The sequence below is a fragment of the Oculina patagonica genome, chromosome 11 (assembly GCF_052425735.1).
Source record: "Oculina patagonica isolate OP01 chromosome 11, crgOcupat, whole genome shotgun sequence".
NCBI lineage: Eukaryota > Metazoa > Cnidaria > Anthozoa > Scleractinia > Oculinidae > Oculina > Oculina patagonica.
The window spans coordinates 420,610-492,698 of record NC_135768.1 but is presented as its reverse complement, the minus strand read 5'-3'; the positions used below and the strand labels follow the sequence as shown (position 1 = coordinate 492,698).

General features: G+C 37.4%; 4 protein-coding genes and 2 long non-coding RNA genes across 8 annotated transcripts in view; 2 read left to right on the top strand and 4 right to left on the bottom strand.

Annotated features, from left to right (window-relative positions):
• The window catches only part of LOC144629788 (protein Wnt-6-like), a 16,419-nt gene extending 9,713 nt beyond the window's left edge, over nucleotides 1-6,706 (bottom strand). Inside the window, exon 1 of the mRNA XM_078487998.1 lies at nucleotides 6,298-6,706. The gene's annotated coding sequence lies outside the window, so the exon portion shown is untranslated. The remainder of the gene's footprint in view (nucleotides 1-6,297) is intronic.
• Nucleotides 6,707-13,402: 6,696 nt separating this feature from the next.
• Nucleotides 13,403-23,612, bottom strand: LOC144629852 (protein Wnt-10a-like). The gene is made up of 4 exons (XM_078488076.1): nucleotides 22,210-23,612; nucleotides 21,855-22,123; nucleotides 20,210-20,472; nucleotides 13,403-14,070 (listed from the first exon to the last, which is right to left on the bottom strand). Exons 1-4 carry the CDS (start codon nucleotides 22,284-22,286, stop codon nucleotides 13,594-13,596), a joined length of 1,086 nt encoding a protein of 361 aa, XP_078344202.1. The 5' UTR covers nucleotides 22,287-23,612; the 3' UTR covers nucleotides 13,403-13,593.
• A 7,438-nt stretch (nucleotides 23,613-31,050) lies between these two features.
• On the bottom strand, nucleotides 31,051-33,035 carry LOC144630534 (uncharacterized). Its single transcript, XR_013566569.1, has 2 exons — nucleotides 32,935-33,035; nucleotides 31,051-31,412 (listed from the first exon to the last, which is right to left on the bottom strand). It is a non-coding gene; the product is annotated as an uncharacterized LOC144630534 (long non-coding RNA).
• Nucleotides 33,036-40,298: 7,263 nt separating this feature from the next.
• LOC144630140 (uncharacterized) lies at nucleotides 40,299-50,149 on the top strand. Of its 3 annotated transcripts, none has more exons than XR_013566462.1 (2): nucleotides 40,299-40,442; nucleotides 43,684-44,135. It is a non-coding gene; the product is annotated as an uncharacterized LOC144630140 (long non-coding RNA). The 3 variants fall into 3 exon arrangements; XR_013566461.1 differs by lacking the exon at nucleotides 43,684-44,135 and adding an exon at nucleotides 49,752-50,149 and having other exon boundaries at nucleotides 40,325-40,442; XR_013566460.1 differs by lacking the exons at nucleotides 40,299-40,442; nucleotides 43,684-44,135 and adding exons at nucleotides 48,033-48,110; nucleotides 49,752-50,148.
• Nucleotides 50,150-51,459: 1,310 nt separating this feature from the next.
• On the bottom strand, nucleotides 51,460-52,689 carry LOC144630555 (uncharacterized). Its single transcript, XM_078488916.1, has one exon. It carries the CDS (start codon nucleotides 52,584-52,586, stop codon nucleotides 51,513-51,515), a length of 1,074 nt encoding a protein of 357 aa, XP_078345042.1. The 5' UTR covers nucleotides 52,587-52,689; the 3' UTR covers nucleotides 51,460-51,512.
• Nucleotides 52,690-55,191: 2,502 nt separating this feature from the next.
• On the top strand, nucleotides 55,192-66,244 carry LOC144629848 (uncharacterized). The gene is made up of 9 exons (XM_078488068.1): nucleotides 55,192-55,454; nucleotides 58,727-58,999; nucleotides 59,665-59,888; nucleotides 61,256-61,350; nucleotides 61,707-61,863; nucleotides 62,961-63,024; nucleotides 63,546-63,838; nucleotides 64,655-64,829; nucleotides 65,894-66,244. Exons 1-9 carry the CDS (start codon nucleotides 55,355-55,357, stop codon nucleotides 66,115-66,117), a joined length of 1,605 nt encoding a protein of 534 aa, XP_078344194.1. The 5' UTR covers nucleotides 55,192-55,354; the 3' UTR covers nucleotides 66,118-66,244.
• Nucleotides 66,245-72,089: the final 5,845 nt, after the last annotated feature.

Genomic DNA, 72,089 nt, shown 5'->3' with positions numbered 1-72,089 from the left:
TCTCAAAATTTTTTAAATTTGTTGTAGTAACCTAAGCTTACAAATTGTTAGAGATAAAAGGATATTGATCAAATGCTGCACATATCTTTTACTGAGTATCACACTTGACTAACACTTTTTGTGACCAAGTCAAGTCCAATCCTAAATAATCCGCACGGCGCGTCATTGCTAGAGAATAAATTTGGTCACTATTGCATAAAGGGACTAAAAGTTTAGCCCTTTCCCCAAGCAGGATGGATGGCAGTCCAACGTAGGGTATTTTTCGGCATTTTTCCCCTAACAATTCAACGGTATCCATTTATACTCCTGGGAGAAGAGAGGATTGAGAGTGAAGCATCTTGCCCAAGAATACAAACACAAGGAAAATGGTAGAGATCAAACTCACGTGAAACCATTACACCACAGCGCTCCTACAAAGGAAAACTAACTACTACTGAGTTATGAATTAAAATCTTTAATTTTTGCAAGTGTGGAATTTACGCATTATATCATTCCTAAAGAATGTCACTTGTTTTGAACAGACTTGCATGACTAGCTTAATCTTGTGTGTTTGTTGCTGTGTCATCATCATCATTTAGTGATACAAATTGTGATTTGTGCGCTATGTTAGTTCTTATATCGTCATCTTCTTTCATCGTCATTTGAAATTGTGGCTGTAACAATGCCAACTCACTTATTGTGCGTTGAAGGATTTGTTGCTAGATCATTTTGATTTTGAGCATTCTTCTTTAATGCTGCATCGTTACTTCACTGGTAGTGCTGCAACGTTGGTGTTTATTTTCTCTCATCTTCTGCTGTTCATGTGTGATCTTGCCTCACATTATCTCGGTCTTTTTCTTTAACCATTGCAGTGCCTCCCCCTGTGACAGTGTCTTTCCAATCTCTTGACACGTAGTGAAACAGAGTACTAGCCATGAATTACATAGGCCACTTTGCCACCCATTTTTATATCATTCTTTTAACCAGTCTGGCCAAGAACCAGAACGAGAGGTTTTAGTAATGAACAATATGTTTAATAAGTAAAGGTCGGATCCAACATTTTACTAAGAATGTCGATCACTAAGCTTTTGAGCTTCCTGATTTCCTTTTCGAGCCCCATTGTTCTACTCCTAATACTCCTTGAGTCACGCAAGTCAATTTTCGCGAAAATAAATAATCCAAGAGTAAACGTCGCAACAAAAATAGTTATTCAAGGAAACGATAATGATCAGAAAAATACAAGCTATTCAGATTTCAAGTTGAACTAAGAAACTGAATCTTGATGAATGGCTGCTTTGCGAGAGACGTTCATTTATTGACATGCAGTGAGACCTAAGTGTTTGTTTTAAAATCCCGAAGGAGAAAATATATTCTCATTTGGTTGATCAATGCAGAAAACAACTACCTCTCCAAGAGGAAAAAAATGATCGGTCGCTTTTTTTACAAAATTTGTACAACATAAGGAAGCTGACTGTATTTTTTCATCTAATAATAACTTACAAGTAATGACCTTGATCGGCGGCTCTTTTATCTTATTTACATTGTTAACATTTAAATGTGTAGTAAAGGAACATCCTTGCAGCGAGGCCCAGCATAGCTGATCCTTTTGTCTTTTATATGATCTAACTAAACGATTTGACGACAGTCCATCATAACCTGTCAACAGCTGGACATCATAGAAATTCAGTTTATAATCCAAAATATTATCCAAGAATTGTTTAATGCAATTTAAGAGTAATAAGGTGATAATTATGTACTAAATACGAAAACCGGAAAAAAAAACTAAGGGATTGACAGGTATAAATGATCGACCAGCTCAATTAACTTTGAAATCTTATGATTTAAAAAGTTTCATCCAATTTGTAATTTATTTTCATTTTTTTTTTGTAAAAATCCAGTACCCTGCTGTCGACCTAAAGGCTTTCATAGTCTTTTACTGTAAGTATGCGTAAAAGGAAATGAAATAGAAACAAATGCGGCAACCTTTAAAGTTTATGTTTTCATTCTTTCCACCTGGCTGATTTTATCTAGACCATTCTAATGATTTGACTTCAGAACTAAAAATAATTGCAACATTCTTTAATCTTATAATAACCTTCTTGTATAATATCATGTGTTATTGTCTACGCTACTTCAAATTAAAAGCTCCTTGGTATAAATATCCGATGATAGCGGTTCCTTGCTAGAACAAAGGAAGGTTAGAATTCTTCAAATTTTATTTTGCGAAATTTGTCGTTGTATGTGAAAGCATTTCAATACATGACTTAAGTGCTTCTTTTACGTTTTATCTATGGATGGGAAGGCATAACAATTTCAGAGTTAAATCAAAGCTATTTTTTCATCACATATAATTAGAGATAAATGGCTGCTAAATATAGAACAAATTGAATCCCGTTACATCTAATTACCTACTCTCAATTTAGCAACACTCTTTGCACAAAACGTGAAGAAACCAACGACGATCAGTTAAGTTGACGGTTTTCCACTGAATTACTTCAGTTCGATATTTCTCATTCCAACCCATTTTGTCAGAGTCCTTCAGGTTCCTGTTCGTGATTTTCTCAAGTTTTTGCCAGCTCCAGTGTGCTCTGATTTCAAGGTTGCTTGTTTTGAACTTGGATTAGTGGTTGTAAAACGAGAACGATGAAATGAGATGAGATAACTAGAAGGTAGGCACAGACCTTTTAACATCAAATCGTTTGCATTCAAACCGATTCAACTACTAAAACATTCAATCACGTGAAAATGTTGCTTCACAGTCTTGTAGAGGAATAAACTTTTATAATGTAAAAAGTCCATATCAAATTAAAGGTTGCTTCTTTTTCTTAGAACTTCGTGCAGCCCAGAACCTTGACTTCTTTTGACTGCACGTAGAAGATCGTGGAAATATCTTAATATTGGGAATCACGAATCACGCAAAAACAAACGCTTAAAGCCCGGGCCAAACGAGGATGAGAGTTGATGAAAGTTGACTCTCATGAGAGTTTTCGTCAACCCTCATCGACTATCATCAACTCGGGCCAAACGAGAGAAATTTCTCATCGACTCTCATGAAAAATTTTGAGCTTGTTCAAAGTCGATGAGAGTGCATGAGAGTTTCAGGCTAAACGAGAGCAAGAGTTTGAACTTTAAATCCCCAAGAAAGAAAATAAATAGCCCCAATCACGATTCACATAAAAGGTATAAGGGACCCTTTATTTATTTATTCACAGTTATTTACAATAAGAACAGGTGTTAGAAACAGAGACGTTAGTGAAGAATACTTTTAGAAAAGAGAAGTAAGTATTTTTAAAAAAAGAAAATTCGACATGGTGTTTAGAAAATGAATAATTTTAACGACCTGTCAGAGTTAGAGATATAAGTATAAATATAAGTGTACAACAAATAAACGTGTATTGAATTCGGTATAAACGCCGGATCAATTATCCAACATAATTATTATCTGCGAGGGCCAAGGGCGAAGTTGTTTCCGTATTTTGTGATTTAGATGCCTCAACAGCACGCGATGCTTAATTTACAATGCTTTTTGGTCCTTGTCTTCTTCACAATCAAAAACCTGAAACAAGGCCGCAAATAAACAAGATGCTGCTCCTCTGTAGAATTAATTTCAGAAAAAAAGTTTTTCGTGATGCTTTATTCAAAATGCTGATGGCCACTTTGAGATACTTCCAAGCTCTTGAAAACCGCCAACGTAAACAAGCCTATATTTAATGATCACTCGGATATTTTTAACTTTTTCTTGGCCAAATTAAAAGTGTCTCTTTTAAACCAAACAATGGTAAAACGTATTCTAAATCCTGATATGTGACAAGATTTTAATAACTCTTAATGGAGTTTCAAGGGAGCAAAAAGCAAAAAGGCGAAAAAAAAAACACAATGACTTAATTCTATGTTTTGAAAACAACCTCTTACTTTTAGACGCCAAGGCGGCAGACAGTGAAAGAACCAAACTTAACTGAAGACAAATACAAACAATGCCGTGCTCGTGAAAGTACTAAAAAGACCATAACGTGCAGTGTTTTAGACATCTCTATGATTTACGAGTAATTAAAATGGAACAGACAACTGTACCAGACAAAAAAAAGTCGAGAGACCGTTATATAAATTAGTCTGAAAAATTTACTTCATAAAAGGTTCACTTGGAGAATTAATAATCTCAAAAATATATGTCACATGCGCACGACCTTAAGGTTGAAATGCTTTTTAAAAATCGTAATATTTGTTACGAATACGAACGAATAATAATTTTTAGTGAAAACAGTGGGCACAAACTCTTTTTTTATTATTATTTAACAAAGGGAGGCTAAGTTACGAATGTTTAGATTCATTTTTTTTACGAAATTACTTAAAGAAAATGCACTTTCGTGTTGACGTCGTGGGCTGCTTTCAACTTCTTGAAAACGCCTCGGTAAAAAGCCTTGTGTTTAATGGTTACTCAGACAATCTATCTTGCTTGTGCCAATTTTTTTTAAGCTAAACAAAGGTAGATTAGTTAATTAGTTCGGGCACATACTTTCAATTCAAATGCAAAAACCCTAATTATTCGTTTTCCTGTTCCATGTCAAAATTTTAATCTCTCTTAATGGAGATTCCAGACGCAAAATGTAAACAAACGAGAAAGCCACAAAAAAAACTTAGATCGCTTCGTTTTGAAAACAATGTCATACCTTTTGGGAATAAAGCCAGTAATGCGATCGGTTAAATGTACCCATTCCAAACGTGACCGCAGTTAGTTTCTGTCGCCTAAAACTGAGAAACTTTTGTCGAATCAAAACTATCAAGTCAAACTTTTGTCAAATCAAATCTGTCGTTCCAATTCCCCTAAATATTTTCCAATCTTAACCATCACTGCTTATATTTAGTTTATTATGTTATTAGCTTGTGTCGATCTTTGATGTTTTTTCTTCGTCGATTTGAAGATTAATTTTGTCACAGCTTGTTTTAAACAGAATGCAATAACATCGACTGACCGGTCTTCAGACAGGAGATCGAGAACGCTAGAAAACTGGGCATGACAACTTTTGGAGCGCGAGCACTCGAGTACTCGTGCTATTGTCTGATTGGATAACAATAATCGGAAACTTTGCGAATGCTAGTGCTTTCACGAAGATTTACCCACAATACTGCTTGCTCCCCGAACTGTGTAAACAACAATTACAGCGATGCTTTTCAGTGAGATCCGCATATCAGTCAGACGTGCAAATTATTTTTACAAATATGTTCAAAAACAGGTGCACTATGACCTTGTAAAAGAGTTGGCAGTATTCTGTAATGCATCCCCCTGTGGTATAGGGGGTGAGGGGATACGCCCACACTTGATGGATCGAAGATGGCTTTGGGAACAGTAACATTCACAAAGAACGTTCTCGAAAAGAGAAGAAGGCTATACTCATCCACATAAGGAGGCATTGGTAGAAGTGTTTGCTATGAAAACGCTTGCTTGTTCCGATAAAATCGTTCACGGTGGAAGACATTTCTTTTCACACAACGGACTGAAAGAACCTGTACTATCTATTGTGGTGTTTCGGGTAACTGAAGATGAAGTAATAAAAACCCACTCTAGGATTGCCAGGAGGAAGAGCTTTCTGTTAGTGCCAAATGTTGTTGGACCACTTTCGGTAAGATTTAAAAAATCTCTCCGGAGGTATTCAAAGCCACCTAAAATATTAAAAACTAATAGTGGCCATAACATTGTTCAGGAAGTAAAGTAGATCTTTTCATCGACATCATTTGTTTTGTAGTAACTTTCTCACCAGTCTATACCAAAGATGTTTCTGTTTTAGAAAACTATTTATCCCAAAACGTTTATCAATTGGGGAAGACGCAGCTTGCAGTACAGTCAAGAACCTAAAATTATATATTGATTACCTCATCCCTACAGCAACAAGAGGTTTTACAAAAGTTTTAATTATTACGAGCAGACTTGAACGTTACCGTACAAGCCTTCAATAAAAACGGTTCGAACCAATAGCACAATAAACTCACTTTAGAGATGGGACGATTAGAGTTACGGCTTATACTCATTCTATCAACCAAGATAAATGCCAATGTAGTTTAATAAATTAATTGTGAACAAAAACGTTTGGACGACATATAGCATAGCTGTTGTGACAAGTAAACTACTAACGCTTTTTTGTTCATTTGAGTTCTTTTGGAAGCGTGAATTTGAGGCCATCAAGGTACTCTGCTTATACTTGCATGATTGTTCAAATTTCGTTTAAGCGCTTTTGCTTTTTGTTTGCCACAAACAGCAGATGAAGACAGCAGTGGTAGCGCTGAGTCTTACCTGTTTTTACCTTCATTTTACTCTAACCTTACCTTGACAATTTCGAGTTTTGTTTAAACAATGCCTGTCCTGGCTATTCATTAGTTCCTGAAGGTTCTTCGTCTCCATGATGTCAACTCTAGTGTTTTCCACTCCCTACAGCGTAGTGGTTGTCTTCCTAAACTTCCAGATTCGTTGCTCCTCGAAGGTATTGTTGTCCAGTCCGCAACAAGGAAGAACACAAAAGTATCACTAAACCAAGCAACATTTACAATGCAATACGAAATTGTTGTGTTTGACATCGGCCATCTGGAATATATCTCGGTTATTTTCAGGCAACGACGGGATATGGCATTTATACATCGGTAAATAATTCACATATCCCTTCATTGCTAAAAACTAGCTATATGCTAGCATTTGTGGTACACAGTTCAGTCCTTCTTTGTGAAACTCTTTAGATTGCCTATAATTTTGTGTTTTAAGATTAAAAGAAGAAAATATGCGAAGGATGATAATAAAATCCGTTAACCTACTTTACACTATAAAAACATGCTCTGATATGCGCGTCATGATCTGAGACGAAAAGTAAACAAAAACTGGGATAACGGCAGGGGTTAAGTATAAGAACATTAAGCACTGAAAATAAGTTATTATTTACCCACTGTTAGGCGACAACTTTCCCTGTCCTTTACTAATTCTTTATTCAAAATATTTATTATTTATTTTATTGCTACTGATCTCCGTCAAAGAACTTGATTGCTACAGCATAAAATAAGGAAACAGTTGGCAGTTGAAAGCACCCCCCCCCCCTTCCCCTTGTAAATTTTTTAATTAACTTTAATAGGTCGTATTCACGATAACCGCCATGTTTGTTTTCATACTAATATGCAAATTAGCCGTGTGGTGGACCACGAGGCAAACAGCAAAAAAGACCTGGCCATCTACATATGTAACTAACTTAAGGTGGCGCTTTACCTGAAGGCCGTTTTTTTAGTGAATAATAATAATAAGAATAAGAATAAACTTTTTCTTTTTTTTAAATCAGACTATCGAGAACATACTGGCCCCCTTATTTGCTAAACTGGGCATCTTAGATATTTTCCAAGTCAATGCATTGCAAATAGCCAAATTCATGTTTTATTACCACAACCTATCATTTTCTCCTATGTTTCTAAGTTTGTTTATTACAAGTAGTCGAATACACAGTTATGACACAAAAATAGCCAAGTGTTATCGACCACATCACTGCCGTACTAATCTTAAGCAGTTTACAATACTTTACGAGGGTCCTAAAATTTGGAATTCTCTCCCAATATCGATCGCTAGTTCGACTAGCTTTTCACTTTTATCAAAGATTAAAGCCTTGTGGTTTCTTGGAGGGCTCTTCGTCTTATTATGCTGTATTATTTCAATCTTAAAGTGGCTAATTGATGATGATGATGATGATGATGATGATGATGATGATGATGATGATGATGATGATGATGATGATGAATAAGACGATTCTCGGAAAATCAACTTACTTTTCTAAAATTATTATTCCAGTTAAGTCTCAATTCGAGCCTAGTTGCTCATCAGACCGGAGCTTATCCCGGTTTTCCTAGCATGAAGGGACTAGGAGTATTTCTACTCTCCACTGGATGTGACACTAGTCTATCACAGGGTAACCCCCATTAGTAAATTCGCCGGTACCCATTTATACACCTGCGTGGAGACAGGCACTATGAGAGTAAAGCGTCTTGCCCATGCAAGAACACAACGTGTGCTCCGGCCAGGGCTCGAACCTGGACCGCTGGATCTGGAGTCCAGCGCACTAACCATAGGTCACTGTTCACAGCGGTCAAACGCAGCGCGCGTGCGCAGTTACTGTGCAATTGCCGCCAAAATTTTCCACACAAAGTCTTAAATTTTCCGAAAACTTTCGCTTTAAAGCCAAAAGTTAACGCCGTCCCTGGAAAGTTAAGGTTTATACGCCGCTTATGGATTGGAAATTTGATAATTCATCTCCACTGAGTGTCCCAGCTTGAACTGTTCTTTCACCGTACTATTTCTTTAACAATTTCTTGCAAAAGTTTGCCCACTTTCGAGTCAAAAATTCGAGGCGGCAAAGACCGGATGTGACGTCAATTTTTGCGTTTGACCGCTGTGTGAGGTCACTGTGCCTACCGAAATATCCCAGTACCTGTGCCAAAGTCGTGTTTAAGTGTCAGATAATAGACAACTACATATGATGGAATTTGTATTAGTTTGGGATGCTCACTCTATTCTGACTTCTTAGCAACACAAGCCATTTATTTTTTTTAAAAGTGCCCAACCAACCCACATTCAAGTGTGTTATTTACTGGAATGCCGTAAGCATACAATGCATGTGCCAAAATTATCATTATATACAAAGAATCTGGTTGAAATCTCCCGATTCTAAGTTGTTTCCCACCTCGCATTTACTTGGTTGATTCACATCATTATGGAAAAACCATTATGCATGGTAGCTATAGTGAAAATGGTGATTAATAATTATTAGTATATACACACTCAGTGATCTTGGTGTTTCAAGCAATCTGATTGGTTCGCTATCTCGGGCTAATGAGCATTATTCACTCCCTACGGAGTGAATAATGCTTGATCCAAACTGAAACAAAATGGCCGGCATAAACTCGCGTTTCGCCGGCGTTTCTGAATCGCAAATACTAAGAATACAAGAAGATGCTGAACCAGAAAAGACAAAAAAAGGCTAAGAAATTTGTCCTGATGGTTTTCAAAGAGAAGACTACATATTTTGCAATTTGCAGCACAATGTCCACTCAACTCGAGTACTAAAACGATAAACATTTGCTTACCGTCAAGCCGCTCTTCGCCCGGCATCGGCAAAAATGAATACCGCAGATTTATCGGCAGCAACCCATGGCAAGTGTTATTCAACCAAGACCCTCCACAAATATTCAGGAAAACGTCTTTGTGCAAGAAAACATCCAGTTTTCACCACAGTTCTGCACACATTCAGTATAATCCAAACTTTCAGGTGGATCCGTCGCCAACTGCTCTTTCAATTTTCAATTCAAGTGAACTTCAAAAGCTTTGATTCAACGGTCAAAATGTTTTGCAAGCAGGTTTTTGATTCAGATTGCAGGTTTGAATGGTGTTAAAGGACCATTTTGCTAGATTGTGACGAGGATTTTATCGAAGATTAACTAGATTTGCCATGTTTGAAGATTCTGTAAACTGTTTCGCGCATGTCGGTTAGTGCCGCTTGTATGTACGTTTTCCACGCATGAATTGAGAGGTCAATTAAATCGACTTTAAATGGTTTCCTTCTGAAAACTTTGAGATCGCTTGTTGTTGAGATCACTTCGTGTGTATATACTAAAACAATTATTCTTTGAAATCTCGGTGAATAGCGGCAGAATATTCACCTCCATTTCAAAGAATAATTGTTAAATATAAAGATATTTTAAAGTTGTTTTGAAATGAGGGAAGGATTGTTCCTGAAAAAAAGCGCTCGAAATTTCGCGCGGAATAACAAGAATCAGGATTGCTTATACATGAGCACCGTGATCAAATAGCGTTCGTAAAAGTCATTTTTCTGACTTTCAAGTCGTCCGTTCTTATACTTTAGGCTGTGGGTTTTTTGAGTCTAATGCTTGCGTGCGCTTTGCGCATGCGCATTAGACTCTTTGTTATATGAAAAAAGCTGTTAGCAATCCCAAGGGAATGGTTCGGGATCGATAATCGTTCGCTGTAATGTAGAAAACAATGATCAGCTGCAAGAACGGACTCCGTACGGACACGCACGATTAGTTTCAATTAAAAACAGCCAATCAGCGACACGTGTTCCCACGCATAATTAAAAGTTCTTTCTCAAGTCACGATTATTCAACACTTGAACAGGACGTAATAATTTTCCAGTTAAGACATTTGTAAGCTTTTTGTGAAAATAAATCTTCGTTTTCAGTTCAGTTAAGCACTTGTGTTTTCGTCTTGCTTAAAAAGCAAGACGTCTTTGAGAAAAAATATTTCGACGGCGACTCGCGTTTATTTACACAATGCGACCAAATATTTATTTTGTTTTAAAAAATAGAAAACTTTACCTCGTATTTTGTATTTAAGTCATTCGAATTTTGACCAATTTTTTCTTTACAGTGCAAACAAAAACCTTCAAAAATAAAAGATGTACATGGATAAATGTAAATCAAGTTACGCGACTAAATCAAAATGCGTTTGTTTGCAGTATTACACTGTCCCGGCCTTTGCCATACACTGAAATCGAATTTCATGCTTTTACGACTCTCAGAGATCTTAAGTTCTTCTTACAGCTAGAAAAATCATAAAATGGTTACATTGATATGGAAGTGATGATTCGCGAAATTTGTACATCATGATAAACAGTCTTCGCTCCTGTGTATGGTAGCTCGATAATAATTGCCTAGTTTCCAGCGTTCAAAAGGTCATCATTATATTGACGTGAGCATTTACACCCGTTTTTAGGAAAATCTGTCACTAAGTGGTTACAGTACAATGGAGTAACAGTCACTATTTCAAGTGCTTTTATTGCAAAATCTGTTTCAAGAGTCATCATCAAAATGGTGAAAAATCTGAAAGAAAACGATGTGAAGTTCTTCAACCCTTGTTGTAATGAACATGCTTTTTGTAAATCGTCACGCAATCTTGTCCAAATGTTTAATCGTTTCTGCTTTTACGGACAATACGGAAGAAGTAACATCAACTCCTGTTCATACTTTAAATTTTGTGAAGCATATAACATTTATGACTGTTTCGTTTTCATCCATAATCATCCACGATGCCCCTAGCTTGCTATAAGCATTTTAAATTAAACTCCCGAACACAAACCTCTAACCAATTTTAACCGGCTTACGAAAACCGCGCAATCTGTATCACTATGCCATACGGCATTAGACTCATGTCACCCTTGGTGACCTATTTTTCTAGTAATGGTTGTATCTGCAATTCTGTTTAGCCCAATAGAATAAAGCTTCGCAAAGTATTAAGACATGTAAGTCGTTTAATTCTTAACATTTATTTTCTCAGAGGACCCTCCTGAAAACCACCCCTAGGTGATTGGAGGCCTCCTCTTAAAATATTATGTATTATATTATTATTATTACTGGTTAAGTCGGTATAAGTTGCTAGTTAATTCTAGGCATTTCAAAGATCTTGCATCTCTTTTGAATTATATACATACTAGTTATGCAACGCTTTCGAGTGGTATACCGTGGAATATCCCACGAGTCACTTGTATTTTCTCGGTATACACACGAGCCTTCAGGCGAGTGTGTATACGAAGAAATACAAGTGACAAGTGGGATATTCCATAGTATACCACGAGAAAGTGTTGCGTAACTATTTTATGCCATGCCATAGAAAATACGCTTACTAAATTTCATCGAGAATAAGATCGCAGCGCACGATGGGAAGGTTGGGTTGAATACCGTCGAATATACAATGGCTTTCCTGTATTCTGATTGGCTGTATTTTCTATGGCATGGTATAAAATATATAGTATCGCGTGCCCCTACAAAAGCCGGAGTGATTCTTTGAGGGAGGGTGGAGGGAGGTACGTGATTGCCGAGTGCTGCTAATAAAACCGTGAAATAAGAAAACAACGCACGCAGTTACAACTGTAAAGAAATTTTGTCAGGTAACATTGCACTATGCATTTACTGAAGATCTCTTATTTATATAATAATAAGACCTCAGAGTAAGAAATACTCAAGTTTTACATTGTAACCATGGTTACTATCCAGCGAGGTCGTTATAAAGTTTGGAGTTTCGCTACTTACCACTACTTTTGTAAGGGGTCGTTACTTATGGATATGTACGGTTCACCTTGATTTTCAGTATTAAAATACAAGCAAAAATGTTAGTAGAGTTCTACTGCTTTGCAGCTACGCTTTGTGTTAAATTTGAGAGACAGAATGCAAATTTCTATTGCCAGTCGGCAACGTCGAGAACAGTTCAACTTTCCAAGTTATCGTGAAAGTACAATCCTTCGTTTACAAAAACTACGGTTTGGTCATCTAGGTAGGGTCTCTATTGTATAACCTTTATAATGGTTTCATAGAACATCACATAGTTAAGTCTGGCTCGTGCCCAGTCTTCTCTTAACAATTTTCTTAACAGACTTGACTGGAAACGAGTTAGCAGTTTTGTATCACAGACTTAGGTCATAGATTTGAATCCACCCGGTCTTTGAAGACACAGATTTACTTTCTTACTGCTAAGATTATTTTTCATAAGCAAAAATGGTGTGGAAAATTAGAAATAACGATTTATACAAGAGGAACATACAGAATATAAAACCTTACAATAAAAACATTATATGAAAATAATTCAATTTGGTGAACGTGTTTGGAAAAAGTACATGTTTAATTTTTTTTTCAAAAGCGCATCGGATTAACCTTTTCACTGATCTATTCAGGGCGTCCCCAGCCTTTATGAAAGGGGAAGGGAGCTCCATGATGTCCGAAATCAGCTGCTCAAGAACGGTCGTTATAAAGCCGTTCAAAACGCAGTTGTATGTCACGTTTAAGAAGGAATATTTTCTTAAAACACCTCGCGGTTTTCATTTTAACTCTCTGCACTTTTCTTGATTCTCTTAACGATTCTGTTCTCAGTCTTCATTATTTGGATCCATTTGCAATATTTTAAACTCGAAAGAGGGTTCCGGAAACCCTGAAACCCTCCCCTGGGGACGCCCCTGCTATTCCCCTGCAATTCTCCTAACAATATCGAGCAGGCAGGAGATGAAATAAAGAACAATGGGATATTTTTATGGTGTTCACCAAATTGTCTGAAAATAAAAAGATTTGTCAGTCAGACTTTCCTGACTATCGTGTTTACTAGGTTTAAGATGACTTAACCTTAAGGTTAAGGTTCCTTAAGGTTTCCTCAGTTTTCCCATTTCAGAACTCATAAGAGTCTGTTCCTTTTAATCCTTAACGCGAACTGGACTTTTAGTTGTAAAATCTAACGTGGTCTAGGTACCTCATGCATTAGGTAATAATCCATTGTAAATGACCTTAACAAATGTCACTGAGTGTACTAACTCCTTATCGTGCTCCAAAATCTCTTAAATTGAATTCAAGAGGCTTCTTAGGACACTTGCGCCTCATTTAGTCTGAGTGCATACACAGATGACAGGCTCTTGCAGAAGTTTAAGGGTGTTCTGCCAAGCATCCATTCCTTCAGGTATATGCACACCACGCGAAGAAAGTTACTCTTCACCAAAAGAATACTGTCTTGATATATCAAGATATAATTCCAAATGGTATTGCGATAAATATACAGAAACCAGTTCTGAGGACGAGAAATGTTGTGACGGGGGTGTTGCGTTACTATTTGCAGATCGTTACCCACGCGTGCTCCACGCACTCGTCACACAACACGTAACAACACCAGTTAAAGTGGCACCGGCATCTTCTCTTGATTGTCTTGTGCACTGTGTTGTAGCCTCTTTCGCAGCAGAGAGTGTCACAGTTATCAGTTCCCAGTGAGTCGACTTTGCACACTCTGTCTTTTGTCCCTGTTATGCTCAGGGTGGTGTCTTTGTCGCAGTAAGTCGGGGAGGCTTCGAAATAAACCAGATCTCTTTGAAACTCTTCCCGTTTGATTGCTCTTGTTTTTCGCTGAAGGGGCCGTATTTTGCCGCGGTTGCGGTTGCTCACACGGATCTGTGTGGCGTAGTCATACTTCTCCTTAAGAATGGTTCCCACTTCCATGAATTCTGGAACTGTCTTCCAGCACGTTTTCAAGCTGCAAGAACCGGAAACTCCAATGCATTTGCACTTGGTCTTCATACGGTCAAGTACTGCCTAAAAAATAATTGATTTTGAGACATTCTAATTAACGTTCAGGTCACTTTATGATAAATGTTGATAACAAGGTGACGAGTAAGCGAGTAAGCTTAAAAAGCCCCCCCCCCCGGCAGCTAATATCAGTTCCTTTATATCCCCCACCACTATCCCCCCCCCCAAACCCATGGAATGAAAGAACGAAACACACAAGGTGATCATAATCAGGGTTGTTACGTCAGCTGAAACGAATCTTAGCTTTACATTAGTAACGTATCTTTAGTCTCTGATTCGACCTAACAAGGTACCTCTTGGAGGGGAAGGAATGAATTCAAACCACTCCCATGCCCACAAAAAGAGATTCCTTAATTCCTTGAATTTTATTGTGTAATAGTTGTAGTTAAGTAGGTAGGTAGTGAGTTGATTGTAATTTTAAAATGGCTGATGGAAATTTCGTGTCTAAATAAAGTTATCGTATCGTATCGTATTTTCGCTGATCGCCTTCGTCGCTTCTTCCCCGCCCCCCCCCCCTCCTCCCCTCCCACTTTCCCAACCCGCCCAGTTGAACATCAAAGCAGGCCTTTCCTCCAAACCTCCAGTGGCTTGGCTCTATTTGCTACTGTTTTGACAGAGTTTCATGCTCTGCAAGCAACATTACTTCAAGGAGGATGAGAAAGAAAATTTTTGAAATGCCCTCACGACCATCGTTCTCACAGTACTTAAATTTGGAATGCATGGTAATCAAATTAATCCCGAATACTCTTCATGAGATAAAACACAATTTTTATTTTACTGACTTACAAGTGGAGATAGAGAGGCTGACGATGGTTTTAAGGGTCGATAACGGTTTTATTTGAAAATATTCTTAATCTGTTCTAAGAGTTCTAGAAATCTGAAGAATTCCCTTATCCCGCGTTATCTTATGCATATACGTCGTGTGAAAAAAATGGATTACGAGATTTATCTGTTTAGGGTAACAAAAGTCAGAATGGGATCGTGAAAATTCTTTAACGTAAAATTTGGATGGCCGACGAACTCTTCCAGAGGGCTGTAGAAATCTACATCTTGCTACCCTCCCTAATACATCCATGTAACACCACTAGGTTATGCTGCTCATACCGTAGTTGTTTGTCTCGAAATGAATTCAAATACTAATAAAATGCATTGCAAATACCAGGGGATTAAAAAAATAATGTGTTCTTATTAACAGGACGCAATAGGTAAAGTTCGGAGGAACAATACATGAATGCCGTAATTTTCAAATCATAAGGCTGTGAACTGCAACCTTCATCTGTCAGGCCGTTCATCAGATTTAATTGAAATAATACCTTAATAACCTTTTTTAAGGTGTCTGACCACCCTCCCCTCGCAAACGGTTGAGTTACTTGTAGGGGAGGGGTTGAGACGAAGGACGGAAATATTGAAATGTGCAAAATTAAAAGAACATATCCGGAAAAGGGCATGCGAAGATGGTATACGTTCATTAGAACATTGTTTTTTCCTGATTATCAACAGTATTATTCAGAAAGGATGTTTTCTTTTTTACTTAACACATTCCTGTCCGGATATTTAGTATTTTAGGCATCACTGTACATGAATGGAAGTTTCTGCTGCTTGTTTTTTTCGCTTTGAAAAACCGCAAAATCCGGTTTTCCCGCATAGTTTTGATACTGATCTCAACCACAAAGTTAAACCCATTTGACTGAAAAAAATGCTGAAAAGTAACTTATTCTAATTCGCGATAAACGACTGCTAGTCTTAAAAGGTGCTAAGTAATGCTACTTTAGGCGATTATTGTGCATTTTTTGTCTTTACACCTTTTCACCCCACGAGTGTCCATTTTAAGATTTATTTTGTCGTGCACAAACGGAGCCACATGAAAGCAGTTCTCGATGAATGGTCACACACTAGGGTTTCATCCACAGACTTAAAAAGTTAGAACCACCTTGTGCAGCATGCTTTTTCTGTCTTTAAACCTTTTCACCTCACGAGTGTCCATTTTAAGATTTATTTTTGTGTCGCGCACAAACAATGTCACATGAAAGCAGTTCTCAATAGCTATAGCTTTCATTTGAATGGTCACACTACGGTTTCATCCAAAGACTGTTAGAACCACCTTGTACAGCATAATAAACAGTACCACATGAAAGTACCGCTCAATAGCTTTCGTTTGAATGGTCACACTGTGACACTAGGGTTTCATTCACAGAATTCAAAGTTAGAACCACCTTGTAACCCTGTACCTTATTGCTGGTTTTCACTGTCACGCAATCAAAAAATAAATTCGAAACCATTCAACTACAGAAGCTATGAATTTCAAATATTATAGATGATAAATAGATAAACACTTTCTCCAAGTTTCGGGTCTGTGCTGTGTACCGTTCGCGAGTTATTTTCCGAACCTTTCCACGCAAATTTATAAAGCTTAGTATGGAGCCGCCATAACTGTGTCCTGCCGAGGGACACAGTAATGGCCGCCGTGATGTCAGAGAAACCATCTGGAACTCAATTCTGTTTACAACAGCGGCCATCCTTGGCTTAAGAGCTAGTACACTTTCACAAAAACACCACTTATTATATCTGAAATGTTCATTCTGCACAAAATGGAAAGGAAAGGCCTTTTTTCAAACAAAACAGCTTTGTCACGGCACTCAGCTTGATGTCACATACGACGGAGAACTCAAATATTCAAAATGCTCTGTTTTAAAAACGAATGACACTATCGATCTGGAAATTTGCAAAAATATATATTTTTAGTTTATCTTTCGCCTAATGACAACGAAAATTTAGCAGGCCTAGTAAATTTTGATTTCAGAATTTTATGACGTAACATGAAAACCAAGAATTGTTACTTATTTTCGCGGGACTTAATTTTCGCGATTTTCGCGATTTTTTGAAAATCGCGAAATTAAAGACCCGCGAAAATTAATTCTAAACGATCTCTATTGTATTTTTTATGCTAATTACGTATTTTTGGCCAAATCGCGAAAATTAAGTCTCGCGAAATATTCCTGTTCCATTTTCGCGAAATTAAGTGCCCGCGAAAATAAGTAACAATAAGGTACATCATCGGCGCTAAGAGCAGGCAGCATAATAAACAATGTCACATGAATGTACCGCTCAACAGCTTTGATTTAAATGGTCACATACTAGGGCTTCATCCACAAACTTCACAGTTAGCACCACTTTGTACAGCATAATAAACAGTGCCACATGAAAGTACTGCTCAATAGCTTTCACTTGAATGATCGAAAATTAGGGTTTCATCTACAGACTAACTGTTGAGGGCCACTGGTTTGTTAGTGTTTTTATGCTATTTTAGTGCTACCCTCGTTAAATAAAGACTTTACTTACTTACTTACAAACGCTGGAGCCTTCTCGTATAACGAAATTAAAAGTACCCATGAAAGCACTCATCAATAGCTGTCATTTACTGCACAGACGTGAAGTTCAGTACCCCGAACACTACGTTAATTGAATCAATTGAAGTTTAACTCTTGAAGCGAAAGGGTTAACTTTCAGATCAAAACGAGAATTATCCATTTAAAGACGCAATTGTAGCTAACTGACAAACAAATGGGATTTCTTAGCATTATTAACACGTTAATTTCTCATTGTCCAGGGACAAGAATCAAGTGATGAGTTTTGCTATCCGTTTTAGACAACTTTGACCATCGGTTATCGAGGAGCGGACGCACCGTATCAACATTTTTCCCATTTATTCTGTTCATCAGAGTTAACATCGTATCACAGTATCACTTGGACAACTCCGCAGTAAAAAAATGTCTTATTAGGAATGTTATAAAACAAGCATTCTAAAATATATACCAATTACGTTTGAAGCATTGTTGTTAGTATGTAAAAGTTGTAAAAAATGAGTCAACCGGTTATTTCATACCAGGTCTTATATCGATTAGAATCTCCCTTATTTTGTACAGGAGTGGCGCGATAACAGGCAGTATCTTTTGTGGCACATCTGGGAAAATAGACATCACCCATTCCATTTCATGTGTCAAATGTAATTTTTCATTCTAGTGTTATCTTAAGTCGTCATTCGTCTCAAAATCGTTTGTTACATTACTTAGTCCCGACTTGGTCTCAACATGTGTGTTTGTTTCTGAATGGATAAGCCCAATGGAGAGCTAAAGTGTTCCTCATGCAAGGCAAACAATTTGTGCTAATTAGATTTGCAAATGTGCCGTTTTGTCCACATGTTACTTGATAAGACTTGCTAATCCTGCCCCAACACTGCAGACCTGATAGTAAATCATCGTAAAATGGTGAGCCATTCTAGGCCTAGGGTATCTCGTAATACAGAGCTCCCTTAACTAGTCGTCCTAAGTATACAATGTGCAACGGTTCTTGTTCACACGGCCCGTAAATGTTTCCTTGATAAACTGACAAATTTATTATACTTCCCTCTGCCAAGGATAGCTCAGTGATTTCTGGTTTCTGATTTCTAGATTTCTGGTTCTAATTAGCAAGGAATTTGCCTGCTGTTTTGAAAGATGCCCTTTTGAACTCCATAAATTGACATAACATGTGCAGAATTCAAAACGAATACAACAATTAAAAGGCACGAATACCCAGACGTCTTTAAAGACCTATTAAACCAATTGCGACAAACGCAGCGGGTATATCTTGGCTCTCCCATGCCTTGACTAAATTAGCTAATTAACCAGGCTGGTTTTTACTGACTGTCTTATCGAAACAGTTAATTTCCTGTTCGGATCATAAAAAAGCTAAGTTTTCAAACGTCATTCGATGGAGATTTCCTTCGAATGACGTTATGAAAACAAGTTAGATCCGAACAGGAAATTAGCTATTTATGAAATGTCAAGGGGTTCAAAGACCTTCTACTTAAATGACAGACGGCGACATACGAAAATCACGAGAATATAAAGTGGTTTGCGAATTGCCACAACTAAATTAAAATGCCGTTTGCTAGTTGTGTTGTTCTTCTCAGGTGTACCTAGTCACAAAAACAAGTTTTGTCACTTTAACGTAAACAAATCCCCTGTCAGGAATTTATTAAACGACTTCCTTTCGTAAGGAAGATTAGCTACTCAAGCATGGATTGGTTTCATTAATTGCGATTGAAATTGAAATGACTGACTGATTGAATGATTTTATTTGACTTTCAAAGGCTTTACCGACTTTTAGAACTAATTTTTAAGACACGATAAGTTTTAGCTCGAGATTTGTGAAACCGCGAAAAGTTCTCGCGCCAAGACTTAGAAGTGAGAAAATCCAATTAACAGCTCACGTACATGTACATAAGTATTTTCACAATCGGATAAGCTAGAAAGTGAAAAAGGCTAAAATTATTGCACTATGCAAGCAAAATGATTATGCAACTGTTTGTCGGTTTAAAATTGAATTTTACAACTGGTTTAAATTGTTTCGTGCTTTTTGAAATGTTCGTGTCATTGTAGTTTAACATATGATATAACTGTGTCACATCTATGACCCTGGCGTGCAGTTCTGAATCGCAAGGCATTCATTTCTGACCAATCTATAATCTTTGCACGATACGATGAAGGATCTAATCAAAACCACCTCACAGACGACACTGATGAACACGTACGAATTGCTGGGGCAAGTAACCTGACAAATAATAGGAGGGACTGTGGCTGGAGTCCTCTGTTGTGTTGGACTTGTATGCCAATGTTTAACTCCTTCCCCTCCTAAGTTTAACCTTGTATTGAGTAAAGTAATTAATGTGATTCAAACTTTGGCTTATGTGGATAAAGCCATAGTGTGAGGCTTTTCAATTAAAAGCTTTTGAGCAGTACTTTCGTGTGGTATTGTTTATCATTCTGTAAAAGGTGGTTCTAACTTTTAAGTCTGTGGATGAAACAGAACCCTAGTGTGTGACTATTCAATTAAAAGCTATAGAACAGTGCTCTCATATGGGACTGTTTATTATGCTGTACAAGGTGGTTCTAACTTTGGCTTAGGTGGACGAAACCCTACTGAGTTGCGGTTATTCAATTGAAAGCTATTGAGCAGTATTTCCATGTGGTGTTTTTTGTTTTTCAAGTTTTTTCAAGTGGTAATTCTAATAAAACATTTGTCAGACTTTTACTTTGCTGACACTCTATGTCCAGTCTGATGATGTCACTAGGTGTTGATGAAGACTATTTTACTTACTACTCACCATACGACCCGCTCGGTTGTTGTGCAGATTCATCAGAGATTTTATATCAGTGCCTTTTTCTCGAGAGTCCATGAACTTAGCTGCAAACTCTGCGCCGTAAAGAGTGTTGTCGCTGCAACCACCCCAGCTATATCCTCGGCCCTCTCCAGTGACGGTGGCGTCGCACCCACATGTTCCCAGTTTCCCCATACTGCACGATGTTCCAATTGCTTGTGTCATTCCCGCAGAAATAATGGCGTGTACAAAGGCGGTCTCTCTAAATCCTGCAAGTTAATTAATTAAAGGGACACTGTCACCAGTTTCACTTCAAACTCAGAGCCTAAGACATGGCTACGAACAGTGGTCAAAGTCATTGCAAGTGTACTGGCGAAACAAGTGATAGTGATGCCATGGCTGTCGCTACTGAATCAGGCTGATTCAGTGTCCGTGACTGGACACCCATACAATTACTTTTCTCCATCGTCGGTGCATTTCTTGCAGGAGACTTTCGCCAATTTTAGTACTCCGAAAGCAAAAATTGTCCCTTAAGGCACAGGGCATTAAAAGTAAGATTTCGGTTTGCCGCGAGCAGGATTGTAACGAAAAACCGGAAAGGGTCAGTAGTGGGGCAGGTGAAGATCTTGTCAAAGATTACAGAGGAGTGTGTACAAAAAAGTGAAACAATGTGTCCCAAATTATCTAGAAGACATTGCATTCGATCGAAAGTAAAACGGCTGCTTATAACGCTCAAACCCACATATGTGATTGATTATTACCTATCGTGTATTTTTTTGTAATGCAAATTAATGCAACGATTCAAGTCCTAGATACCGTTCGGGTGAGCGGTTTGTTGCCGCATAAGTAAGATGTATCGAATGAAGAGATTGCTTTCGCGTTTCAGATACTTTCTGTTCATTCTGTTCGGCTTCCTCAGTCGATTAAAACATAACAGATACATTTCTAATGAGCGGATTAGTGCTCTTCTGATAAGTATCAAGGTCTGCTCTTTGCTTTCCATTTTAAGAGGAATTTAAACTCTTTGAGAGGACGTTTCATTGCACTCAAACAATGAACCTCACAACCTAAAGTTAAGTCAATCGGATGAGATTGGCAAGGGCTAACATGTGTCGCTGTAGAATAAGCTGCTTACGTCTGGCCTAACCTTGTACTGTATGTTTACTTTTACAAGAGCATTTAAGCTACAGACCTTGTACATTATAATAATAAAAGTTAATGGGTTTTTCTGACGTGACTTATTTTCGCTTCCTTTAGCATAGCAGGCAAATCTGTTTGTTTATAGTGTTGCTAGCGTTCAGTTAAGATCCGCGCAACTGCTAGGAAAGTCTCACGGCAAGCGCAGAGAGAGGCAGAACAAACGATTAAAGTGTAGTTACAAGGGGAAGGTCACATGCAAAGAAATTATGGTGCTCCGTCACTTAACAGTCTCTTGTATTTGTTTTTGTTTCGACGATTGCTACATTCTGCACAGATCCTTCATGAACAATCTAGAAGTTTTGTTTCAAGCTCTAAATACGTTGCCCTTCTTTCCTGTTAACCTAAGCCTGACAAAGAGCCCCTATTGGAATGTAGAGCGCCTAGGAAAAAAAAAACGAGAGAGAGAATTGAATTTATGACCAAGAAGTCGTGCGTGATTATACCTACTCACCTCTTGCTAACAGGGCACTTGTCAAAGGGTTGCGGTTTTTGGATTCCAGCGAAGAACAGTTCCATCGACTGTATGCAAACTGCTGCTTGCATTCATGTACAGCCATTTGAGCGCCTTGCAATGCGCTGGCCACCACATCAGCATGTGATTTACAAAGTTCCAGTTGCTCTTTGTTCAACGAAGGGGTATTCTTGCACACAGTGTTTAGGTTCAGTATTGGATCCACTTCCAGCGGAAGACCAGAGGTAAAGATATCGTACCCTGAAAGTCTAACGAACCGGCGATGCCGGGTGAATTTATCATCAATATTTGGAGGGTTACGATCTATTATATGAGCGTAAACAAGGGAACTTACCTTGTATCACTTGATAGCACTTGCATGCACAGTAAAACGCAGGCCAACGCTATTCTTGTCTGCAGGGAGATATTCATCGTTTCACTGGCAAACGAGACGGTCAAAGGCAATGTCCTAATTGATTGCTCACTACGGTATCTCAGGGACCACTGTCGAGCTACTTAGGTACGTCGTGTTTTCAAAAGAGGACTCCTGCAGCTGAAATAATGAGCCAAGGTGCAGTAAATATTGAAAGCCAATTTCACACTCATTACTAACAGACCGCCAACCTCGTGAGTGACATATCAAAGACTTATGGTGCTATATCAGTGGTCGCTGCGCGTGGCACTGACGAATCGTTACGTCGGAAATACATCAACGTTCATCAGTTGGGTAATATGGCCTCTTTTGGCACGCATGCATTTGAATGACTGAGGTCGCTTTCCCTTGACGATAGACAGGGAATAAGACACCAAGTTAATTACCCTTGTTCTATGTAGTTGGGGGATGACGATCGCCTTTTAGAAACTTCTCCAACCCTTTTGTCATTCACGATATTTTTGTCTTCTACCCTACATATCATAATCTTAAGAATGTTGTTTTGTCCGAAAAGCTGCCACGACGAATACCGCGATGACGAAAATGTAGTGTCACTTATACACAGACATAAACATTACGAGGCATAAGTTAAGTCTCTGGGGGGAGGGCCTGTGGAATAAATACGTTATGAGATACCCCAGGTCATACATTGTCAACATAAGAAAACATAGTGGTCTAAAGAGAGTCCGGTCAGATAATTCAATTAGTAGAGTTCTCAGTCTACAATTGAAATGTAGACAGCTGTTTTAATGAAATAAATCCCGTTAATCTATTAATATACTTCCTTCTAAGTACGAAGTTGGTTTTTACCCGTCTTGATCAGCCTAGCTTTATTATTTTTTTTATTATTATTTTAAGGTTTTTGCATTAGTTATAAATGGAAAGGTATGCAATGTATTCCATAAAATAAGTCTGGCTTGTCACATTCATCAGAAGTCCATAACCTTTGTGCCGAACTAAATAAGTTAAATTCGTTATAACCACTTGCAGGTCGTGATAATCGTGTTATTTTTTATTACTCAAGCCCGTGTTGTTCTTTATAAGCTTATACTTGGCTTTCAAATACCGTAACATATAAACTGGTTGTCTACGAGACATTTTTTGTTGTGTAAACTCTGGTATCTTGTCTTACAGTTTTACACCCCAATCTATTACCTATGCTATTGTACTGACGCGCCCTAACACGGTTTGGTAATGTCATCGAGAAATCTGTGCAATCAAATCTTCACCAATCTTTAGTGCCGAGTAATTAATTTTTCTTCCTAAAAACTTGATGAAAAGCACAGAGTTGTAGGTCACGGGAATTTACACGATTCATAAGTAAAAACACCCGAGTGGATGTACAACTGGGAATTGGCATGTTAACTCTCTAGAAAAAATAAAAAACAAATATACACTTTCCTGTATGCGCGTTATGAAACTGTTTGCTCCTTTTCATTCAAAGACAGGAACGGCAGTTTGGTTTTCCGTCGACCAACGCGGTTAGCACTTATAAAGCACTTAAATGGAATTCCATCGATTGTTCAGTGAGTTGCTGTTTATTTATTCCAGGCTCAAAAGCTCTTCAGTAATATCAGATAACTTTGGTTTCGATCTTTCGAGAATCTTCCTTGAGTGCAAATAAAGCTTTTTAGTTACGTATTGAGGTCAAGTCAATTATTCAATTTGTATAATTCCCCGGGGGGTTACTCCCTATAATGGCCTATACGGGGAGGCTCCGCCCGAAAGGGGTACCTTTTTCAGGCTCCAGGTATATAAAAGGGTAGGGATTTCACAAGTTTAGGTATATGAAAGGGTAGAGAGATCTGCCATAATGATATTTAAAAAGGCCTTTACATTAAATATTTCGAGCAGACGCAACTTTTGGCTGTATCGTCTTAATTTATTAAGCGCTACATAAAAATGACAAGAAAACTTCCCGTTTTAGGTAAATGTGGTGTCGTGTAGGTATATGAAAGGGGTGCCTTTTTTCAGTAAAAGGTATACGAAAGGGGTACCTTTTCTATCAAAATGGTATATAAAAGGGTAAGGGGTTGGATCTCCGGGCGGAGCCTCCCCGTACAAAAGTTTTTCGAATACCCCACCGGCTATAATTCATCATGCACAATGTCTATAAATTGTATGTATAGACAGTTGCAGTAAATAGGGCGGTCTTTTGCTTAAATTATTTCCTGAATTGCATTAGCAATCATAATTAAATAAAACCTGACAAACTTAAAGATACGATAATAAAATGAAAGACTGAAATTTACTAATAAATCGTTAATAATAATAAATATTTTTCGTTTGTCTCCGACTGTGTCCTGTCCCTCCTCCCGTCTTCTCCCCTGTCCTCCTGCCTGGTTGGTTTTCAGCTGTGTTGGTGCTCCTCCTGTTCCGTCTGTTCCCTCGGTCCCTCTTCTTCTTTGTTGTGTTTTTCGGGCTCCCTTCGGTCCTTCCTGTTGTGTCCCTCTCCGCTTCGATCTCTCCCCTATCCTGTTGTGGGTGTGCTCCCTCTGGCGCGTCGTCCCTCTGTTCTCCTCCTCTTCCCCCCCCTCTCTGTTTCTTCCCTGTGGTCCTTCTCCCTCCTCCTCACACACGACACCCCCCCCCTCCCCTCCACACCACACCACACCCCCTTATAGTTTTCCCTTTCCCCGTCTCACTCCCCTCCGGGATGTGGATGTCCCGGCATGGATCCCACGTCCACAGGAACTCGACAGCGGACCCGCACAGTACACGGAACCGAGGGCTCCGCGCGCGGCTGGCCACGTCGACTTCGCCTGATGGCTGCAGTGTGCGTCGCGTCGGTCCACGTGACACTCGTCGTGAGACACGATCTTTTTTTTGTCTCTCACGATCATCGACACATATTTATGATATAAAAATCGTTGTTTGCAATAAGTTTACATCCTTTTCGATTCTATTAAAAAGAGGCTACGTCACGGGGATTTTGCAGATTTTTTGGTCTAAACTGTTCTGAAATTGTTGGTAGGTAATTTAACCCATTAAAGAAGATAATCTTTGAACATCTAAAGGAAGATATACCCCTTATTTGCGGATAGAAATCAAGCTACGGCTATAAATGTTGATTTTTTTGAAGACGCTCGGAAACAACTTGAAAAGTTAAGCCTTAATTTTGCAAGTTGCAATCCATTTCCATCCGAGCCATCCGCAGCCAAAGATGCTCGTTAACAGTTTCAGTGCTCCAATATACTAATTTCCCGGGGGGGGGGGTCCCAAAAACGTTTTTACGGGGGGCTCCGCCCCGGCTCTCCCCTTCCCTTTTTTCCATTTTGCGTTGCCCCTTTCGTTCCTTTCTGGGTCCTCTTTCTTCCGCCGGCTGCTGCGCATTTTCTTTCTTTCTGCGCTTTTCCATCAGCCATTTGCACTGTTCTTTGGCCCTTTTGTCTTGAGTTTCTCCCTTGTCCTCTTGTGTCCCTCCCTTCTTCCTGAGCCTGAGGTCCCCTTCGGGCGGCCTCCCCGTTGGCCATTATGGGAGTGCCCCCGGGACTAATTTTTAATAAAATATGGACTATTATTTTTAGTTTCCTGCGCGCGACACAAATATTTTGGCTGTTCAAAAATCTGGTCAAATCCTTGACAAGGCTCCATTAAGGTATTTGTATGTTTGTGGGTTCATAGCAATTAGACAAAATAGAGATAATGACGTTCGCTAAGGTCGCCGGTTTTTGGCAGGAGCGAGCAGTAACCAGTTTAAATATAAAAGCGTTTCATAACCTTGGATCCAGCCAGGAATCCTGGTGTGATATCATTAAATTTAATAATGAATGCTACTAAGCTGTACTTTGACGTGGCGCTAGTATTTATTTTGCTGTTCAAGATGCATCCGGCAAATACCGCCCAATAGCTTTAATTTAAATGGCCACACACTAGGGTCTCGCTCGCAGACGTATTTTGTGTACAACATAAAAAAAATAAATAGTACCACATTGAATTACTTCTCATCTGCTTTCATGCTTTCGACACTAAGTGAGTTAAAAGTTAGAACAGTTTATTATCCTGTTCAAGGCCCAATGAAAGGTATTGAGCAGTTCTTTCTGGTGGTACTGCTTATTAAGTTAAAGAAGGATGTTAATATATATCCAAAACTACTCTCCGATAGCTGTAGTCAATTAAAGTTTGAGTAAAGTTCAGTGTAGTTTGGTTTTTTGAGAATAGTTGACCCTACTTTGCTCTGCAAGCTAATATAAAGAGACGATTTACAATTAGGAGGGATCAGTTTTGTTGTCCGCCATATTGGATTGCACCAGTCGATTCCTTTAGATTGGGAGGTCTACAAGAGAGTGCCACGGGAGGCGGGGGAGGAAATATAATTAATTTATTTATTTATTTATTTAATTAAGAAATCTAAATCCAGAGGGAACTGTGTGGGAGACGAGAGACGAGAGTACGGAAAGTTGAAACTGCGGAACTTCCTCCCCCTCCCCCCTCAGAAATGTCAATGGTTATAGTAAAAAAAGGCTACAAAAGCCTTAAAAAGCTTTAAAAAATGAAACATTACCATTGTGGCAAGTATCAAGTGCTTTTTTTGTGTCTCAAACTATTCTTTAGACAATAGCACTTGATTTGAAGAGCGTCTGTAATAAGAAAGTATGTTAAAGAAAGGCACGAGGCATATGATATGGGATATCCAAAATCATGTGCCATCAAGCGCTCGGCGGGTTTGTCTGAGCGGCCAGTTTAAAAGGGAACCGGTCAAATAATTCAATTAACAGCCTTTTCAGTGCATAACCTCTCACTAGTTAAGGTCACTTGCAGTCCAGATAATCTTGTTATCTGTTTAACTCATGTATTAACTCGTGTATCATTATATAAGCTGATACTTTCTGTAACATAGTTGCCGGTTGAATTGACTGACCCAGATCATATACCTTTTCATTAGCTAAAATTGCAGCCTGAAAGTTTTAAAGTATTTTGTCTTTAGTTTCTAAGCCTGAGCTGTTGCTGTAGGGTTTTATTGCAAATATCAGCAAACCACAACCAAAACAAAGTCTTGTTATGTCAATTTGATATCAAACCATGGGATGTCTGAAAATTTGATAAAAAAACACGCGTTCTTTGGTCACCAATTTATTTTAAGGGCGCTTTCCATTTGTCAGACAGAACTGGCCGGCCAGTCCGGTGGGTTTGAACGTGAAAAATGCCTTTTTCACGAGATTTTCCCACAAATCCACCACAACAGCGCATAATAAATTTGCATTGACTGATTTGACAAGACAAATCTGACTAACAACGGAATTTTTTTCTCGAATAAAGCGGTCTGACCGGCCAGTTCTGACTAATGGAAAGGCTCTTAGTCTTTATTGTATAGCATTTTTGTCCGTAACTGGAAAAATATACAATCATCGTCATGTAAATTCGTCTTGTGTCCGTTGCAACATGCTGCTTCCTCTAGAGGCGACATAAAACAGGATGGTAACGACAGTTTTGCTACAGACCAACGCGGGTAGCACTAGAAGGTACTTACTTAAATGGGATTGCAGTTCCAAAACCTCATAACGAGATTTTCAGTCTTTTAATACCTCAAATGAGACTTTCTGCGGGAATTTGGTGAGTATTTCTGAATGCCGGGCTGAGCCAAAAATTTTTAAGTGTCGAGAACACAGCGATTTTACGGTATGCCCAAGTTCAGGTATTTCGTCAAATAGAAAACCAACATGGTTTTTGGAATCGCTCAACATTTCTAAAAACACATCTAATACTCTCAAGAAGTTTAAAAGAATCTTTCAGTGGAAATTCTGTAAAAAATTTTGGCTGCCGGGCGTTTAGTCTATTTAAGACCGTGCCCGCTGCCGGCGCCACGCGCTCGGCCCTTTCCACCAATTTCCGCTTGGTCTGACTGTGGCCAAGACTGAAGAGTGTATTATCTCAGTCGATTAGAAAAAGGTAAAATTTTTATAGCCACGTATGCCCTTTTTCAGACAAGTAGGAGAATTATTGAAAAACTGCGACCGTTAGACACCTATCAAACGAGGACGTACGTTTTATGAAACACAAACTATATTTTTTCCTACTATTTTTCACTAAGCATCTCGTGTCTTTTCTTGATCCATTTACTTTATCAGTTCTTGGTGACAGGAGAGTGTGTCTATAAACAAACACGGAAAAGTACCTTTACAATGTCAAATGCCTCCAGCAGACTATAATTATCTAACGAAGACATTTTGTTTTAAAACTAGCAAAAACTGTTATTTATGTAAACATCCTCAATACAAGTTTTATGATACCTATGTGCCTTCGTACCTTTAAAACTTATCACTTGTGCATGCTCCGCTAATATTGCACTCCATTAATTTTGCAGTTCCGTTGAATGCATGTAAGAGTATAGCTAATTCGAGAAAGGTCGGAGCACATGCACGCGCGCCGATGTAGTTGGGTGGTGGCCCACGGCTATGTTGATGGTGACAGACGGTTTGCACGTCTTCCCCTCGCGTGGACAGCCTTTTTCCGCTGATGAACATCAGACATCGAGGTAGTATTGCTACAGAGGCCTCCTGAGAGGAACATCTTCACTGCTCAACTTTTCATTTCCTCTGCCATGCAATTGCATCCAGTGATCCCAGACCAACTTTTGGTCTCGCGCACCGTGCTTTTTCCGCCCTCCGAACTAGCTGTATTAAGACCTGCCCGAGTCTTGTAACCATCTGTCCTCGTAGGTCAGTCGGCAGAACAAAGAAAACCCCTTTCCGGAGATCTTTGTGATTGCTGCTTCAAATTCTACCGAGGTCAAATATTTTGCTTTTGCCTCCCGTAGGTCCATTTCCTTATTAAGGTTAACGCCCAGTGGGAACTTACAAGACTAACGCTCATTTATAAGCTCTTTAATCTACTCATGTAACACACTGCCTTGACAATGGTCCTCAGTGTGCCTCCCTCAGTGAAACTCTTGTATATGTTGTTATTTACTGAGGATAGCTGCCCTGTTTGGTTATTTCTAAGGAGAGCCAGCATTCTATCTTAAATTAATATACTGTGAAAAAAGAATGTGTGTTGTATATGGGTGGTAATAATCTTGCTGTTGGTGGTGGTGGTGGTTTTCTACCGGCATCCTGTGTTAAGACTCATCTTAGCGAGAATTAATTTTGTGAAAATGTATGGGTGATAGAAAACGCATACAATTAACTGAAAGTTAAGTTTGGCGGAAATTGTTTGCCGCTACAGAAAAATTGAACCAAAAGGGTAATTGAATTAGTTTCCGGCTCGTTTCGGGGGCAAAGAAGATTCCAGTTAACGTTCCCTTAATAGATTGTGTGCTTATTGCCGTTCCAGGTTTTCGAAACGGATCTTTGGGATTCTTTTCCAAATTTTAACTTGCATCACGTGACCTGTTGTCAGAGTCATGGAACTTGCTGAGTTGGCAATTTTCGTACGTCAGAGAACTCTCACCCTAAAGGGCTCTCCACTACTCCAAGACTCGTAAAAATATACAGTGATACTACTCACTCAAATGTCATGTAAGACATATTTACTTACCGTGGTAGAAAATAGATACTTTATTTAATATACAATCTTCGTTCACTGTCCAAAATCCACGCGCGCATTGGTTAAAATAGATCACGTGATTTTGCTTTACCTGTCGTCAGTAAACTCCGACAGTGCAGTATTGACAATAATGCACAAAAATCGTGCATTATTGGAAGTGTCTTCAGCTTCAAGGCTTGCAGAAGTGGAATAAAAATATATTCCTCAAATAATCAACGATCCAATACCAAGCTAAATCGAAGAGGATAACAACTTGAAGCGCTTTCATGTTCAAAGGTAAACTGCAGCTCAATAAATACATATTTGTGTGCGGTTGACTTGCTTGTTGCTTGATTGTGAAAGCCATCGACTTGCTTTGAACAAGCTTCTCGCTGACTGTATTTATGAACGACCACAGCTGATGAACGATTTATGAACCATGTAAGCTTTATTTTTTGTACGGCTTATGTGGCCTTGACACATTAATAAAGTTTATCTATCTATCTATCTATTTGTGATTTTTATATTATTGATCTAATCCCGTGTAATTATGTACTACTACACTTCTTATTTTTAAACATTATTGTTTGGTTCGTTAAGTCGATGATCGCTTGCAGTGTACTCAGATTGTATATAAAAAGGGTTAGAGTCTGTCCGTTCGTGTTTTGTTGACAAATACACGCACTTGCTTGTCTCACCTAACACAGCAAGGTGCACCATCGTTAGGCAGTTATGGGGCACTTATATGTTCTGGCTGCTTAAAGGGACTGTGTCACCGCCGAGTAATGTTTATTTTATTACGTTTTGCCGAAAACTCGCTACGAAACTTACTTTTTGAAAAGAAATTACTTCTCTGGATCTAAATGACAAAACCATAACTTCATTGCAACCAAATTTGTCTCCTAGGTATTATAATTATAAGTTACAAGCAAACAAGAATAAACTTGAAAACTGTTCAGCCCAACAACATTACAAAAAACCCATATCGCAATCCGTTTCAATCTTCGTCACTTATGGACATCCATACCTTTTTTTTTATTGTAAATAGTTTCTGAAAAGCCCTATGGGGAGATTACTATTAAAGTTCTTATCTTATCTTATCTTATCTTTTGTATTTGCTGTGTTATTGAAATGTTCCTTCACCGTTTTAGGAATGTATTTTTATATTTTGCCGAATTTGATGCTCATTTCCAATGCCTAAATTTGGCTAAAATCGCGACACAGTCCCTTTAATGTTATGTATGTGAACTGTATTGTTATTTGCCTATTGTCTTAATAGAGTCGTTAGTAAAGACAGCATTTTACAGCATGGCATAGCTCTGTTTATTCACCTCATTTAATAACATATTACAACAGAGGTAGCATTAGTTTCACTGCTTTCCTGAAAGCTGCAAATGTCAACATCTTTCAATCGTAAATCAAACGTGTGTCCATGAATTTATGTTCTTGCTTGAAAGTTTGACAAATCGCTCAGTAGTCTTCATCGAACCTCTGGCGGTTCACTCGTTTCCACACCTTTTCCCCCCGGATAAAATCCCGTACTCCAAGGCTACTTCGGATCGCTGATCTTTTGCCAGGAGGAGGTCCATCTCTCCCGTTGTGTCCGCCGGGTCTTTTGTGCCACCAGGGCTCATCTCTTTGACTATTTACTAAGGTTGTTCCTAAACAGAACATACAGAAATATTATTCCTCTTCTTACAACCTTCCCATCAACTAAGGGTTTTAAATATCACAAATATGACGGCCTTAAAATTAAATTGGACAATCAGTTAAGTACATTCTTCCATTTCACTTGGTTCTCACTTCTAAGTTATTATTACGTCTGAAAATTGAAAACTACGATAAAAATATCCATTTTTCAACAGTGAAGAAGCCCTGAAGCCCTGAAGTGAAGTCAAAATGCTTCATCTCCTAAACCAAGGACTGAATCAATATCAAAATTTCCATAGGGAGTTACGTTCTTTATGTCTAGAATATTATGTGAAAATAAAAGCTTTGTGCGATTAACAATTTAGGTTTTTTGAATTGTGATGATGTAAATCCGGTTAAATGCTTTCGTCCCCTCCCCCTCACCTCCAGGTTATAGGCCAATATGTCTGGAAACGAAATATGTCTGGTTAAAAGCGCCACTCCCCACCCCTACCCGTTTCCTTCCCTGGGTAGAAAATCCTTCCAAATCAAACTTTTCTATTTTAATTTACTAACGCCTTCACAGGAAATCACACTTCAAATAGAAAAAAACAATGAATGGCCGTTTTCACACTAGAAGACGGACGAATCGTCTAGACGAACAAGTCGTCTGACGATTTGTTCGTCTAGTGTGAATTTAAGATGGCTTTTAGACGACTTATCCGTATAGACGACCAAGTCGTCCTCGAAAAATTGTTTTTCTAGACGGCCAAATCGACGAACAAATTCAGACGACTTGTACGTCCAAAATCGTGTCCGTCACCGTTTTCACACTAAGACGATTTGTCCGTCTCTGGTGTGAAAACGGCCAATAACTTTCCAAGTAGAGTGCAGTCCGAGTGGCTTTCTTACAAATATATCATGTATCAGCACCTTTTGAAGTCCTTTTTCTGTCACCTCATTTCCAAACGGTTTTTTGCCACACAGTATACTAACCCCCCTCTGAAATAATCTCCCTCCAGTTATGAACAATCCAAAATCCTTAACGATAATATATATCCGACATATTGCGGTACTTTGTCGATAGAAAGCGTTTCCTCCTGTCAGAAACGAGATCAGCGCTAAAACATATCCTTTTTGTTTTCATGTGAAATATATATTGATATCTCACTTATCTCTTCCAGATATGTTACAACCTATGTTTCACCTATACAACGTTTAGTAAGAAAATTTTGAACATCGCAACTTACATGTATGTCACTTTATTTATCAGCAGAAAATCACGCGCATGTTGAACCTGTCTAATTAATTGGTGTACTAGTGTGTCTATTAAAGAGATGGATTTGAATGTTGTATACTGCAACCTGCTGTACGAAGCTTGACAGCAGGTTAAAGGTCGGCCAAATTAAAATTTAGAAGAAAAGCCTCCAAGACAGGGATCTTACCAGCTAAGCACATGAATCCCTAGAGATTTTATGAAAGAAGATAGAAATCCCAACGGAAGGAAGACTTATCAAGATTTAATAGAGAAAAGCTCTGATATATGATCATTACCTGCCATACAAAGAAGAATTCCCAACGAAACAGTAATCAACATACTCGGACCCATCGTGATATTAGAAGCGTCGGATAATGAGCAGGGGTGATGACTGTATACTTGATTGGATCCAGTATGGCATTATTTATAGCTTGCTTTTGTTTGCGTGGTCCGGGAAATGGACAAAAAGAATTTCATAATCGTAAACCAAACAGTACTCAGGCAGGAAATAGACTGAAACTTCTAATTAATTTCAAGTCACTTTTTCTTTAAGGAGAACATAGATATCTCTAGAGACCTCTAGAGTACTTGCCTTAGGCAACACACGGAGTTTCCCAAATCTAGTATAATTGTGAAAGGTCAGCGAACAGAGCTGACTTTTGGGGGGTTTTTTTATTTATTTATTTATTTATTTATTTATTTATTTATTTATTTATTTATGTTTTTGGTTAACAAGCCTAAAGAAGAATCAAAGAAGACGAGAGGAAAATCCTAAGTCGTGTAATAATATATAATTGACTAGTAAAAAAAGGTTCATTTGTTCTACCGAATGTGAAAAACAAAACGGTATTACATCATCAAACTCGTTTAAGGCATACATTTCGCATTTAAATCAAGCGAAAAATCAGCCCAAAGCCAATTGAAATTACAATAACTACCGCCTTTTGAGTAAATATAGGAAATAAAGCCTGGCAAATTGCGAAAGAAGAGCCATTGAATGTAGTCATTTTAATGGACTTTAATGGTCAGTAGATTACAAACGAAACAATGTAGCATCATTATAATCATGATAATAACCTGAAACACCGGAGGCAACGATTTCACAGTACAATATGCGTCAAAGAAATAAAATAATGGAAATTGAGTCTTTTCAGTATTTCGCCAAACGATCGTGGTCCATTAGAGCATTTTGGATTGTACATTTTAGAAACAAAACTTTAGTCGTTAGTAAGTTATAACTGCACGACAGTAATTAAGTGTAAGGCAAGGCAAGGCCATGCTTTAAAGCATGCTACAGGTTATGAATCAGATATGTTATTTCATAGTGTTTGACTTTTTATTGCCTGAAAGTATCAATGTTATTATATGTAGCCGCCACAAATATCCTTCTTTTTTTTATTATCAAGAAATTTAATAACGGCAAACGAGAACTGAATGACAAAAATGGAAAGAAAACGATTAAGAGCAAACAACAAGCAAAGTTTTGTTTTGAAACGAAAACTGACAAGTTATTTGAATTGTGTTCAAAGAAAGCAAGATGATCAATGCCAATCTACTCATTTTACCATAAAAGAATTCAATTATATTACTATATTCTAACAATATTAATGTTAAAAATGACCTTTTTTGGATTTTGGGTTGGTGTAATAGAAAACGTCTTTGCCCCGGCCTTTTTATTTGAAATTTCAGCAATAAAATGTCCAAGGTCTTCTTTTGTCAATGAAACATATCTTGACCCGGTATTGAAATGAAGATAACAAAAAATAAACTTCAACACATCGCTACCTTAAAATCTATAGCATGCTCTTGATTTTGAGTCAAGGACGAACAGTTCAATTTCACGATATCTCGTTACCCACCGTCTTTTAGGCGGCTGGTTTAACAAAAAAAATGTGCAAAACTTCCTATATGCAAAATTAATTCCACAAACAAAAACCCGTAGTTATTTTTTTTCACTATTTTTTTTTTTTTTTTTTTTTTTTAAAAAAAATTTAATTATTTAAAATTTATTTTTTTGGCAAAAAAATAACCCCAAAAGCCTCCATTTCGCGAAAATAAGTGCCCGCGAAAATAAGTAACAATAAGGTAGTCAAGAACCACTCTCCATGTTTCGTCTACCCCAAACAGAGCTTTTATGAATTTTGACAATTAGTGAAATTTTTTTAGGCCACGTGGTTACTTTTCTCAATGGAGAAATAAGTTGACATTTTGAATTTAAAAAAAAACGATTAATTTGATGGCTTTTTAAAAAATTGTCACTTTCTTTTCATTTTTGTCGTAAAATGTGTCATTAACTGGCAAATGTGACGATTCTGGCAATCTTATCGGAGAAATCCGTTTTCTTTATCACGGTTTACTGTAATTAGTATCCCTTCAGGGTCTGTTGCGAACGTGCTTCCCAAATAAAAATAAACGCGATACTAATAAATTGATAGACAACACGTTCCCTGTAATTACGAGAAGACATACCTTTTAAATGATTTATTTGGTCGGCTCTAACTGGCGAAGATGGCCACCCTTGGTGGTCAACGGCCGAGTGAAGCAAAACACCACATTGTTGTATTAAACAGGTCTTGAACTTTACCAACTAGACATATAAGCCTGGTTTTCACTAGCGACGCAAGCACAAGCGCAATCACGCAAAAAGGACAAATTTTGATCCTTGTCAGTTTGTGCTTGCGGCAAGCTCAAGCACAAGCATCAAATTGAAATGCGCTTGTGCTTTTGCTTGAGTCGAAGTCGTTTTCACGGTGAAATAAGAGCTGTTACCCTTGCGCTTGTGCTTACGCGGCTCGCTAGTGAAAACCAGGCTATAGCCTACAAGTAAGAATTGATTTTCACAATGTACAGTAGTATTAAAAAAAATGTTGATCTATCACTAAGAAGAGTTACTATTCTTCAAACTAGACGCTTAAATTTCCTTTGGCCTACCAAAGAGTTTCCTTAAGTAAAAACTTTTTTAACACGGCCTTTTAGATAAAAAAAAAAACAGGTTTTGGTGACACATCGGTGCTCGAATTAGCGTGTGCTACAGATGTTTGGAAAAAAATCAAAGAAATAAAAAAGATTAGCTAATAGCCTTCAACATGATTCAGGTCACATAGGACTGTGCATATAACTGGTGGGCAATGGGAACAGACCTGAAGGGGTTAGCCACCGAGAAAGTACTATGCTTGTGGATTATTTATACTTTCACAATCAGAATGGAGGCAAAGACTCTAAAACAGATTATGTTGCTCCTTATTACGTTTCCTAGTAACGCGTACACAAACGAATGCCAGTGACGTCAACGGCTGAATACTGATTTGCCTCGAGGGGATGTCACATTGTTTTGACCTTCGGGGGAAGGCTTGATCCGGCCAGAATCAAAAAAGAAAAGCCTTTTTCAAAAAGGTAATCAGAAATACGCAAAGTGCCCTTGGGTTACTTAATTGACATAATGAATGAAATAATTCTGCCCGGTAAAGAGAAACAGGCAATGACACGATCCTCAAAGTAAGCCCACTAATTTAAGCAAGGAAAAAGTCTGAAAAAAACCCTTCATTCCTGTATATTGTAGCTTATGTCAGGGAACACGGCAATAGAAACTGACGAACAAATTTAAGCTTTTTGGTAAAATAATGATCTGGTTTATCCAATATTCTGATTTGGATTGAAACTGAATTTTGTGAACAAAACACCGACAATAAACGATTTCTACCTGTACCATCTAAAAGGTTAGGGTTACGGTTAGGTAAGTTTGGAAAAATATATAAATAGAAATTGTAAAAGAAATAGCAATCTTTGCAGAAAAAACAGCAAGTGAAAAGCTCTGAAATATAAGCGTCGTCTACACGACCAATTTGACCGTGTAAATGGCACAACACTTATTTGTCATCAGTTCGAAGTTTACTCTTAATTTGTGCGCCAGTAACGACTTTGGACAGCAGAGATACGCAGAAACAAGGCGTGCACAGTGCCCAGTGGGAGATTGGGGACCACCAATGCTGTCGCAATATTTGCCACATTTTATGTGACCAGTCGTCTACAGGAGAATTTTTTACGTATGTTTGTATGTGACAACTTTTATTTGTCACATAAAAGCTAACACGCCAGCTTCTTAGCAAATATATTTGTCACATAAAAATTGGCCAATTTTCCTCGTCTACACGAGCGAATAAAATTTTTCACATAAAAGTTGTCACATAAACAATTGCTCCTGAAGACAACGCTTTAGTCCTTACCTGAATTCATGATAAGAAAAATGAAATTCGATTAGCATTTTCGGACCCAAACTAACATCAGACGAGCGTCGGCTTAACTCTTATGAGTAAGAGTGATAAATCAGATGGATGGTAGATGGATCTGATACAGTGTTTTTTTATAACCGGTCGATGTTTGCGTGGTCTGGGGAAATAGCAAAAAGTGAGGTTTAATTCCACTGCCCACATGTTATCACATGTAATAAATCGTATATGGATTGTGTTAAAGGCAATCTGACTGTTTCATTTCTTTAATTTCTTTCCAACAATTCAATATGTTAACCTCAGTGTTGATATTACATTGCAATATATTATTAATATGAAAGCAAAAAAGCTTATTAAATACACCTTTTGTAATTTATCAACGGAATTCCCAGACTTCGAGTATTAATTGGAAAAAATTATATACCAAAATTATTTACATCTTATTGCAAACTTCTGTGTTACTATTTCAAATATCTTATTGAAAGAATTCATTTCTTACAACACTAAACATCAAAAACAAATTTCGAAGTTCCATTGAATTCCACTGACAAAATAGCTACACGTGAGATTTTTCCTATAGTTTACATGATTCTTGTAAACTTTGAAATTAATTTTCTCGGGCTCTGATAAGAAATTGTTGTTGGTGTTATCACAGATAATTACTTACATCTTTAGCTTTAAAAAGTGTGAAAATAACACAATAGGATTTAAATTATTCTGGTCAGAGATTTTTATCCAACTAAAATTAATATTGCTCGATTTCCTGTTGGAGTCCGTCTTAATTATAATTTTGTCATGTTTTATTTATTGTCATATAGTTGACTCAGAAAGAAAAATGGATTATAGGTACTGGGAAACAATGGGCTCATTGATTTATTTAAAATCAGAGGACAATCAGCTTGCGTTTAATGTAAGCTTCCACGTGTACGCGTTGCGGACCCTTTTTTGTAACTTCGGGCAAGCGCGTTCGCAACAGACCCTGGAGGGGTACTTATTGCAGCGAGTGATTATCAGTAATGAAAATGAATTTCGTCGAGAAGATTGAGATCTAGAATTCCTACGTTTCCTAGTTAATTACATTTTAAGACAAGAAAAAAAATCACTGCACGGTTTTAGGAGCCATCAAATCAATTGTTTTCTCTAATTCAAGTGACCCGGAAATTAGGAATGTGAAATTATTTTTTCCATTTATAATAGTAGCTGTATGGGCTAAAAATGGTTCACTAATTCACTGCTGACGAAAATCCTAAAAGCTCTGTTTAGGATAGACGAAACAAACTAAAAAGAGTCTTGACTACCTGTATTCTTTTGTTTGTGGAGTTAATTTTGCATATTAGCAATTTTGCACACTTTTTTGTCAAGTTGGAGTTTTCCAAAAAAATCAGCTGGTGACTCAGGTCCTCAGGTGACTCAAGCTCATGCTGTGAGAACTGCTTAGATCATACATGTATTGCATGACAAAAATATGAGAGCTTCTATGGGAACATTTACAATATGTTTTAGGAAAGAGGAATACTAGAAAACTAATAAAAAAATGCCTTACTTTATTTCCACTGTTTACTACTTGGTGTTTGTTTACTTGCGTTGCTGATTCCAGGCGATTTTAGCGAGTTATAGCTCTGTAAGTTTTTGCACCCCAAAGAAAGAAACAAGGCTTCACACTCTTACTCGAAAAACCTGATTAGAGAGGCGAATAATTCCAGCTTAAAATGTTAAAGCGAATCCAATTACAGTTGTTCTAGTTCATTTCAGTTGTAACCCAGTCTAAAATCCCCTTCAACCGATACCAGGCGACCGTTTTCACAAATCTGAGGTAGAAATAGAGGGCGATAACTTTCTGAAATCGCCTCGGGTCAGTAATGTAAGAGTACAGACAATACACAGTGGAAGTAAACAGGGTATTTTATTGAAAATTAGATTCCTGCCTTCCTGAAATATATTGTAAATGTTCCAATGCGAACTCTTATATGATTATAACGGCTCATAGCTTGACCGTGGGACGTCTGTGGCGTTACAAGACATCGTGGCCGTGATTTGGACTGTCTGTCTAACAAATCACGCGCATGCTGTTGATTTTAAGTTAGCGATTTGACGTTTTTAAAGCACCAGAATTTTATGAAGTCTATTTCTTGTCACCCTTTTCCAATACCGGGTCACGTACGAATATTTTTTGTTGAGAAACGAAAATAATGAACGTTTTATTGTTATAAATTTAAATAAAAAGGCCAGGATATAGACATTGTTTACACCATCAAACAGCAAATCAAACAAATTAAATTTTTTTCATGATTTTGTTACTCATTAATATTCGAAGACTATATTGAATTAATTGAATTCTTTTATGGTAAAATAATAACTGAGTAGATTGACCTAGATCATCTAGCCTTCTTTGAGTACAATTTGAATAACACCTTGATTATCGTTCAAAAGACTCTTCGTGCTCTCCCCTTGCTTTCTCGGCTTTCCATTTTTATCTGTCATTTCTCGCGATCGCTTGCCGTTATTAAATTTCTTGATAATGTAGGAAGGATATTTAGATTTAGACTTGTGGTGTATACATATAATAACATAGATACTCTCGCGCATAAAAAACCAAACATACTAGGAAATAAGATGATATCTGATTCATAACTTGCAGCGTGCTTTGTAGCATGGCCATGCCTTACACTTTAATCAATGTCGTACAGTTATAGGCTAGTCATGACTATTTTTTCCCCAAAAAATTCACAATCCAAAGTGCTCTAATGGACTACGGTAGTTTGTCAAAATGCTAAAAAAAGAATCAATTTCCATTAACTTTTTTGAAAGCGTATTGTGTTGTGAAAGATTCGCCTCCAGTGATTTTTCATCTTCCTTTCAAAAACACAACAGAATACACGGATTAAATAATGATTCTACATATTGTGTTATCAGTAATCCACTGACCATTAAGGTCCATTAAAAATGAACTTGCATTCAGCAGCTTTAATTTCATAATTTGCCAGGCTTTATTTCCTATATTTAGTCAAAAGGCGGTAGTTATCGTAATTTCAATTGGCTTTTGGCCGATTTTTTCGCTTGATTTAGACGCCAAATGAATACTTTGAACGTGTTTGGTGATGTAATACTATTTTTATCAAAATCATTGGTATAATTTTTTTTTCCCTTAGTCATGTCTTACTTTAGGAACAAACCTTCCAAAATTTTCCTTTACTTCTTCTTAGGCGTTTTCACTAACAAATATTCATTCACTGAAATTTTATAATAGTAGAATTTGAAACTCTCTGCATTGCCTTAAGCGAGACGCTGTTTGAAAGTACTCTAGCGATTACTTCGTCCTCTATAGTGAAAAAGACTTGAAATTAATTAGAAAGTTTCGTCTATTTCCTGCCTGAGTACTGTTTGGTTTACGTTTATGAAAATCTTTTTGTCCATTTTCTCGGACCACGCAAACATCAACCTGCTATAAATACCACGTTACTGGATCCACTGAGCTACACAGCCTTCACTCCTACTCATAAGCCGTCGCTCGTCTGGTATCATTATGGGTCCGAATACGCTGGTCACACTTTCGCTAGGAGTTCTTATATGTATAACAGGTAGGACCATTTCTTATAGATTTTCTGTTTCGAACCATGATCATTCTACTCTTCTGCTAGGATTTCTATCTCATTTCATAGTTTCTCTAGGACACTGTAGTTGTCTTTCTTTGGCAAGTAATATTTCAACTTGGTGTTTTGTTTGGTGGAAGTTGCAGTAAGCAGTATTCAAATCCTTCTCGACAGTATCGGACACATTATTTGATCATTTAGGTGTCAACTGTTTTGCCGTTTTAATGGTACGATGTTTACTATACGATTCTGTAACTGAACGTCGGTATAGCTGTAATATAATGGAAGATGCATGTACCATTTAGGAAATATAGATATATAGTATGAAAACAAAAGTTGATACGTGCAGATCTCAATTTGGACAGGTTGCAACGTGTTCTTTGTCATAATAAGTGAAAATGTGATCCTGAACAATCATACGCCATTTGTGAGGAACAAATCAGACTAAACAGTGAACTCTATTCAGAAGATATCAAAAAAAAACTTTTTGATCTGTCTTGGTTATCAAGTCTTCCTAATCCTAGTACAAAAGTGAACTCTCCCCAATTACTGCTATACATTTCCTTCCTTTAGTGTTACATCAAGAGAAAACCAAAATAGAATCACTTGGTCTTCACCTTTCGCTTGATAATGTCACGGTATTAAATAAACAGAAAATATCGGTTGTTAAGTCGTGAAAATGTCACTTTTTTGCTATCGTTTAGTCACTCGTAAATCCTTTCACCTTTACAGCTAGTTTTAATGAATTAATGCTGTTCTATATTTGAATTTTGTGAATTAATCCCTAGTGTGTGACCATCCAAATGCCCTAAACTACTGAGCAGTGCTTTCATGTGATAATGATCGTGTGATTTATTACGCTGTACATGGTGATTCTAAATTTGAGTCTTTGGACGGAACCCTAATGTGTAACCATTGAAATGAAAACTATCAAACTGTTCTCTCATGTGGTATCATTACGCTATGCAAGGTCGTTCAATCTTTTTAAGACTGGTCACTGTTAACAACGAAACGGTAAACAGCATTTCTTTTTGCATTTTACACCTTTTAGCATTTCTTATTCCCCCATTTACCCCATTGCTGTAAAGGAGCTTGGTTTAAGGCACTTCGGTATAAGCGATGACAACAGTAACTTTTGCTCGATTCGACCGTGTTTGTAAAAGCATTTCAAGCAGATTGTAACTTCATGAGTTTCAGTGAAGCTTGAAAAGACATGGTTGAAATGCAGTAACAACAGGAAAAAGAAAGAAGAATCTACTTCAAAAGAGAAATTCACCTTAAAACGAAATAAAGCTAAAGAGAGTGTAGAAGAAAAACAATGAAGGTCATGTTGATAATCATACGATGACTTCCAATATGAATTTTTATTAAATATTTTTACCCCCTAGTAAATACTGTATGTATTGATACAATCAAGTTTTTCTTGCATAAAGATACTTCTGCATGGAATTAGTACTGCATAATTCAATATACAAGGAATCGAGATGATGCGTTTGTTATTACAACTTTCAAAATATTTCTTTTAATCTGTACTTGGCCGTTCCTAATGCACTGAACATGTTGCTTTGTTTGTCCAATATTTTGAAAATTTATGGCAATATTTGTATTCATGGCATACACTGTATGTCATAATGAGAATTGTGGTAATCATAAGCCTTTTTCTTAATATAAAAACTTGTTGTCCTGCAAGTTATCTTGCATAAAAGGAACGTATATTTAAGTCATCAATTATTGGCGTTTTTCTGCTCTGACCTATAACTTTGCAAAGCTCCTAAATTAACTTTTACAACCCGCATTTGGGTTCAAAACGTGAGACAAACGGTGCATTATTCACTAGCATGGGGCCTTTTTGTTTCATAAATAAAGTTAATCATTATCCCACCATGGCCATTCAATCTCCGACTTTGTTGTGGACCACTTGGCATTTATTTTTCACAGCCATTATTCATTTCCATGCCTAGCCAAGGTTAATAAGAATATTATTAGTTACTTCGTTCGCCGCTAAGGGATGTTTTCAATAAACCTTGTTTCGTTTCATTTCCCTGCTTTCACGTTTGACATAATATTTTGATCCATGAGCTAAAAATATCTGCTAAGTGCCTATTTCGTTTTTCAATAAATTGAAAATAAATCAATACATTTTTTCAATTTAATCTCTCCTGATTACTTCTTAAAATGGAACCGAGAAAACACAGGGCCACTCATCACGAACTCTTGTTCTTCGACACGAACCGGATGGGAGAGGGGGACCACGTTATTTTTTTGTTGGGGAAACCCTTAAAGTGCATATGAAGTAAAAAATAATTGCTGCTTATATTGAAGGCTTTTCAAAATTAAGAAGAATGGCGTTTTCCGTTTTGAAATATCTTTTTTAGTTTTTGAGATATTAACGTTTTTGTATTATGCAAATGAGGAAAGTGATGACGTCACAAATTGTTCCCCCAAAAAATAAAACACTGGATCAAGAGTTTCTCTAGAAATATAAGAGCAGTGTTCTTCAAACTTGGCACCACAGATGTACCTCACACAAGACTTATATTATGACGTTGCCATGGCAACGCTTTTGGATCCAGGCTCTTTCTGCTATAAACCAAATATCTCCATTTGTAACCCTTCAAAGTGTGAGAGAGGGTCCTGCTTGGAACACACATGGTGCCCATATCACCTTAACACTTCTCATTGCTTCTTGGGAGTGGAAAGTCTTTGGTTAAGCAAAAACTGGGAAATGTAAGTTTTAATTGAAACAGGTCTTGTGACAAAACCGTTGCCATGGCGACGGCCCAACGGGTGGCATCTTGTGTCTTGTGTACTGTACATTTATGGTGCCAAGTTTGGAGAACATCGCTCTAATATTTCTTGAGAAACTCTTGATTCATTATTTTATCTTTTTGTGGAACGATTTGTGACGTCATCACTTTCCTTATTTGCATAATACAAAAACGTTAATATCTCTAAAACTAAGAAAGATATTTCAAAACGGAAAACGCCATTCTTCTTTATTTCAAAAAGCCTTCAAAATAAGCGGCAATTATTTTTTACTTCATATGCACTTTAAATTCCAGGAAGAGAATTAATAGCGGAGCTCCCCAGCCCGAAGCCGGAGCCCCATAGCGGAGCCCCATAATTATTAGAAATGGAAGAATCGTCATGCATACTTGACATAGAAATATAGAAAAAAACCTTATGCATTCGAGTTTTCATGGTCATAGTTTGTGTTTGCTCCACTTAGGATCAACTTTAGCAACTGGTCAAGAGAATTTGCCACCTAACCCTACAGACCCATCAGAACAGGACGATCCAAATTCCTCTGGAAGCGTAGAAGGTCTAGATCAACAGTATTATGATTTGCATAATTGGAGATCTGGATACGGGCCTCCAAAAACAAAATCCCCCTGGCAAAAGATCAGCGATCCGGAGTGGCCTTGAAGCACGGGATTTTATCAGGGGGGGAAAGGTGTGGAAACGAGTGAACCGCCAGAGGTTTGATGAAGACTACTAAGCTGTTTGTTAAACTTGAAAGCAAAAACTTAAATTTGTACAATAAAAGAAAATTAGAATTAAAAATAAAAGATGTGGACAATTGCTTATATTTCGAAACCAGTGAATCAAAAACTAGCAATGTTGTAATATTTTATTATATGTGTTAATAAACTGAGCTATGCTTTGCGTTGAATACTTGTCCATCACAGGGTTACCCACCAGAATTAAATTCGCTGGTGCCTAATTATACACCTGAACGGCGCTGTAGAGAAAATAATGTGTATTGCCCAAGAATACGAAAAATTAAAGAACATAGCACAACGGCGCCCGCCAGTGCTCGAACCCAGAGAGCCGCTCGATCCAGAGTCCAACGCACTAACCAGTCGCTACTTTAGAAATGAGGAGAGATTTCGTTCGAGTCTCATCTCACAGTCACCCCAGATTTTTTTTCTCGTTCGATGAGGGGCCGAATTTGGCCACTGGCCTCCCACACTTAGCTTTGAATCTTTCTATTTTATATTTGAGATTGGTGTCTGGGTGGTCGGTAATCGCTGTTCTTAAATTCTTATACGCCGTTAAATTTTGTAGGTAAAGTGAGAAGCTCTTAGATGCGATTTTGTTTCTGCTTCGCAATGGAAAGTCTTTTCTGAAATCCACAAAAGCGTACAACTATAAGTAGCATTTGGCTAAGCCCAGGTCAAAAGTCACTCTTTTAGAGAAGAATTTGGTAAAAATGAAACTGAAAACAAATAGTAATTATGAAAATAAGATTTCAAAGGTCTAATTGCATCTTGGCTAGTTTTAAACTGTTTATGATTTAGTGTTCTAAACGATTTCTCTACTGGAAGTACATGTTTCGGGATTTTTCTTCTTAATATGTGAACTGAAAACGCTACAGAGATTTTAACCCTTCTTTCCAAAATATTTTTTTGTTCAATGGCACGCTCACGCAGTTGCAGTTTATTCTAACAGTACCGTCTTTAGAAATAAGAAATCTTATACAATGAAATCCCGATTTTTCGAACATCCAAGGGAAACGAAAATTGATTCGGGAAATCGGTAGTTTGAAAAATTGGGAGTAAAATTGCAGTAGAGCAGTTTTCGATTGAGTGTCGTAAAACCAAAACCAAAGTAATTACTCCGGCCAATCACAAAGGACACAGACAATCCAGTGAACCAATCAAAACTCGAAGCAAATACATGTAGCCGGCACGAAGCGCGGGAAAACGTGCGCGCGCGAGTCACGATTGGTTTTGGTTTTAGTTGAATGAATGAATGAATGAATGAATGAATGAATGAATGAATGAATGAATGAATGAATGAATGAATGAATGAATGAATGAATGAATGAATGAATGAATGAATGAATGAATGAATGAATGAATGAATGAATGAATGAATCACTTTATTTAAACACGATAAATTTCTGATTGGCTGAGAAAGTGGCGCGAGATTTTTAAGCCAATCACTGAGCGTAGTAATGCAAAACCAAAGCAAACGCAATTTACTTTCGACACTCAAGTGAAAAGCCGCTCTATTCTACTGAGTGAATCAAATCCAAGGGAAAGGACTTGTGGTTCAATTTATTGGAAGGTTCAAGAATTCGGTATTCCTGTGTATTCTTATGCCATTATACACGTCAGTAAAAATGACGTACAAACTGATCGGAATGCTTCTGAACTAGTGAACAAGTGCGTCCAATACTAAAACAGTGTTGACTGCTGCGAAACAAACTGCGACTTAAAAATAAGCGATTTCTATCTGCAGAGAATTCATAAAAAGTTCCCTAATGAAATCACGAAAGAAGATACATATTTTGGCAGAAGTTGACATTGACATACGTTGCTGCAGTACATGAAGCGAGGCTCGTTTAAGTTTGATGGATTTTTGCAGCTGAGTGTGTGTTAATGAACGGTCTTACACGCTTCAAGGCGCAGATTGCTGAGGAAATTTTCTTAGAAAATTCTTGATATGCTTGAACACGGTGAACGCGGCCCTGGCCAAACGGTAATGCAAGTGGACGCAAGTAGTCGCAAGTTCATCTTGCGTATAGACTTGCGTTGGGTGGCCAAACGGACACGCAAGTTTAGTCGCAAGTGCACGCAAGTTTGCAAAAAGTCATTTTAAAAAATGCTACGAGGTGCAATTCGGTATTTGAATTAAAATGCGTTGACTTGCGATGGGTGGCCAAACGGCGAAAAAAATTGCGTTTACTTAAGTGCAAATTTGATCACGCCCATCTGATAGTGAACGCAAGTCAACGCAAGTGTACGCAAGTCAACGCAAGTGCGCGCAAGTCCTGGTCAAACGGAGACGCAAGTAGACGCAAGTTTTCAACTTGCGTCTACTTGGGTTGCCGTTTGGTCAGGGCTTACCACCAAGTAGAAAGCTCTAAGATATAATCGTTACCTGCATGAACCCATAGTGATATCACCAAAGCGGCTTATATGAGTAGGAGTGTTGTGATCATGTGAAGTCGGATGGATCCAATACAGTGTTATTTATAGCTGGCTTATGTTTGCGTGCTCCGGTAAAATGGACATCAAAATTTAATAAACGTTAACCATATAGTCAGCCAGAAAATAACCGAAACTTTTTCATCAATTTGCAGTCGTTTCCACTAAGGAAAACTACGTATGTTGCTAGAGTTCTTCCAAATTAAATCACATCTTGCTTCGGGCATGGCACGAGAGTTTCTAATTCAAGTAGTATTGAAAAAACGACAGTGGCGAGAGCTAATGTTTAAGAGTTTTGAATTGTTTGACAAAAAAAACTTTTTAAAGAGAAAAGGGAAAAAACGCCTGGAGAGTCCCGGAGTTAATTCCTGTGATAGCTTCTACGTGTAGCTTTGGGAAAGAACTAATTTTTTCCACCATGGTATACGTCATCACCGTTCAATAAGGACTAGTATACTACCGCCCTTTGAGTAAATATAGGAAATAACGCCTGGCAAATTAAGAAGTTAAATCTATAAGTTCCGAATGTTATATCTTGTTATTTAATGTAATGGAAATTGGATCTTTTTAGCATGTCGCTTTTGTATCGTACGTGATTAAAGCATTTTGGATTGCCAATTTTAAAGAAAAAAGTAGTCATAGCAGGGTAACAACCGCACAACTTTGACCAACTTAGACCCAAATCTGAGATCTTTTATAGCATATAAATTATCTTGTTGTTTTTTTTTATCCGTGAGAATGTCAAAATAGCTTAATTTTTGCCACCAACGCTAAATCCAAAACGGTCATTTTATAGTGTAATAGTTTTAGAGATTAATGGGGTAATTGAATTGTTGTCGCAAAAGAATAACGAAGTCGATTGACTTGCCTCAGTTGTTTCACCACAGTCCGCAATATTGAACTTGTTGGTTTTCGTTTTAAAACAAAACTTTGATCTTTTTTCTCCTTTTTGCTTAACCAGCCGTTCGTTGTCAAGGCTCATTTTCTAAGCTTTCAATTTTTTTATCACTCTCTTCAGCTTCCTTGCTGTTTTAATTAATTCACTCATAATAAGGAAAGGGTATTTTTGCTTATGATTGTTGCGGTTGTACATAATAAAAATATATATAACCGTAAAAATAATTATTGTATATTCTCCAAAATAAGATATGGGTTCGGCACTTATGGCTTTATTTAGTAAGTATATTACAGGCTCTTATTTTCGTCAATTTACCTTAAAATCCGGTAGTCGCAATATTTAGGTGAAGATGTATCAAAATGGATAGAATATTGTTTAGCCTTTGATGTTTGCTTTTTAAAGAATAGACTGTCAAAACGCCTAAATCTCTTTTCTAAATCAAGAAATGTTAAAAATACCAAACCGTGACCAGTGTTAAGTAAACTTCGCAATTCAACAATTACAAACTCTCTTCGTTGCCTTAAGCAAGACACTATATAATTTGGAAGTATTTTAGCAATATACGTCTTTCTCGATAGTGAAAACGACTTCAAATTAATCAAGGAAGCGTCGGCTATTTCCTGCTTGAGTATCTAGTTAAAGTGTATTAAATTTTGATCTCCACGCAAACAACAACTTGCTATAAATAATCCTACAATTGATCTAAGCCAACTACAAAGTCATCACTCCTTCTTTCAATTGTTAGTCGACGCTTGCCTGTTATCACTATGGGTCCAAGTATGCTGGTCACAATTTCGCTAGGAGTTCTTATATGTTTCGCAGGTAAGGGTTATCCTCAGAGATTTTCTGTTTCGAATCTAGGTGCGTTTTCCTTCAGCTAGAATTTCTTTCTTTCTTTATTTCCTTTAATTTCTCTTGAGATTTGTTTATGACAGTCAGCAAGTCGAGAAGACGTGTCATTACAAAGTTGTTTTCATTTTCTGAATATTGGCCCGCCGTCCATTCAATCTATGTTTAAAACTTCGTCAGTATTGAGCTTGCGTAAACCAGTTCGCCATTCTGTTCATAATTGTTCGCATCTGTGCGTCATTTTCTGTTGACGTGTTAAATGACATAAGTAATATTTTCTTTATCAAAGCCGGTATATCTGTAATCAGTACATTTAAACAATGAATGTGCATTTTATGAACAGAAAAGTTGATGTTTCAAGCACAGATTAAATTTCTGATAAAATTCAACTTTTTGCATTGAATATACTAAGCAAAAATAAAAATCTTGAACCAAGCATTCGCCATTGGCGAGGAAAGAAACTCTTAAAAAGGCTTTACAGGTATGGGTGAGAACGCACTCACTTTATAATTCAAAAGATTTCAAATTCTGAAAGAAAATGTAGTTTGTTTCAATTCCTAGCACACATATTGCCAATTCTGTTTAATTTGTCTCCAATACTTCAACATGACAAAATTCAATTCAATGTGACGAAACTTTAATATTATGACCCACGTCATAACGATTATGTTAACTAATAACATTAAAAATAAAACAGAATTATCTTTATCTAAAGAGGCTCTTTTGCGGTGAGGTTTTTTGTGAAGATTCTGTGTTTTCGTTGTTTGTGAGACTCGTTTTTGGGTCACTGAAGTATTAATTTCAGTCGTTGTCCAGTCTTTCCATTTATGGCTTTCCATCTCATTCTAGTTTTAAAATAAACTTAGTGTGACTCATGTTCCGAGTTTGCTGCAAACACGTAAGACATACTCTGGATTATTCTTGTGGGCTTGTATTGCATTTCTAATTAAAGTTAATTATTATCAAGGCATGATCATGCAATATCCGAGTAGCAGATATTTTTCACAAAAATTCACTTCCATGCCCAGCCAAGGTTAACGAAAATTTGATTCGTTCTATTTGCCCGCCTGTCATGCTTGAAACAATATTTGGACCAACGAACTCTAATCCTTGGCCAAAATGTCCAAATTTCGGTGACATTCCGACTTTTTTCTTACTGTCAAATGACGGAAGACCCATCTTGAAAAATAATTTGGCCAATTTTCTCAAGTTTGTCGCTTATCTGCCTTATTTTTCTTCAGTCTTAACCATACTTGTTTATTTTCTGTTTATAAATATTTCTTTGGGGTTTTTCTGCCTTAGAAAACTATTATTTTGTGCCGGAGTACCTTCAATTTGAAAGAAATTTTGTACATCAGAAAAACGACTTAAATATCGTGGCAGGTTTGGCGTTGTAAACTGAACTCTCTCGTGTTCTGTTTAATATGAGTAACTCAAACTCCCCAAATGTGACCAAGGTCTTATTTCTCCTTACCATATCAACACAAGAGAATAAAGAAAATCGTCAACTTTGGTATATTATCGTGATAAAGCACAAAGTTCTCTCCCAACAAAATGAACGTTAATCTCTGGAATTCGGTAAAAAGAATTAATATTTTGAGATTGCCCCTTTAGGGACAACATTGCTAGTCGCTGGGCAAGTACCTCAGTGGCCCCCGAGACCTGGGGACGAAGCAGAAATTTCTCCAGAGGAAAGTCTGGTGAAAGGGTATCAGGTTGAAATCAAGCCATTAAAAAGTAACCTTGAGAAAAGGTTAGAGTTCAAAAGCAGTATTGGAACACGGAATTTCATCCGAGGGGAAAAGCCTTTAGTGGAAACGAGCGGACCGCCACAGTTTCGATGAAGACTGAATGGTTTGCCGAAGACGCAAGCAAAAGAAATAATGAACCATGGACACCCGCAGTAACTAAAGTTAACGATGTTGTAAATTGAAAATTTTAACAAGTTGTAATATTTATTAGATGAGGTGAATAAACATATCTTGAGCTAAAAAATAGTTTCTTTGTTCTGGGAGGCCAATATCGTTGATTTTGGATCCTTTGTGGCCACGCACATCCGGCTGTCGGTGAAAATGAAGCAAGTAGCTCTTGCTAATAAATTATGAATGCTTTTGGTTTTGGTTCTCGATGGGAAATCAATAGACCATTTTACAGTTGTCTGCTCAGTGTCCTGGCCTTTGAATAGTAACGAGGCTGGAGATGACCTTGTTTTGATACAGAGCTCACTGCTTTTGTTGTGTAAATCAAGTTGTTCTGATGCTAACTAGTTTGCATTTACACGAGAAAAGCTGGAAAGTTAGTATCAATGCAAGGTTACCCCAGCCTCACTACCATTCAAAGGCCAGGTCGCTTAGCAGACAACTGTAAATTGACCTATTAGGAATCACGAAATTGAATAAAAGATAAATGTTGACTAAAACGCTTATGAATTGCATGGCAGGCCTGAATATAAGGTGACTAGGGACGGTTGCAATGCTATTAACTCATGTAAATATAAGACCTTCCGGGTGAGGGTAGTACTGAAAAATAACTGTTGTTGGACTCGACAAACTGAGCGGAAGTCATCTTAAGAGTCAAGTGAAAAGTGCTTGTCAGTCGATTGTATTACAAGTCTGGTCCGTTAAAACTGATCAGTCAATTTTGCGGTAATGCTATTGGCTGTAAGACTCGTGTGAAATTCGTCAACAGTGATTGGTCAGTTCTAGTAAGCCAGCATGAAAAGACAACAGAAACAACACACGCTTTATAAACATACAAAATTAAACTTAGATTACACACTATTTTGATATAAAAATAATGTGTATTTACTCAGGATAATTAAAAAGCTTATCGAAAATTAAACTACACGCTTATTTTTAAAGTTTGTCAAAACACAGAAAACAAATACAAGCCTCAAAAAAGTAAAAGTATCTCCCGACATTTATTAACTCTTTGTTCATTTGTATCAAGTGTTTTTATACGGTTATTTTGGACAAAATTCTGTCCGTTTTTTGCTATGTTGCTTTTGTCCTTGTATTCACCCCACTCAAATGTTAATTCCACCCACAGGCTGTATTAATTTTGCAGGAGAGTTTCGTCCTGCTATACAGATATTCACTCTTATCTCCAAATTTTACTTTCCTCCTACAGACTGTTATATATAAAAAAAAAATATTATAAAAAATTAAAAAAAAACGAATCACGAAAAAATCAGATCTTCTGATTCTTATTCCGAAACTAAAATATGTATTTATCAGTTTGTTACATTTAGCGTTGAATTCAATAAAAGATTATTCATCTTTGAAACTTTCTTATCATTGTTTAGTCGAGGTTTCTAGAACCTCGTTTAAACAGTTCCCATTCCACCATTTCAGTTGTATCAGCACTTCTATTTTTTCAATATTTTGCTGTCTTATATTTATCAAAATGACCGTATGGTACGATGGGAGCTTTTGGCCCAGGAATGGAAATATTCCATAATGATGTATATAAGACATTTCCACTGACTTCCGGGACCATGTCAACTTCAGGTTTTCTGTTGAAGAGGCTTTGATTTCTATAATTTTCTGGTACTCCTTTCCTTATATCCTGCAGTATATCTTCCCAGTTGTCAAGAGCTAGTTGAGGATAATCTCTGTGCTCGTTGTTTATGGCTGTCACTGGTGTATAACGAATGACTTGACCGCGAAATAACACATCTGAGGCTAAAATAACGTATTTTTGACTTTCCCACCAACTTGTTTCCTCGTAGTCAAGTCTGTAAGGTAAAAGATGCTGAATTGCTTCAGCGTGGAATGCATTGACAGCGGCGTCAAACGCGATTGTCGCCGGTAAAATTGGCGGGAGATTTCCAGTGGCGGTACGCGGCGAACAACAAAGCGCGGTAACATAGGAGCCGTTTGGCACGAGTTTTCCACAACGACTACAATAATTACACAGACCAATCGCGGGCTCGTAGCCCAGAAGAAAGTTTTCAAAAGCTTCCAGTGGATGTCTAGTTCCCTTGCTGTAGCCAATGTATTCAGTCATGTTTGGCGTAAAGGAAAACTCAATATCTTCATCCAAAAACACGTAATATAGATAATTCTTGGTTCTTTTCAGAGCTAGATGGTAAAGAACATTTCGTCCAGTACTCCATGAGGTATTCTTGCCATCAACATAAACCACACTGCTTAAATTTCTCGTGGAATCCAAGCACTGTTTTCCCCAGCTCAACACTACAACATCTCGTATGGTGCTGCTTTCAAGTTTTATAAACGACGAGAAATGTTCAGACAGGCAACTCTCTGCTTGTACGAGATATGCAATCGCTTTTCTTTCCTGATACCACAAGCCATGGGTAATTCCGTCAGTTAAGGTATATAAATTACTTGCGAAGGAGATAGTTCGAACATGATAACAGACGATTAAAAACAATCCCAGCGTTGATAGAAGAAGTAAAGCAAAGCTGGAAGGAAAATGAATATTCATCCATCGACCGTGTTTACTCACTCAACTTAATCTTGCCTGAGAAAAAACAACAGCCCAAAACAGCGGCCTAGTCGTCAGAGCTTCCTTTCTTCAAATCCCTTACTTTCCCATGGCTCCCTTTAACTTAAAGCCAGCGCCTTTCAAACTTTTTCCAAACAAAAACTTCAGCGAAGTGTTGCAGACTACACTATAGACACCAGTAGCATGTGGTACCGGTTTAGGGTGTTATTTTGTATTTCCCGGTATACTGTAAAATAAATACGGTATTTCATTTGAAAGAGGACATTGAAAAATATAAACTTTTTCTTAATTTACGACAAACAAATAACTCAATTCTAGGCCAGGTTTTAAACGGATCATTACAGTTAAACCCTTTCATTTCATTTCATTTCATTTCATACCGTCCAACTTAAAGTGTCAGCTAAGAGTGTCATAGGTGTAAAATATTCAAGGCCACAAGTTTGTTGTTTTATGGGTCGTGAAGTGGATACGGTTTGGTGAATTTCAAAAACTGACACATGTTCTCCGCTGTTGGAAGTGTAACTTACCAAGGAAATCAACAAAACACCAGTTTTTCAATTTGTTTTACTACTTCAAAATACAATCAGCTTATTGTTTCACGTTGTGAGATTAAAGGTCATCAAAAATGGTTTAAAACACTCAAAATATATTGATGCTTTTTTGGTTTATTTTCTAACAGAAAAATTTGAATAATTTGCGTCTCCCTTTTCGCTTCAATGATGCGAGTAAATCTAAGGTAAAGTTGTCAAATCATACCAAGATCGACGGCAAGAAATGGTTTGTTACGTCGTAAACAGTTTCGTTTTAAGCCTTTACCAAACTAAATCTAGTTCTGACATTTGGTGCCACTTGGTATTGTTTAAGCAAAGTCCCCTTTCATGATCTCAAATTCTCAAATTTTGTTAACATTTTCACACGTATGAAATATTTGTTCATTTCCCAGCATTTATTTTATTTTTACGTTTCAGCGGATTTTGGCATCAACTCTACATTTTTCCCATAATTACCTGTTCTGGTTGACACATCTCACCAAAGCTTAATAGCCACTCAAAACTAGATTGACTAAACCAGGGTGTTAGAAGGATTAAAGGGAATGTCCCAATCGAGAATTACGAGCCTATTTCCCTTCAAATAACGCTACTTGATGCTTCATGTAAAAATTAGTTTCTTTAACCCTTTAGGTTGGTATCAAAGACACTGCGAGAAGAAACAAGTTTGAGTTAGTCAATAATCTCTTAGTCAATCTTCTTCTTCTAAGAGGTTAGTTAAAACTGTATTACGCAAGACTGATCAACAACTACACTCTCTTTACAACAAAAATAATTTCAAATCAACCGTTTTAAATTCTCAAATAACAAACGGATTTTAAAACGGTTCATTTGATTGGCTGTTTGTTTTGTTGAAATCCAGCCAATCAAATGATTTGTCCCAAGAGCCACCTGTTTTCCGTGCACAGACTTCGCCGGCTAAGATGGACCGAGCGGCTCTGGGGACGAGAATGGAAAAGGCCCATTCTCTCCCCATGCCCTTTCGTTTCTCTTGCCGCTGCCGGCGGAGGGCTCTGGGGCTGGTGATCGATTTTCTTTTGGCTGTGGAACAATTCCTAAACGAGTCGCGTGACTCCCTCATCATTCTTTCGTCATACTGCATCATGACGGGTCCTGTCTGGACTGGATCCTGTGTCCCGGCCCTGTCCTCGTCCGCCCAGCCGGCAAGAACGAAGGGCTATGGGGACGAGAATGGAAAAGGCCATGAATGATTGGTTGACAGATATGACGCAACAGGCACCGCTAGGACATTAACGCGCAAGCTCTGTTGTACAGCTTTCGCAATCATCCAGGAGTTTGCCCGTTCCTTATGAATCATTATTTATTTATTTTTGATATAAACAAGAATTTGCGTATGTCATTTCAATGTTCTGCTCCGTCAGGGGTTTTCTCGTTGTTTCATTCGAATTTATTTTTGTTTACATTTTTGGATTTTTCTAAGGTAGCATTTTATCGAATTTCGATTCAAAGAATCGACGAATTTTAAACGAAGAATGCTTAAAAGCAATCGAGGAATATTTAATATAACTTTCTCAGTACAAGAGAGGTTTGGCTTCAAAATGTTAATTAATTAGAAAGATTTTTGTTGGATTAGTTTATTAGGTATTCCAGAAAAATAGTGGTCTTTTGAAACAATCTATGTCCTATTGTTAGAGTCTTGTTTTTGACTCCCAGCATGTGTTTGACTATCTCCTTTTTGAGGTTATTCGAATAACAATCATCGAATTTGCATGTTCTTAGAAATTTGAAAACAGTTTACACACGTCTCTAAGCACCTAAATAGAAGCACCTGTCGGTAAAGTCATTACTCATGCGCGAAACTAAACAAAACATGTCGTCTTCACCAACGGAAACCTTTTTTATTACTGACTTTTCATCAAAAATTTCAAAAATAATGGTACAAAATTCTAGTGGATATATCCTAAGAAAGCGAACGGGAATTTCACTGAATTAAACAGGCTTTTCATGTGTCAACTATAAATAATAAATGAATCTAATCGCCATGGCATACACGAACGATGCGAATTGCAAAAAATTTGCATTTTCGCAGTGCCTGTCAAATATTTCACACAAGGAACGATTTCGAAGCGCTGTCCGATAGCGCCACGGAAGCTGTAGAATTATTTTTCCTTCCTTTAGACATTATCGTTTATTATTCAGCTCAAAGGAGGATTTCTGGAGAACATTTCAGCCAAAACAATGAGGGTTTTTCCACTGCCCGCATCCGTGTGTGTTGTGTTTGTAATTTTTCTGGGCCATGTTGATGAAGTGAAGAGCTCGAACGCGACCAACTCGAGCGGTGAGTTCGATTTTCCTATTAAACGTATTTTACATAATGTTCGATTCATCGTTCCTGCTAAAGAACATTAGAAAAACCTACTTATTTTACGTGTGAATATAAAGTGCCTAAAATCGATATATTAAACGGCGTTATAAGCATGTATTTTTTATTATTCACTAAGATGAATAAATTTTGGTTCTTAGAACTTTCTTCACAAATCGGTTAACCGGCAGGCTCTTTGGCGCCGAAAAGAGTCGCAAATCGTGCTAAAATACGCGCGTTAAATTTTCCAAAAGAATCCAAAGACAATTCTCAAAAGATCGAATTTTTTTAACATAATGGGTATAACTTATTGCCAAAAAAAGCTTCCAATGTTTATTTTTACAATGGCCGATGACTTCCTCGACAGCTATGGATTTGATACATTTTTGTTACCAAGTTCAGGTAAAACTTTACTACTGCAAGCTTTGTTGGTTTCAAACTACTCACGTTCACCTAACATTCAAGCAGTAATAGGAAACTTGCTCAAAGTCTCTAGAAATGTTTCTTGTTTTAAATAATTAATATTTGAGTCGAGTGGAATATTCCTCAAGGAAACTGTAGAAGGAAAGGAAATGAATGTTTTTAATATCCCCCTATTAACTTGGATGACTGTTAATTTCTTCGGCTTTTTCTTGATAGCTCAAAATAAACGTTCACGCTTGCAAATTGCGGCGAAAACTTGTGAAAATTTTACATAATAGCCAAGATTATTTCCGTCCAACTCGTACAAATTTAAACATATTTTTGACAAAAGGCAAGATGAATTATCAACATGCGGTTAACAGTTATTGACCAGTGACGTTTCTAACGTTTCACGTAAAAAAAAAAAAAAAAAAAACAACCAACTCACTTTCTCAGTAACGTTCCTCGCGTTTCACGTTTCTCGAAACGTTTTAAGAGACGCAAGCCACGAGAACAGTTTTGGTAACAACATTGTTGCTGAGTATTCCGTGCTATCAACGAATTGAAAATACCTTGGCCTATATGATTCAATTGAAGACATGTAAGATACCTGAATGTTCTGTGAAATGGTTTAGAAAAATACTGCGTTAGTTTTTTTTTAAAAAAATTTGTCAGTGAAGTTAAAGGTCTCGTATACAATTGCATGGTTGGTAAGAGAAAGGGACTGTTGACAGAGAACATTCTGGGTGGCTACAAGAAACAAATTAAAATTCCAACAAAAATCAAACGAAAAATCATTTATTTTAGAGAAAATCCTGTTCCAGAAAGTTGAAACGAATTTTTTCTCTGTGTGTTTAAGTTTGTTTTTCTGTTTCGTGTTTTATGTTTGCCAAGTTTCAGAGAAGTCATTTTTATTAATATATTTGGCTCTAGGAATTAAAAATACCCGGTAAGAAATGTGTACTGATATAATATAACAAAGCTAGCATTTAGAAATTTCTTGTTTAAAACAAAAGAAATCAAGCATACAAAAACTTTAACTGAAACATTTATGCTGTAAAGGAGAAATAATTTGAAAAATAAACCCGCTGAACGTGACTAAGATATTTGTAAAAACATCCTAGTGTCAAGAAGATAAAGTTTAATGCATACTAATTAGTACTGATGTTAATTACACTTGAAATTGACTTTCGACACACTCCTCTCGAAATAAAAACTGTCGAACGGTTAAACACAGCATTACATTTGCAGCAGAAAGGCAATAACGTAAAGTTCTTTCAGTGTTTTTAAACTCTGCTCTCATTCCATGGTATATCATTACCAAAATCTATTTTATCTAAACTCTTCTTACTTGATTATAGTTGTTCAGCGCAAAACACTGAGCTTACGCTATTTAAATTCATTTTAAAACATCCACTTCACTAGCTTAAGGGTTATTGAAATATTTTCACGTCTTCAGAATGCAGTAGAATTTATTTAAATACAGCACTGTTATGCTGTAATATAGAGTCAAATCGTTTGACTAAATTTTAAACTTTCGTTTTATTTCCAAGAACCTATAAAATCGTTACTCATTTAAAAAAAACTTGAAAGTGACGATTTCGAATGGAGTAAGCTTGATCTTGAGACTTTTAATTTCTGCTTTAGTTTAGTTTTCACCTCCCAACACCTTAATAACAATAGCGAGGTTCAATGATTACTTCAAAATTACTTCGCCTTTCTTTTACAAGAACATATGATTGTTTGAATTCTATATTTGAAATCTCTTTTTTCGTGTTTTTCTTGAAGATATCCGGCGCAACCTTGTGGGGCCACTGAAAAAAATATTTTTTCCAGTGCCTAAACAACTTAGCGAAATCTTTATATCTTTACCTTGTTAAAAATTAATGTATTTTCCTAACCTTTCACAAATTTTAATTTCTAGCGCTTTTCTCTTTGACAAAAAACGTTTCTAGCAAAATGTTCTCGTTGACAAAAAATGCCATTTACCATACAAAAAACTCAAAAAGTTGTTGAAAAGATGTCATCCTTACCATACGTTTAGTTTCTAAAGTTTACTCATGACGTTGAGTTGACGTCAGCATTATATGTCATGCTGCTTAGAAAGCAATTCTTTCTTAAAAACTGCAGATTCATACAATTTCTTAAGACGACCGTTACACTACAATAATCAAGAAAAAACTTTACATAAGAATGGCAAATAGTATTGAAAAAAATCCCCCCCCCCCTCAGAAATTTCAGTTTCTTTGAATTTTCAGTTCCTTAAAGACCTTGTAAGGAGCGACGTAATACAGAGTAGGCCTTAATTAGAGGGGGGACTTATTGTAAATCATAAACAACCAGCCAGGGAACTTAAAAATTAATGTACAATGCTGTTCAATGCTGAGTAATTTCTGTTTACCACATCTCCATGAACAGTAACAATTAAGAATAAACGTTATGGCCGATAACTCCAAAAAGATATTGTTACCTTGAAAAATTTGTCAACTGATTCATAGTGTCTTGGCTTGCTATCTTGTATGAAAGAGAGGGGAGTTAACAGCTCAGGAGGGAAGGGCTTTAATATTTAAAAAAAGTGATGTTATAGAAGTGGGCTCTCTCCAGGAAAGAAAAGGATGATGCCGTTGTTGTTATTGATGATGATGATGATGATGATGATGATGATGATGAGGATGATGATGATAATGAGGAGGAGGAGGAAGAGGAGGAGGAGGAGAAGGTGGAGGAGGGGGAAGAGGAAGAGGAAGAGGAAGAGGATGATGATGTGAAAGAAACCTAATCAAAGCTATCCAATCACAGGGCGCGTTATATAACCAAAATTTCGTAATTTTGTATTATCACTACAGGTCCTGGAACACCATGCCAACAACAAGTGAACAACAGATGTCCTCTCTCACTGAAGATCGACTGGTGGGAAATTCCGCCCTACATTTACAAAGATGAAAAAGGCAAAGTTAGCGGGATTTTTCCAGACATTTTGAAACGGCTTGTGTCGGAGTGTTGTGACCGTGATCCAGCGTCAAATCTCCAGGGAACACCCCCGGAATGCGTAAAACTCAACTTCAGCGAAATTCCTTCCAATGACTCCGAAGTAGTAAAGAAAAACATCAACATGAATGGTACGTTGCGTTACACGCGTTACTTTAGGTTGTGTTACTTTATGTACTCTTCCCCGACAGGAAACACGGTGGGCTTCTAGATGTAAAAATGTTAAAAAATGTGACTGATATGAAATGAATGTCTTTATTTTTCCCAATATCAGCCATTCTTCTTCGATTTTTGTTTATTATTGCCCCTTTAGTGTTTTCCACCTAATACTTGTTCGAGGTTCCTTCTGACTTAACTGTAGTTCATCGTAAGAAATAACTTTGATCTCACGACTAAGCTCCTTTTTCGAGTACATGTGCCCAATTTACTGCTGTAACCATACTGGAATAACCAGAAAACAAGTATTTCAGGATTTCATTAAAGTGCACACAGGTTGTGCTCCATAAATATTTGGGCAAATATAAATATTTCAAAATTCTTATTACTGTTTAACTTTCCAACAAGAACATCAGTGGTCAACTACCGCTCACAAATTCGGTCGATTAATAGGAAATTGGTCTGTTTGAGTCAATTAGGGTTTAATTGGGCAGATCGGTGTTCCCGTGGTCCGTCCGATCTGTCGTCCGTGGGGTATAAAATAGTTCACTTCAAGTCGATAATAAAATAAGAAGTTCCACTTGTCCATTGAAGCTGTAGCAGTTTCCTTTAAACTGATCCCTTTTGTTTACATTGTTAGGCACTTTGATGAGCATGCCCATATATGGCGATATGAAGGACGTCACTTTCCAGAGCCACCCGTTCTACCCAGTGGTCGAGTCACCCGGTGTCGTGTTCATTGTAAAGAAGGAAGATTCATCCAATGCCGCCGAGGCTGTTATGGAGGCTGTGTTCCAGGGGTGGCCTGTTCTCCTGCTCACGCTTATCATGGCCGCTCTGTCCGGAATAGTGGTCTGGGCACTGGTTAGTGAGGGTCTGAATGGCGTTTAGTGTTCAGTGTTGTTTGCCCATAGTTTGTAGTGTTTGCTGTTACATTGGCCAATGTTTTAATGTTTACTGTTTTCGAAGAAAATAATGTTAAGTGTTTGAAGGTTTTTCGTGAAAACGTTTAGCATTGTAAATTCTTATCTGCTCTTTAAAAACTTTGGATTAACTTACTCATGAACTTAGAGAAAATTTTCGGATTTCTCCTCGGAAGTCTTCGGTAGTCTTCAGGCATCTTCGATAGTCTCCGGACATCCTCGGGAGTCTTTGGAAATCTTCGGCGTCTTCGGGAATGTTTCGAACTGATCGGATCTCGGGCCCACTTCTTCATCTTTTGGTCTTTTGGGCTGTTTTGTTTCTTTGGGAAAATTTACTGTTACAGGGAATTTTTTACTGTTAGTGTTAAAATGCCTAAAATTTTACTGTTTCATGTTAAAGAGCCGAAAAATTAAGTGTTTAGTGTTATCGAGGTACCCCACCCCCCCCCCCCCATTCAGACTCTCCTTAGTAAATAAAAAACCTTTTCGTTTCAGCTAATTCGAGAAAGGTGGTCGGAAAAAAAAATGTACAAAAGTGCACGCGACAATAAAAAATTTTTTTTTTTTGGTTCTTTTCTACCGCCCCGCCCCCGAGAAGAGGGGTGGGTTTTTGGGGGGGGAGAAAAAAGGGACCGGGAAAAAACCCCGGGAAAGGAGAGGAACAACAAAAAAAAACACCCCCCAAAAGACGCGGGGGCGGGGAGACCCCCCGGGGCCCCATGGGGGGGGGGGAGCGCTCTCACCACTGCGCCATCCCTGCTCCCCAAACTTTCAATACTGTGAAAGTTGGTCTGGGTATTCACTTGAATTTTTCATACGGTATTGGCCTAGAGGAAATGTACAAGTTTGCATTTTTGCACCAAAAGATATTGTTTTTCATCTTTGGAGGCCTTTTTCTGTAGCTTTACTTTTACTGTCGCATGTCTTTGAGTTTTGAAAATTCATCTACAATTCAGCGTGGCTAAAAGTATCTTGTTTCCACATGTCTAAAGAGAAAGAAAACGTGTAAATTATACACTTTGTTTCGCGCGCTTGAAAATTGTTCGTGCCTCGTTTTCGTGAGTGTGTTTTTGGCAGAAAGGCGATCAATGACAATTTTAATTATGTCTAAAGTCCAATGTAGAAAAATATGCAGCGCAGCATGTTCGCCTTTTCATGCTAAACTAAAAGACATTTCGAACATTTTTGTAGTTTTAGTAATGAATGCTGTTGCTCATTCCGCAACACATTTTCCTTGACTTTTACAGTTCATTGTCTCCTTTACTCTCCAAGTGGTTTTATTCCGAGTTTTTTTTGTTGTTGTTTTAGGATACCTACTGGAACCCAGAAGAATTTCCTCGTTCTTTCTTCAAGGGGACATGGGAAGGTTTTTGGTGGGCCTTCGTTTCCATGACTACCGTTGGGTAAGAAAAATACATATAAATCGTTTTTACTTTCAATACATGCATAGGAAGTATTGCGGGGTCTAAGAGTTAATTATTGCGATGTGTTTCTGGGCAAGGCACTTTGCTTTCAAAACACGTTTATATTGCACCTGAAAAAATAGATTGCATCTCTCATCATCTTTATTTAAAGATGTCAGCACGCTTAGCTGAAGAGGTAGTTGTCAGCTCGCCAAGTGAATAAAAATACAAAATAGGATCATCGTTTGTCTCAAACAAATCGTAGACACAGCAAGTTAAAAAGCAAAATTTTCTACATGTAAAAAAATAGAAAACTCACTATTTATGTCTCAATACCGCCTTTCTTTGCTTTTCAGTTACGGTGACCGCGCGCCACGATCAGTGCTGGCTCGTACATTTGCATTCATCTGGGTTCTTATTGGTCTGGTGATCATATCGATCTTTACCGCTACTGTTACAACCTCACTGACTGCCATATCACTTAGCAACGAAATCAAGCTGTACGGATCAGACGTAAGTCGTTTGTAGCAACTAAAAAGTACAGTGGAACCCTGATATAACGATCCTCGATATAACGATATTCCGGATATAACGATGAATATTCTATGTCCCGGCAAAAGTTACAGTAAAATGTATGGGACGGAACCCCGATATAACGATCTTCGATATAACGATTTTTTCCCGCGGTCTTTGGCGCCCCCCCCACAATTCCCAATAACGATAATATTCTATTCCCGGAAAATTTAGTAAAAAGGACTGAACGTAGAATCTTTACAAATATAACGATATTATCATTTTATAGTCACAATTAAAACAAGGCAAGCAAAGCAAAACATGGAATTTAATGCAATAACATTACAGTAATCGAGTAATCTCTAACGTTTTTGTAAACAGCTTTGTACGATTATATACGAAAATGATACTGTGTTGATGCGTTCTAAGCATCTTTACCAACTTTATCCCCCTTTGATATGCAGTAAAAAGTACTTTTTAGGTTTACCCCGATATCACGATATTTTGGGTTATTTTACGGCCATATCGTTATATCGGGAGTTTCGATATAACGATTCCTCGATATAACGATATATTTGTACTGCTCCCTTGGCATATCGTTATATCGGGGTTCCACTGTACAAGTATTTTGACGTTTATTTATTTAAAAGGCGCACTGTAAAGCATCGATTTTTAGAACTAGTTTCGAGCAGGTTAACTCTTAATGTGAGTGCTACGTTTAGGAAAAATTCATCATCATCCCACATACGTAAAAGTAAGAGCCACCTTGCACAGCATAATAAACAGTACCACATGAAAGTACTGCTCAGTAGCTTTCATTTGAATGGTCACACACTAGGGTTTCATCCACAGACTTAAAAAACGCAAAAAAAAAAAAAAAAAACCAAAAAAAAAAAAATATAAAGAAAAATAGGGTTTCACCAAACTTAAAACCAGCTTTTATTTAACTGGCAAAGTTGTGCATGATGAAAAGGATAAAAGCATGATGAAATCCTCATCAAAACGGAACCGAAGTGGCTATTTTTTGAAAATGCAATTTGCTTTGGTAATCTCTAAGGCGTTTCTCATAGTTCTGTTGTAATCTTATTTGTTATTAGGTCGTTGCCTTGAAGAACACAGAAGAACAAAGGCTTGGTGTAAGAAACAATGCTAAAGTGAATGGTTAGTAAAATGTGATATTTATAATTTTACAGAATCATGTTTATTAGTTTATTAGTATGTGCACTTAAACGCTTCTCAGATTTTATTAATTTTCTATAAAACAAATTTTGCTTTTCATTTTAACGTCTGTATCATAGAACCATTTATTGTAGATAGTTTTGCGCCACAAATAATTATCACAGAAGTTTTTAATAAAGTTTTTTGATAATCGTTATTATAATAATAATAATAATAATAATAATAAATCATTATTATTATTATTATCATTATCATTATTATTATTATTATTATTATTATTATTATTATTATTATTATTATTATTATTATTTATTAATAATAAAAAAAAAAAAAAAAAAAAGAAAAATAAAAAAAAAAAAAAAAAAAAAAAATATTGTTAAAAAAATTTTTTAAAAAAAAGCATTCGGCTGCCAAATTACAGCCTTTAACGAATTATAAAATAATGAAACTATAACTGAAGTAGGAAAGAAGAATTTACACGGATATGCGTTGTTTTATTTTAGAATTGCGCACAGTCGCTGAACTCAAAGACGCAGTGATAAAACAAGATCCCAAAGTAACCGGTGCACTGCTGGACAGTTATGTCGCGGGCTACTGGGCAAAAGTCGCCTCAGACCCCGTACTAAAGAATCCGGATCTCCGCGTGGGGACTGTGCTCGATCATCAGTTTGCTTATGGCTTCGTCATCGCTGGTGTGTTGAATAACGCGGACACAGAAAAATGTATGAGGAAGAAATTGAACAGCATGGAAACTGAAATCACCACTATAATACAGCAGAAAGCCGAAACGATGGAGGTAAAAAAAAACTTGGAGCGATGTACCTTTTTAGTTTGCTCTTTGATTGGCTAAAAAGTTTGGTAACCAACAAAAAAAGTCAAAAGCTTGTTCCTGCGGTTGTTTAATTGTTCTTTGATCCGACCCCCCGAGCTATGTAGCTTTTTATCCCATCGTGTCTAAATAAAGGTTTTGTATTTGTATTTGTATTTGCTGAGAAGTTTGGAAAACCAGCACAAAATTTGTCGAAAAGTTTCACGTGGATTTCCTTCCCCTTGATTGGCTGAAAAGTAAAGGAAACCAACAGAAAGATGTCAAAAAGTTGCACGAGTGTTTTTTTTTTGGTTCGTTGCTTGATTGGATGAGAAGTTTGGAAAACCAACAAATAGATATCAAAAAGGTGTAAATGCAGTTGCTTGCGTCCTTAATTGGTTGGGGAACTCAGGACTCTAGCAAGTGGCTTGTACTATACTCCTTGTGACATTTTCTCAATGTGTTTGCACAACATTGTTTAAGTAAGGGGCTAACCCCCCCCCCCCCGGGTGGTTTTTTTTTTCTTTTTTTTTTTAAAAAATATATATATTTTTTTTATCTCCCAATAAAAATTAAAATTTTTTTTTTTTTAAAAAAATTAATTTTCAACATTTCCTATCCTAAGAAAAAAAAAAAAAAGCCCCCCACCCCCCACCCCATGTAAGAGCCCCACCGAACGGGGGCCAGGGTTGAATCCCCGCGGGACAAAAATTTTCTTTGTCCCATGCTCATGTCATTGTTGAAAAATCCATCTTCATCATAGTTTGAGGATTTATTAACTGTTTTTAATCAAATATCTTCTAGGAACCTGGGGAGAGCGCGGCTGTTGAGAAAACCAATAATTTGTTCGATGCGGAGTCGCCAATGTTCCGGAAGGCGATATACACCTGTATCGGGCTGGTGGCTGTGCTGACCATCTGCGGGCTCATTTGGGAGTTTGCCTATTGGAGACCACGTCAGCCCAAAGAAGCGAAGACTGGTGAGTAGCTAGCATAGTTGTATCCAAAGGGGAGACGTTGTTTTACTTTTGTCGCTCAGATGAAGAATACTTCAGATCCTTTGCCTCTACCCCTGACCCTTCTTAATATCCTGCATTGTCCCGCTCTTGGGTGAGCTTAACTTGTTCAATTGTAGCATTCATTACTGCCTCTTTCTTTTCTGCATCAGAGGGTGGGCAAGCGAATCGTGACACCAGAAACCTCTTTTGAAAACCTGCTGGTGGCTATGCAGTGTACTAGCGAAGGAAGGGAGATGCTTTTAGGGCTTTCCAGAAGTTGCTCGGCAACTTTTTGGCCGACTTTTCATGTTTCGAGCAACTTTTTCCCTTTCGAGCAACATTTTTCCTCTCGAGCAACTTGCTGCATTTTGAGAAATTTCCAGATCGAAGATCTCCGAAGATTATCCGCTATTATCCAAGTGTTGTTCAAAGGCAATACGAACGTTTCCGAAGATTTACGAAGTTTACCGAAGATTTTCGAGGAACATTTGGAGACGTTTCAACTTCTGGGTCATTCTTCTTTAAAACATTACAAAACTCGTCAAACACGACGTCATATATATCTTCACGATTTTTCTCAGTTAAAGAAATTCTTGTTATTAAGATACTTCTTTTGCTTTAAAATTGCATAAAGCTGCTTAGAAATCTAACCCTCAAAGGGAAACTAGCATATATTTAGAGAAATTCTCTTGATTAGAGGCAGCGTTTTTTTTTTTTTGAGCAACATTCCAGCAACTTTTATTATCAGAAGCTACTTTTTTGAATTTTTGGAGCAACTTTTGAGCAACGTTTTGAGAAATTACGGGCAATTTTTTGGGAAATCTCAAGCAACTTGTGGAAAGCCCTAAATGCTTCACCCTTCTCGCTCGCTTTGATGGAGAATACTTCAGATCTCCAGGGTCTGTCAATCCTACACTCACATCCTTCCTCCCCCCCTACCACCGTCCCTTCATTATCTCCTGCACCCCCCCCCCCCCTCCTCCCCCGGCTAATCTTAACTTGTTTAATTTAAACATTCATTACTGCCTCTTTCTTTTCTGCATCAGAGGTGGAGCGAATCGTGACACCAGAGACATCTTATGAAAACCTGGTGGCTATGCAGTGTGCAGAGATCGAGGAGGCCATGATGAACGAAGTTCAGCGATTCTACATCGCCTGGAACAAGAAACTGGAAGACCTGAAACGAAAGAACACTGGCGGACAGATGAGCCCTAACGATGTGAATGTGATGGGGATGGGTGTGAGTGGTGGGGATATGAGAAGCATGTGAAACATGCTGTACTGTCAGACGGTTTAACATTTGGTTCAATATTCGCTTAATAGTTCATGATTGAAAATAAAAACGTTTAAAATTGTTAAAAATGTTCTAAAAAGTCCCAACGTTTCGACTTAAACTTCATCCTTCATTAGGGGAACCCGGGAGGGGAACGTGACAAGGAATTTGTAAAACGCACGTTTTTTATACTATGCAAATCGGAGCTAATTATGTTCTGTCACTCAAGGCTCAATTTAAAAACTCGTGCGGCAGATGCCCATGATCGCGGTTCAGTGGATTCCTGCAAGTGTTAATGTTGACGCTGGGACTTTTAACAAAATGTTTAGAACATTTTCAACAATTTTAAACCAGAATTACGTTTTTATTTTCGATCATGAATCAACCACCTGGTTACAGGACCATTTTTTTAAAGTTTAATATTAATTAACAAACTAAGATTAAACTTAGTTTGTTAGTTTGTGATATTTCGACTGTAAGCATTTCGTTAGAGTAAACCGAAAGCTGTCTTGTGCAGAGTTCCTATGCAAGTTTTACAATGCTCCTTTAAGGTATTTGGGACATGGTTTAACAATATACAACTCAGTGACAAAGTCTTTCCAAGTGAGAAGTCGTTATTCAATGTTCCGAATCCCCTTCTCCCCTAAACAGTGTAAAGTTGAAATACAGTCAACTCTCGTTATAACGGACACGCTCGGGGAGTCGTTTAGTGTCCGTTATAGCGAGAGTCCGTATTAGCGGGAGTCATTTCCAGTCAAACCTCTTTCGCCGGGGATCTGGATTTTGTCCGTAATAGCGAGTGTCCGCAATAACGGGGTGTCCGCAAGGCGAGAGTTGGCTGAATCGATTGTGCAGAGGTTGTATAGGTCGTATAAGGAGGGAAAGAAAAACATCATTTATGGTTTAAAAAGTAGTGTCCCAAACTTTTGACGAGCATTGTTATCCTCTTATTCGTTAATTCATTTATCCTTTTTTGCTTTTCAACTGGTTTGAAACGCGCTGAGAAAATTCCTTTTAAAATAACCAACTGTTGAACTGATGTTAAATACGTTTCACAGAAATCTTTACAGTTCGCGTCTTGTAAATAGTAGTTAATAGTACGTTTACAGCCTTTGCTTAAATTACCTCATGTGTTCTGCACAAATTTTCTCATACTGACGCCATCTTGAATATATTGTCAATGTCCCACCAACCTCGTTTTGAAGGCCATGAATACGAGGGCGTATTGATGTTTGCCTCAGAGTCTTCAAAACGCTAAAAACTACTTTAGTAGGTCTTTGAAACTCGCTTTGTCCCTGTTGTTTGCAATCAATGTTGGTTGCTTTGCTATTCCGTGATACATTGCAGTCGTCACAAGAGACCATTAAATTCAGCTTCTTTTATTTTTAACTAAGGGTTTAACTGATCTGAAGCCACAACATTTCTAGTACGTAATCTAGTAAAATGCTTTATAAAAGCTTTGTGTATTTATTCCAAAATCTCTATTTTAAAAATAGCCGAAGTTAACACAGTTTAGAGTAGAATGTACGGTAATATTGCAAGCTGTTTACGTTGTAAAATGGTAACGATTTATGAACGTAGCTGGCTACGATTCCCTTGGAGGGGTGGCCACGGGATAATCTGATGAAAGGGCTTTGCATAACTACACGCAGTTTGGAGATTGGTGGAAATTCTCTAATTGACAGTTGCTTACTCCCTTAAAATGTATGTAGGAAAACAATATGGTGTGATCTTTAGGATCTTTTGTGAAGTTAACAAATGACAAGATAAAGGGGACAAGTCTAGCAATTTAACCTAGTTTGCTTAGACAATAGTGAAATGGTCTTTTTATAAAAAATACGCAATCTTCTTAAATAAATGTCGCACTTGAGGAGGTTTGCTCGGTTAAAAATGCATTGTTTGGAACCATTTAAATAAGAGTGGCTCTCTTTGGCTTGTAACCTGCAACGGACAGCCAACCCATTCAAAGGGAGAAACAACAACCCTTGCTCCCTAGTACAGAAACTGAGAGCTTGCAAAACAAACTTTAATGTTTCAGGGAAACCAAGCTTTTCCTCCTTAAGTTAACTTATTTCTACTCATGCATGGTTTTAGATTGTATATTATGTAAATTCGAATGCTTTAGCCCCGAAATGCAAGTAAATTGTAATGGTAAAAATAACGATTCACTGTCAATGTGAACAACCTGTGTTGCTTACAATTTTTTATTGCTAAGGTTTCATTAGAGTCACATTGCACATAGTAGTTTTCTTAGAAAATGCAAATAAAGTTTTGAAAACCATACATGCGTGGTGTAATTACTTTCTATGTGCTTACATAAAATTAATCTGATGAACTAAGGGTTTTTATCCCGAAATATTAAAAACGCAAAATTAAAAGCATGATGGAACCGATATGAAACTAGCAAGTTAAAACAGGAGGGAACTCAAAATGAAACTCAAAATTTTAAGCAAAAGTGAACTAAAAAAAACACACACACAAGTTAAAAGACGTGGGAACTCAAGATGAAACGCAAAATTTAAAGCAAGAAAAGAACTCAAAATTAAACGCACAAGCCATAAAAACGAGCGGAAACTCAAAATGAAACGGACATTAAAATGAAACGCACAAGTTAAAACAAAAGGGAACTTAACAAATGAATCACATTATCTTAAGCAAGAAGGAACTCCAAATAAAACGTAAAACTCAAACCAAGAGGGAACTCAAAATGAAGCGCAAAATAGTTAAATTTAAAGCAAGAGGGAACTCAAAACAAAACAAGTTTATACAAGCGGGAACTCAAAACAAAACGCAAAATATAAAACAAGCGGGAACGCGAAATGAAACGCAGAAGTTGAAACCGGTGGGAACTCAAAATTCAACACACATGATGAAACAATCGGGAACTCACGATGAAGCGCAAAGCTTAAGACAATCAGGAACTCATGATCAAAATAAAACGTAAAATTCAAAGCATAAAGATTTTTTTTGGTAAAATTTCCAAATTCACCGTTTGCCACCAAACAGACCACTATGATCGAGTTTTCCAAACTAAATCGCATGCCGTTTCAATTTTTTAAATTAGTCGACGTTTTCCTCGAGGCGCCTCTCCTCGAAGTTGCTAACCCTAACCATAGCCATAACCCTAGCATTTTTTGGAAAAACTTCATAATCAACCGTTTGCCACCAAACAGCCCACGATGATACAGTTTTGCTAGGAAAATCGCATGTTGTTTTTATTTTCAAAATTTATGGACATCTTCTTTCCTGTAGCGCTCCTCGAAGTTGCTATACCTAAGTGCCACGCCCCTTTTTTTTCCAAAATGTCAAATTTAAACGTTTACCACCAAAATCCGCACGATGGTTGAATTTTGCTAGAAAAATTGCATGCCCTTTCAATTTCCTAAACCAATTTATATCTTCTAAAGTTAAGCGCACCTCGAAGTTGCTAACCCTAACTATAGCATTTTTTGGTAAAATTTCAAAATCGACCGTTTGCCACCAAACAGACCACGATGATACAGTTTTGCAAGCGAAATCGCATGCCGTTTTAATTTACCCGACATTTTCCTCGGGGCGCCCTTCCTCGAAGTTGCTTACCCTTGCCCTAGCCATAACACTTAAAATGACACGCGCAATTTTATACAAGCGGGAACTCAAAATGGAACCAAATTTTTTTTTTACAAAAAGGGGAAACTCAAAATGAACCACACAAGTTAAAACAAGCGGAAACTTAAAATGGAACCCAAACATCAAAGCAAGAGGGAACTAATATTGAAACGTTTAAAGTGGGAACACAAAACAACGCAGAACTTACTATACCTCCGTTTTCGGTATTAATCTCTTACATAATTTGGTTACAAAGTTTCCATGGTTATAATATACCCAAAATTTGGTTACAACGTTTCCATGGTTATAATATACCCAAAACTTGGGTATAAAGTAACCATGGTTATAATATACCCAAACTTTGAGTATAAAGTGACAATGATTACTTTATACCCAAAATTTGGGTATAAAGTAACCACGGTTATATTATACCCAAAATTTGGGTATAAAGTAACCATGGTTACAATATACCCAAAATTTGGGTATAAAGTAACCGTGGTTATAATATACCCAAAATTTGGGTATAAAGTAACCACGGTTATAAGATACCCAATATTTGGGTATAAAGTAACCATGTTTAAAATATACCCAATATTTGGGTATAAAGTAACCATGGTTATAATATACCCAAAATTTAGGTATTAAGTAACCATGGGTATAATATACCTAAAATTTGAGTATAAAGTGACCATGGTTAAAATATACCCAAAATTTGGGTATTAAGTAACCATGGGTATAATATACCCAAACTTTGAGTATAAAGTGACCATGGTTATAATATACCCAATATTTGGGTATAAAATAACCATGGTTATAATGTACCCAAAATTTGGGTATAAAGTAACCATGGTTATAATATACCCAAAATTTGGGTATAAAGTAACCATGGTTATAATATACCCAATATTTGGGTATAAAGTAACCATGGTTATAATGTACCCAAAATTTGGGTATAAAGTAACCATGATTATAATATACCCAAAATTTGGGTATAAAGTAACCATGGTTATAATATACCCAATATTTGGGTAAAAAGTAACCATGGTTATAATGTACCCAATATTTGGGTATAAAGTAACCATGGTTATAATCTACCCAAAATTTGGGTATAAAGTAACCATGGTTATAATATACCTAAAATTTGGGTATAAAGTAACCATGGTTATAATATACCCAAAATTTGGGTATAAAGTAACCATGGTTATAATATACCCAATATTTGGGTATAAAGTAACCATGGTTATAATGTACCCAAAATTTGGGTATAAAGTAACCATGGTTATAATATACCCAAAATTTGGGTATAAAGTAACCATGGTTATAATATACCCAATATTTGGGTATAAAGTAACCATGGTTATAATGTACCCAATATTTGGGTATAAAGTAACCATGGTTATAATCTACCCAAAATTTGGGTATAAAGTAACCATGGTTATAATATACCCAATATTTGGGTATAAAGTAACCATGGTTATAATGTACCCAAAATTTGGGTATAAAGTAACCATGGTTATAATATACCCAAAATTTGAGTATAAAGTGACCGTGGTTGTAATATACCCAAAATTTGGGTATAAAGTGACCATGGTTAAAATATACCCGAAATTTTGGTTTAAAGTAACCATGGTTATAATAATATTCCCCCATAAATGTAATAAATGTTCTGTCTCGGGTACGAGATTGCAGATCCGTGGTGTACAACTGATCGGTTTAGATTTTAAGCACCCAAGGTGAAGTAGTTATCAAAGACACTGAACAGATCTCTGAAGAGCTAAGCCATCAGTGCTCAACAATGTTTGCAACGTTTGCTGGACTTTTGAGAAACGTTCGTGTGTGGAGCCCACAGCTGGAAAATGCAAGGGAACCCAACGGGTACCCATGGAGGTGCGCACTAGAGTATCCATGGCGGAACTTGCGAGTAACGCAGAGGAAAACACCGAGAAACGCACGAGAGAACACATAGTAAACGCAGTGTGTAGCAGACGAGAAATTGCATGGGGGAACACAAGAAAGGTTCGGGGAAAGCAGGAGTATACCCATAGGGACCATATGATGTAACGCCCGGGATAGGGCAATGGGGAAACATCCGAGATACGCAGGGGACACGCAAGAGACCGCACTAAAAAGTGAAGGATAAAACACACGGGGGATACAAGGTGTTAAGTAAAAACGCATGTAGGTGGGAACCCATGCACCGGTGAGGAACACTCGAGGAACGCTGGAGAAACGCAGAGAGGCACAATCTCTCATAAAGGTGCTAAAGTTTCTGATGACTTACAGTTCAGATCTGGACTCCATTCAAGTTTATCAAAACAATCAAACCTTAAATCTTGTACGTTGATTTGCAAAAACAACACAAAGGACCCTACAACAAACTA

Excerpts from the sequence above, each read along its gene's own strand:
- LOC144629852 (XM_078488076.1), bottom strand. The coding sequence starts at position 22,286 with ATGAATATCTCCCTGCAGACAAGAATAGCGTTGGCCTGCGTTTTACTG. Across the intron at positions 22,124-22,209 it reads GTGCTATCAAGTGATACAAG|ACTTTCAGGGTACGATATCT; the intron begins GTAAGTTCCCTT and ends CCGGTTCGTTAG. Across the intron at positions 20,473-21,854 it reads AAGTGCCCTGTTAGCAAGAG|GATTTAGAGAGACCGCCTTT; the intron begins GTGAGTAGGTAT and ends ATTAACTTGCAG.
- LOC144630555 (XM_078488916.1), bottom strand. The coding sequence starts at position 52,586 with ATGAATATTCATTTTCCTTCCAGCTTTGCTTTACTTCTTCTATCAACG.
- LOC144629848 (XM_078488068.1), top strand. The coding sequence starts at position 55,355 with ATGAGGGTTTTTCCACTGCCCGCATCCGTGTGTGTTGTGTTTGTAATT. Across the intron at positions 59,000-59,664 it reads GAAAAACATCAACATGAATG|GCACTTTGATGAGCATGCCC; the intron begins GTACGTTGCGTT and ends TTACATTGTTAG. Across the intron at positions 61,864-62,960 it reads TCAAGCTGTACGGATCAGAC|GTCGTTGCCTTGAAGAACAC; the intron begins GTAAGTCGTTTG and ends ATTTGTTATTAG.